The 51,355-nt window shown below is 42.5% G+C and overlaps 3 protein-coding genes across 5 annotated transcripts; 1 reads left to right on the top strand and 2 right to left on the bottom strand.

Moving 5' to 3' along the window:
* The first annotated feature begins 8,479 nt into the window (after nucleotides 1-8,479).
* LOC129114058 (protein ABHD15) lies at nucleotides 8,480-14,705 on the top strand. 3 transcript variants are annotated; one of them, XM_054626565.1, is made up of 4 exons: nucleotides 8,480-9,487; nucleotides 10,090-10,319; nucleotides 10,404-10,882; nucleotides 13,295-14,705. In XM_054626565.1, exons 1-4 carry the CDS (start codon nucleotides 8,738-8,740, stop codon nucleotides 13,324-13,326), a joined length of 1,491 nt encoding a protein of 496 aa, XP_054482540.1. In that variant the 5' UTR covers nucleotides 8,480-8,737; the 3' UTR covers nucleotides 13,327-14,705. The 3 variants fall into 3 exon arrangements, with proteins under 3 accessions (XP_054482540.1, XP_054482539.1, XP_054482538.1); XM_054626564.1 differs by having other exon boundaries at nucleotides 10,404-11,155; XM_054626563.1 differs by lacking the exon at nucleotides 13,295-14,705 and having other exon boundaries at nucleotides 10,404-11,636.
* Nucleotides 14,706-14,758: 53 nt separating this feature from the next.
* taok1b (TAO kinase 1b) lies at nucleotides 14,759-35,559 on the bottom strand. The gene is made up of 21 exons (XM_054625305.1): nucleotides 35,176-35,559; nucleotides 27,626-27,884; nucleotides 27,032-27,103; nucleotides 24,975-25,076; nucleotides 24,822-24,867; nucleotides 24,584-24,680; nucleotides 24,348-24,461; nucleotides 23,803-23,894; nucleotides 23,327-23,420; nucleotides 23,101-23,182; nucleotides 21,813-21,980; nucleotides 21,385-21,591; nucleotides 20,604-20,738; nucleotides 20,093-20,329; nucleotides 19,836-19,964; nucleotides 18,868-18,951; nucleotides 18,623-18,742; nucleotides 18,269-18,508; nucleotides 17,939-18,151; nucleotides 16,326-16,508; nucleotides 14,759-15,842 (listed from the first exon to the last, which is right to left on the bottom strand). Exons 2-21 carry the CDS (start codon nucleotides 27,755-27,757, stop codon nucleotides 15,345-15,347), a joined length of 3,045 nt encoding a protein of 1,014 aa, XP_054481280.1. The 5' UTR covers nucleotides 27,758-27,884; nucleotides 35,176-35,559; the 3' UTR covers nucleotides 14,759-15,344.
* A 2,388-nt stretch (nucleotides 35,560-37,947) lies between these two features.
* smg6 (SMG6 nonsense mediated mRNA decay factor) lies at nucleotides 37,948-50,510 on the bottom strand. Its single transcript, XM_054625932.1, has 19 exons — nucleotides 50,420-50,510; nucleotides 46,797-49,209; nucleotides 46,469-46,661; nucleotides 46,154-46,264; nucleotides 45,858-45,964; nucleotides 45,534-45,612; nucleotides 45,244-45,354; nucleotides 44,916-45,131; nucleotides 43,750-43,811; nucleotides 43,496-43,641; nucleotides 42,684-42,797; nucleotides 42,380-42,554; nucleotides 41,896-42,115; nucleotides 41,541-41,717; nucleotides 41,212-41,370; nucleotides 40,928-41,072; nucleotides 40,457-40,719; nucleotides 40,168-40,249; nucleotides 37,948-40,047 (listed from the first exon to the last, which is right to left on the bottom strand). The coding sequence occupies exons 1-19, from the start codon at nucleotides 50,508-50,510 to the stop codon at nucleotides 39,917-39,919; spliced, it is 4,995 nt and encodes a 1,664-aa protein (XP_054481907.1). The 3' UTR covers nucleotides 37,948-39,916.
* Nucleotides 50,511-51,355: the final 845 nt, after the last annotated feature.

Genomic DNA, 51,355 nt, shown 5'->3' with positions numbered 1-51,355 from the left:
CTGTAAGTCGCTTTGGATAAAAGCGTCTGCTAAATGACTGTAATGTAATGTAATGTAATCATAGATAGTGGACTAGTAACCATACATGGTCATTAGTCCAGAGAGTCAACTACAGATCTGCCATTAAATCCAAAGATTTAATTGACCGCCTTACAATCACAGTTTCAGAAATCGTTTCCTCTCTATGGTATTTTCAGGGCTGACAAATAGAGACAGACGACCATTCACGCTCACATTCATACCTATGGGCAATCTGGAGTTCTATGTTAACTCTTTAAGTGTTTTTAAAAAATAGATTGAAGGAGTTGGAGGAAGGTTCATCTGGTTGTAGATGTTTTTGACTGAGGTATGTGCCCCTGTGTGATCTAGGATATGATGACCTGAGTCTTAGTTTTGGTTTACTCATGCTATGATCTGACATTTTTTTATTGTCTGTCTCTGTTTTATGTTGTATGTCTGAAACTTTGTTTAATGTGCTGCTGCTGTCTTGGCCAGGACACTCCTGTAAAGGAGATTTTTAATCTCAATGAGGCTTTTCCTGGTTAAATACATTTTAAATAAAAAAAATAACATTTAAGCTGTTTTTGGCCCTTGGAAGGAAACCGGAGTACCCAGCCTGGAATCGAACACAAGCCCAGTATTAGCCACTACACCACCGTGCAGCCCCGTTACTAACTATATTTGGCAAAGATTAAAGATGAAATGTATTGCCTGCACACAAGGGTGGTACTAAGAAGAGTTTAGATTATTTTAGTTAGAACATATACCAATTTGTTCTCAGGCTGACAAATCTTTGCATAGAACTGGATGTAACGCAATCAATATTTTTACCTCAACATAACAAGTATCCCCCCCAGCACTTGAAGAATCAGAGCATCTCAAACATCCTTACTACAACAACTCATTATTTCAATTTACACAAAATGCACATGAAAATGAATTTTGCATTTGGTTTTCAGGTGAATTGTTTATGTTTAAGGACTACTAAGGGAAGGTCCTTGTGCTCCTATTGCATGATGTTCATTCCTAATTATGCCCAACTTGAGACACCTCTGGGTGACATGATTCATGGTAAAAGCCTGAGACCAGCAGACCCTATTCAGTGGACAGAGGAGGCATTGCAGTCATTTGTTGACTTAAAACTTGCTCTACAGGAGGCCCCGACTCTGGGCATTCCTGACCCTGACAGACCATTCACTCAAGCCGTCGATGAGCGTAATGGCTGCATGACGTCAGTGCTCTTACAACAACACGGTGATGAACTCAGGCCTGTTGGGTATTTCTCAGCTAAACTAGACCCTGTGGCTAGAGGTCTTCCAAAATGTCTGCGCACCGTAGCTGCTGCAGAAAAAGCTGTCAATGTCCATCCATCCATCCATCCATCCATTTCCTTCCGCTTATCCGGGGCCGGGTCGCGGGGGCAGCAAGCTAAGGAGGGTCCTCCAGACGTCCTTCTCCCCAGCAACACTTTCCAGCTCCTCCTGGGGAACCCCGAGGCGTTCCCAGGCCAGACGAGATATATAATCTCTCCAGCGTGTTCTGGGTCTACCCCGGGGCCTCTTACCAGTTGGACGTGCCTGGAAAACCTCTAAAGGGAGGCGTCCAGGAGGCATCCTGATCAGATGCCCGAGCCACCTCAGCTGGCCCCTTTCGACACGAAGGAGCAGCGGCTCTACTCCGAGCTCCCTCCGGATGTCTGAGCTCCTCACCCTATCTCTAAGGCTGAGCCCAGCCACCCTACGAAGGAAGCTCATTTCGGCCACTTGTATTCGCGATCTCATTCTTTCGGTCACTACCCAAAGCTCATGACCATAGGTGAGGGTTGGAACGTAGATGGACTGGTAAATCGAGAGCTTTGCCTTTCGGCTCAGCTCCTTCTTCACCAAAACGGTCCGGTACAACGCCCGCATCACTGCTGACGCTGCACCGAACCGCCTGTCCATCTCCCGCTCCATTTTACCCTCACTCGTGAATAAGATCCCGAGATACTTGAACTCCCTCGCTTGGGGCAGTGACTCACTCCCAACCCAGAGGGTGCAATCCACCGTTTTCCGGAAGAGAACCATGGCCTCAGACTTGGAGGTACTGACTCTCATCCCGACCGCTTCACACTCGGCTGTGAACCGCCCCAGTGCGTGCTGAAGGTCACGTTCTGAAGAAGCCAACAGAACCACATCATCTGCAAAAAGCAGGGATGCGATTCTGAGGTCCCCAAACCGGAAACTCTCCTCCCCCGGCTGCGCCTTGAAATCCTGTCCATGAAAATCACAAACAGGATTGGTGACAATGGGCAGCCCTGGCGGAGGCCAACACGCACTGGGAACAAGCTCGACTTTGTGCCGAGTATCCGGACACAGCTCTCACTTTGGTCATACAAGGACCGAATGGCTCGTAGTAACGAACCAGGTACCCCATATTCCCGCAGTACCCCCCACAGGACTCCCCGAGGGACACGGTCGAAGGCCTTCTCCAAGTCCACAAAACACATGTAGACTGGATGAGCAAACTCCCATGCACCCTCCAACAGACCTGCAAGGGTAAAGAGTTGGTCCGCTGTTCCACGTCCAGGACGGAATCCGCATTGCTCCTCCTGAATCTGAGGTTCGACAATCGGACGGAGCCTCCTTTCCAGCACCCTGGAGTAAACTTTCCCGGGGAGGCTGAGCAGTGTGATACCCCTATAATTGGAGCACACTCTCCGGTCCCCCTTTTGAAAATGGGAACCACCACCCCGGTCTGCCACTCCACAGGCACTGTACCCGACTTCCACGCGACAGTGAAGAGACGTGTCAACCAAGACAGCCCAACAATGTCCAGAGCCTTTAGCATCTCCGGTCGAATCTCATCCACTCCTGGCGCTTTGCCGCTGAAGAGCTTTTTAACTACCTCAACGACCTCCGCCAGGCATATGGACGAGACTTCCCTGAGTCTTCAGACTCTGCCTCTTCCACAGAGGACGTGTTGGTCGGGTTCAGGAGTTCCTCAAAGTGTTCTTTCCACCGCTCGACAATATCCCCAGTCCGGGTCTGCAGTTCTCCCCCTGCTGAGCACAGCCTGAGAAAAGCCCTGTTTCCCCTTTCTGAGTCGTCTCACGGTTTGCCAGAACTTCCTTGAGGCCATTCGAAAGTCCTTCTCCATGGCCTCGCCAAACTCCTCCCACACCCGGGTTTTGCCTCAGCAACCGCCGCAGCTGCAGCCCTTCTGGCCAACCGGTACCTGCCTGCTGATTCAGGAGACCCTCGGCCAACCAAGCCCGAAAGGCCTCCTTCTTCAGCTTGACGGCCTCCTTCACCGCTGGTGTCCACCAGCGGGTTCTTGGATTGCCGCCACGACAGGCACCGATCGCCTTCCGACCACAACTCCTAGCAGCAGCTTCCACAATGGAGGATTTGAACATGGCCCACTCGGATTCCATGTCCCCAGCCTCCCCGGGATGCACGAGAAATTGTTCCGGAGGTGGGAGTTGAAGACCTTGCGGACAGGATCCTCAGCCAGACGTTCCCAGTTCACCCTCACTACACGTTTGGGTTTACCGGGTCAGCCGGGGGTCAGCACGCCCAGGTTTCCGCCCCAGCCTGCCGCCCAGCTCACATTGCACCCGACCCCAATGCCTATCCCTGCGGGTGGTGGGCCCACAGGGTGGCGGCACGATGTAGCTTTTTCGGGCTGGGCCCGGCCGGGCCCCATGTGCCAAGGCCCGGCCACCAGACGCTCGCCGGCGAGCTCCCCTACCAGGTCTGGCTCCAGGAGGGTGCCCCGGTTTCCCTATTCCGGGCGAGGTGCCACAACCTTGCATCGTCCGATTCATTGAGGTTTGGTGAATCGCTCTTAGTCTGACCCCTCCCCCGAGACCACTTTGCCTTGGGAGACCCTACCAGGGGCTATTGCCCCCGACAACACAGCTCTCAGGATCACTGGGGCACACAAACCCCTCCACCACGATAAGGTGGCGATTCATTGGAGGAGTGACATTGTAGGTTATTCTCCGCTCACCATTCTGGTGCCTCACGCTGTCAGTCACATTCTGCTAGAGCAGAAAACCTCTCATCTGTCTGCTACCAGATATATGAGATATCACACTATTTTGCTTGATTTGCCCTATGTGACTGTGAAGAGATGTACCACCCTTAACCCAGCTTCTCTTGTTCCAGGCATTGATGATGGTGAACCTCACTGTTGTATTGCTGAAATCCAACATGTTTGCTCTCCTCGAACTGATCTCTCTGCTGTTCCATTGCCTAATCCTGACCTTGTCTTTTAATGTGGATGGATCTGCATCACGTGACCCAGCCACTGGCCTCTCCAGAGCTGGTTACGCTGTTGTTTCTGACCATGAAGTTGTTCTTTCTGCCCCCCTCCCTTCTCATTACTCAGCACAGGCAGCAGAGCTGGTGGCCCTAACAGAAGCATAGTCTCTGCCCTGCTTGAGGCTATTCTTCTGCATAGCAGTGTGTAAATGTGCTGCACATACTCGTAAAGATGATTTGGTTTCCACAGGGAATGCTAGAGCAGACGCAGCCGCCAAGGCTGCTTCACACATATCACTTCTTAATCCACAGAAGTTCATACCCTGTCTTCACTCCCATCCTCGCTCACTAAGATACAGTCACTTTCTGACCCCTCTGAGCGAGCTCTCTGGTGCAGATGTGAGTGTAAATTCTCTGATGACATTTGGAGGGGCCCAAATGGTAAACCATGCCTCCCAAAAGCCTTGTTTCCACATTATGCTAAATTGACACATGGGTTTGACCATGTGTCTAAAGGGGGGATGTTGTCAATGATAACTGAACATTGGTATACGAAGGGCTTTTCAACATTTGCCCAGAAGTATTGTCAGAGCTGCATGACATGTGCTACACATAATACAGGTCGACCCAACATGACCATTTGAACACCTTATGATGGACTTCATTGAGCTAAGTCCAGCTGAGGGTTAGAAATGTTGTTTGTTGATGGTTGATATGTGGTCCAAGTGGGTTGAAGCCTTTCCTGCAAAACATCAAACAGCAGCCGTTGTGGCAAAAGCCCTGATGACAGAAATTATTCCCAGGTGGGGAATACCGACTCAGATTTCTAGTGACAATGGCTCCCATTTTGTCAACACAGCAATCAAACAAGTCGGTGAGTACCTAGGCATTGATTTGAGATACCATTGTGCCTACCACCCAGCAAGTGCAGGTGCTGTTGAGCGTGAAAATGGCACGCTAAAGTAAAAACTGGCTAAATGTTGTGAAGACACAGGTCTTCCCTGGCTTAGAGCTCTGCCTATTGTCCTGATGTACATGAGAATGAGAAAACGGGCTCGAACTAACTTAACCCCCTATGAGTGTCTTTTTGCAGCTCCTCCCCACGTTGGAATCCATCCACCAGGAGGCCCTCCTCCTGACACTGCTCTCTGTGAAGATGCTATGCTAACCTATTGCATTCTCGTGCCCTTTCTGATATCAGGAAACAGGTTGCTAAAGCCCTACCATCACCTGCCAGCACACCTCTGCACCTCATCCAACCAGGTGACTATGTGGTAGTGAAAGACTTCAGGAGGAAACACTGGAAAGCAAAACTTTGGCAGGGTCCCTTCCAGGTGCTCCTAGTTACCCACACAGCTGTCAAGGTAGCTGAAAGAGCCACGTGGATCCACGCCAGCCACTGCAAACGGGTTCCTCTGCCGAGAGAACCCCCACAGACACCGACTACAGCCAAGGAAGCAGCGTCTGATAAATAGGCACATATATGACCATAATAAAGTCATATTTGTGACCAGATATACTTCGTTGATTCAACACAGGACAGGTGTGAGCCAAGCGCCGCCTTGGTCCTGCTCCGCTGAAAACACAACACACACACACACTGATACAAGCTCAACGTGACATGCAAGCGCAGTTCTTGTGTCTCCACCGTGGGATCAACTTACTCCATCATGGAACGACCACGACCATGGCATCCATTCCGTCGTCTAGGGTGCGGCCTTAGGGGTTCCGTATGTGTCCTCTAAATACAGTATTGCTGACAATACACAAAAACAGCTAAATGCATTTCCTGACTGTAGCATTATGATAATATAACTTGAATCCTCTCGGATTGTTATATTTGATCTGAACTTGTTCAGCTACAGCTCATGTATATACTATGTTTGATCAATAGAATGATCAAAAGGGGGGAATGTAATGGCAAATTTAGGTTTTAGTTATACTGTGTGATTTATATTTGTGTATGTTTGAAGATATACTGTGTAAAGGATTTATGTCCACAGGCCAGTAGATATACTAAATCAGAACAGAGTCTGCAGACACTGAAATATAGCCTTGATGAGCCTGATTTATACAATAAAAAAGAAAATAAAAAAAGGTGTTTATAGGCTAGAAATGCAATATTTTAGCATACCTCACATCGGAACAAACAAGTGGTCGCCATGGAAACTGACCAACAGGCGGATAGGGACATCTCAGCCCTCAGAGCAGGGAGTTTGAATGCCTTACTAAATAAATTGCAACAGCTAGGCAGAAACACAAGGAGAAGACACCTTAAAAAGGTGCAATCTGCAGTATTTGGCGGAATCTTGTGGTGAGATTACAGATTGCAACCATTTAAAACGTGTGTTGATCTAGGTCGTTTAGGGTCGTTTGGGATTCAATTGTGTGAGCAAGAATTATGACATCACAACTTTTTCTCCATGTTTCTGCCATGTTTGTTAATAGTCTCTAAGCACGGGAGCACACTCTGGCAAAAACTGGACCGTTGGTGAATTCAAAGTGCTGTTGGAATGTACCGTTTCGCTAAGAAGTGCAGGAATGAGCCCTAAAACCCCAAAATGAGTCAGAATCCTTTGCACTTTTTGGCAATGGCAACTACGTTTCAAAAATCATTAAAAGATGTATACATTTGTATAAGTATAGACGTTTGTTTGCCACTGAGCTTATTTTCTACAAAAATCTGAAATCCAATGGAAAAATCCCATTGCAATGCTAACTTCCAGGGTTGGCCAACAAAGTCATCCCTGCACCACTCTACACAGAGCACCACACTCACAGAGGGTCCAATGGGCACTCTGACTACGCAGACGGAGCAGCAGAGCACCAAGCTCAGTGAAAGTGTGGACTTACTTGTGTGCCATACTATTTCTTAAAACGTTAAATTAATCTAACTGGGTTACATTTTCATTAACTCCTAATGTTAGCTCTGGCCAATAAATTCTAACTTATTTTCACAGGCATTGTTAGTCTCATGTCTCATCATGATCATTGTTATCCTCGCTGATGACAAGCTTGTGCACATGAGGCACTTTTTTACACGAAACATATCACTAGGAAAGTTCTTTCATCAATTTTAACTTTCAAGTTTGTTAATTCATACAGAAATAGAACTCTCTGATTCTTCGAACACCAGCGTCAGATTGTGTTTATGTGTAGTTGTAGTTAAACCCCAAGTGGCCTGTTTTATTAAAGCAAGTAGCCTGATACTGTTACATGAAGTTTACTCATTATAATGACATGTTTTTTATCGACATAACAGGCCTTTTTATTTATGACATGTTTAAAGGAATATAGTGTGATTTTCTCTGATCTCCACATAAGAGCTATTTCCAAATCACAGCATAATAATTTAAGTATAAACTGGGCATAAGATTACTGAAAATCGTATTATTATTATAAATGATTTTGTGATCCTAAGAAACCAAAGTTTGTCGTGTGAAAATATTATACACTCACCCACAGAGGCCGTTTGTAGTGACACCTCACCTGAATAGGAATTGCAGCCGTCGACCAAATATTTTCAGATGAGGTGTTATTGTTCTACAGAAAGATCCAACCACTATCACAGCTAAAGAAAATGGTGATTGCGATCATCTGAAAGGACAAGGTGTGTCTGTGTGAATTCTTTCATTTTCACTTCTTAGGACAGGTTGTATGAGAAACCTGTGTTTACGGTAAATATACCTTACAAAACATGATGGTATGCATGTGCTACAGTAAAATTAAAGGTATGATAGAGGACAATACTCTGTGACACTTATCATTAAATGAAATTCAAGTTTTCAAAACAAAGGGAACATTCTTCAGTGCATGAATCCCAACTGCACCAGTCCTAAAAACTGCTGGTAGTAAAGGAAGTTTTGTGAATCATGACGAAATCAACAACACTGCCGGACCAACTTGAAAAGGGGATGAGAATTTAATGTTAATTTTAAGACCTATTTGTATGATTCGAGATAAAATAAAACTATCAAAGGAAAAATTACAAGGACTGCTATATCAAAAGTCCAAACAATATTCACTGGTGAACTGGAGTAACAATGCAAAAGAAGTAACTGCGGGCATGAGAAAGGTCAACGACTGTAATCATGTTTACATTAATGGGGCAGATTTATGTGGCCTGTGTTTGCTCACTTTCTATCTGAACTTGTGCTTACAGTAAATGATTGATGGAGGGAGGAGAAAATGTGGGTGGAGGTTGACCAGCACTAGGACTTGAGAAACAACAGTTTACATGACCCACTCTTTTCTCCAGTTCTTATTTTTGTGTTTCTTTTGTTTGCCATTTGTTGAAGACTTCCCTTTAAGAAGACGACCATCCAGAACATCAGTCAACTTGTGAGCCAAGAATTTTACTCTGGTACACGATGCAACAGGGCAGGACTTTGTAAAGTATGGGGGTCAGACATCCCTGAGGAAATCACAGCAACTTTTCCAGAGAAATCATTTGATTTTATATTAAACTACAATCTACTCTCTATTTACCAATGGCGTCATTCGTATGGGATTATTTGCTCTGTGTGCTTCCATCACTGCTTCTTCTGCTGCTGTATCTGGCCCTGCGCTGGCCCAGGATACGTTGTTGGACGAGACTGGCCTTCAGGGCTGCAAGCTGGAGACTCTGGGTCATTATTTGCGGGATCTTGGAGCTGCCGCTAGACAGCAATACAAAAGCATGGACCAGGGAGCTAGAATCACCAGGGGAAGATATTTTGCCTGGTTCAGGTCAGGACTCAGATGGTCTCAGGCTCATCTGCAAACCCACTGCGCTGGCACAATATCTGCTTCGCCACTGTGGCTCTCTGGCCAAGCCGAAACTGGCCTCCTGGCCCAAGGGTGACCCCCACCTCCAGACTCTTTCCAGCCTGCTATGTGGACCATGGGGTTACACATTACAGTTCACTAGAGACAATCTGTTACTGAGAGACGGGGGTATTGTGGCTCTGGACTGGGCGGTGGGAACAGGACTGGATGAGGCGGTCGGGAGGAAGAGGTGGGAGGGCAGGAAGGAGCATCAGTCAGGGGGAAAGGCGCTGGGCTGCTTCACAGCGACGCCTCCTGTCCTCCTCCTCATACCTGAGGCCTGGGGAGGGATGGCCCCCCACCTAAAGGTGCTGTGCCATCAGGCCATGCGTCTGGGCTTCTATGTGGTAGTATTTCATGCTCGAGGCACAGCGGGGTGCCCGCTGACCACAGCACGACTGACTGAGTTTGGAGACCCAGCCGATCTTGAGCAGGTATAGAAATGTGCCAGGTGTACACTTTTTTATCAGTTCTTTTTTTAAAGATTTTATTAGACTATTAGGCAAAATGTCCAATGTTTTAATAGTTTAATTCCATCTTTTCAATTGTGATGATTTCCTGTTTTATATTACTGTAAACTAAATAGCTTTTTGTATTGGATCACTTTGCTCTCTGGGTAATAGGGATTGAGATTTCTTTACTATTTTTTGTTTCAATTTATGTAAAAAAAAAAATCCACAGACTAATGGATAATTATTTGCAGCACTTTATGCAGTCCAATAGACAATTCACAAAGTAGAGTGTTATGCAAATAAAAGGCCTACAGCCATGCTAGCAGCTCGGTGTGGCTGCACTTGGTCAAAGTGCTGCTGAGCTAAATAAGGTCAGTGTGCGAACAGGCTCACAATGAGTACAATGTTCACATAAAATGCATCATATCATTTCAAAGTTGAGATAGGTCAGCCTAGACCAGAGTGGCGGACCAACAGACAGTGCCGTCCATAGATACCGTTAGTGGCTAAAATTGACATTTTGTTCATTAAATGGCTTTATTTTACCCGACAATGAAGAGAACTTTAATGTTTTCTATTTTCAGGCGGTGGCTTATGTCCACAACCGCCACCCATCCTCTGTAATGGTTGCAGTGAGTGAGGGTTCAGGCTCAGGGATTCTTCTCTCCTACTTGGGGGAATGTGGATCAAGTTCACGCCTGACAGCGGCTGCAGCCATCTCACCTGTTCTCCAGGGACAACTGTGGTTTGAAACAGCCATGCCTCCAATTTATCGCTCCGCGGTGTTGTTTCACCGGAAACTGCAGCTCAGTAGGTGAGAGAAATTAAAAAAAAATTAAAATGTATTAATAGTAGTTATGCATTAAAACTTTTTTTCTTCACATGGCCCTCTCATAAGATACGCAAGTTCGTTCAGAGGAGTCCTGGATGTGGATCGGGCCCTAAGCTGTTCCTCCCTCAGAGACTTGGAGGAAACTCTGTCCTGCTCTCGAGCCCAGCTTCAGCAGAGGGCCCCAAGTCGTCCAATCGGCTCTCAAAATTCTGGACAGAACGCCGGATCTCATTCCTCACGGGGCCTGGCGCCCTCAGTGGCCTGGGCACTCGGTGAGAGGGCTTACCCAGCCAAGGACTGGGACAACTACTGGGAGAGGAATGAACCGCTGAGAGATGCAGATGAGGTAGCGGTCCCCGTGCTCTGTATCCGCAGCTGTGACGATCCTCTCCTCCCGCCTGCCTCCACTTTGCCTCTCCCCCTTTTCCAGATCAATCCTTATTTCCTTCTGGTGCTGACAGACAGAGGAGGGCACTGCGGGTTCACTCTGGAGGGCAGAGAAGAGATGGAAGGAGGGAGGACTGGAAATGAGGTGGAGGAGAAAGGTAACTGGAGTCATATTGCAGTTTTGGAGTACTTTAGAGTCGTGGTTGATTTCCTGAAAAGGGAGAAGGATGGGGTGAGCTTTGATGGTCCTCCTGGAGAATATAGTCAGGCTGTGCAGAGGAGCAGGACGAGCGACATGGCTCCACCTCGTAGGAGGCGAGCAAACATTATCAGGAAACAAAGACTGCAGACACCTGAAGAGATCAGTGTAGATGCAGAGGAAGGGAACTTCACCTGGAAGAGGTCTTATACGCGCTGAGGAGGAAGACATGGTGAGAGATGAGATCTGCAAAGAGAGAACTGGACAATATTTTTTTTTTTTTCTTATTATCTTAAGTTATATCAGCAGCTGGAGTTTTAAGAAAGTTAAAGTATTCCTACAAACACTGGAAAAGAAAAATCTGCAAAATGAGGACACTGGACTGCTTAGAAAAAATAGTAAAATTGATCAAGAGGAAATATGTCCTTTGGTAAACCAAGCATTAACAACATGGTCTCAGAACAAGGCTTCACTCGTTTGAAATTCCAATTCTTCTTTGAAAACAAAAAGAGATTAAAAAATAATGAATCTAGAAATGTTACTTACTAAAGCAAGAGGTTTTTAGTTTTTTTAGGTGATGTAGCTCTTACAAAACTGAGGTTATGCAAATAAAACAAGCAGTTCATGTCCAATACATGTCAAAAGTAGCACTGTATCACAAATAATAACTCAGGCATTCATGACAAACAGTATAAAATAATAAATAAATTAAGGTTAAGTAAAAGTTTGTGTTTTTTCATCTTTAAATAACCGTCATGCTCCGCACACACAAAAACACATTGGGACAAAGAAATATTAAAATTACTTTATTACAGATCATTCTTTATCCAGTAGCCCTCTTCCAACAAAAAATAGTAATTACAAACAAAATATTACATTTATCCCCTAAACATTGTTTCTCAATTTATTTTATACATTTTTAAATCACTTTGTCATCTGTAAGGAATAGCTTTTCTCTTCTGCTATGCGACATTCAGCTTTTTGCACAATCTATACAATTTAATACAGTTTAATACAGGTCTCTGGACTACGGAGATAAAACAGCAAGATCCACCAAATGACAGGAGATAAAGGGAATACTGATAAACAGACTGTACAGAGACGTTACCCTGCCTCCCGCCTACTCCCAACCAATGGCAGCCATCCCTCAGCGACACTGAAGGGGATCACAGTAGACTCTTTTATCTGGTCAATCACTTGTGCAAGCAGTGCAACTGATCCAGTTCAGAGTGACCAAGGTCTAAAGCTAGACTCTGCCCCGAACACCTCGCAAAACACCTGGGAGTTCTAGTAAACAATAGAGAGGGTGTAAAAATCTGCCACTCGTTTGGCCCTCTGCAGACATCATCTGGAAAATAAAATGACCCTTTCTGGCATAAAACCAAATAAAAGACAACAGAACTGGAAAAATGTTTGATAAAAGATGTTGGATATAATGGCATACTGGCTTAAGAGAAAAATGGGACCACCACATTGTTTTTTTTCCCAGTTTTTGGAACTGAGCCAAGTCAAACAGGATTATAAATTCTGAGTGCAGGGTGGTAAGATTTATAAAAAAAAAATAAAAAAAAGGCAGATACTTGAGTGTAGTGTGAAAATGCTTGGTGTATAACCACAACAGAAGAGGGTGCATGTTTTATAAATGAAGTCCAAATGAAATCCGTGGACCCCACAAAATCTAAGAGTAACCCCTTTTAGATATCAAACAACAGATATATTTTCACCGTCTTGTGCAAGAATTTCTGTTGTGGAGTGAACCAAACATTGTTTATGCAGCCAAATATTGTTCTCCAGATTTGATAGATCTTTGAAAGACATTTTTTTTCTTGTCTTTTAAAAAACGTGAAAAACCTAAATAGAAAGATTGAGTCTTCTAAATTAGGTACGATAATGTCAATTAAATCTGACCATTGCTAAGGCAAAGGCTACACCTAACGAGATTTCAAATTATGTGCAAAATCATCCTAATCAGCATTAAACAAAAAGTTGCCCTTTTACTCAAGGCAAAGTTGTGTTGTTATCATTCACAACAGAATATCTGTAAGAAGTTTCAGAACTTGCAGTTGCAAGTGAGACAGTGAAAACCCAGTGGCTGTTAATCGAAAGTTAATTTGAATACCGCTGGTCTAAAACCACATCACTGTGTCTGCATCACAACTACTTAATTTTTCTTTGATTTGTCAATTAGATTTCCATATTTTCAAATTCAAAATATACAATATTAACAGGTTTCCTGTACATTCCACCTCTGAAAATCATAATGCATACTCTCTGCATTTCACAATAAGACTTCCACCTTTATCTCTATAATCTTTTTTTTAAAGATTTATATAATAATACATATTTTTTTCTTCTTTTCTTTCACTTGAAGAGCTCTTCCCAAATAGATCAGGGAAGTACTGAAGACCACACCAGGCTCAGGGGGGGAGGAGACAAACGTGGAGGGATTCAGGGAGGTTATTGATCAGAACACGACGTCGGGGTCACTGGGGGTGAGACAGAGCGGGATGTCGGACCAGAGAAGGTTACAGGGACATGGCAGCGGAGATCACAGCATCACCGCCCATCAACCCAACGAGACATTCAGCAGTCACCAACCAGAGGACTAGCGATGCTCCTCTTTCACGCTCCCTGTTCGTTCGGTGTAACTCTAGCCCCTTCAAACTATTATTTGATTAGTTAAAAACACACTGGGAAATTTCTAGGCAACTGAGATGGACATTGTTGCCCTGACAGAGATGCTGCTATGTTGCCCATTTACAGCCAACTCAGCTAACAACTGCTAAGTGCATTTTCTTTTCTTCCAAAAATTCATTTTTTTTTTTTTACACTTTTATGTCCCAATCCCATTTTCACAAATGTTACTCCTGTACATGCATTCATCAACCAAGTGTGCAAAGGGACATACTGCTTGACTGGGGAATAAAAATCAAGAACTATTTTATGTATGCATGTGTGTAAATCTGATCTATCAATCATTTCCTGTGCATGAAAGCCTGTGCCAAAGTGCCAGTCATTGTCAAGTCACGACACCCTGTGGTGAAGCTCTGCTTGAGTGTTCTTGAGGTAGACCAACAGGCATCGCTTTCACCGACCAACACAGGGCCAGATTAGACCAGGAAGTGACTGCAAAACAAGTGAGAGGTGAACACTTGTTTTGATACTATACAAGTAGAGGTTAGGTGCTGCTGAAAACCCATCCCTGTCATGAGGGCTTTGGACTGATAAGGCTAAAGTGTCCTTCAGACCGGCCGTTCACGGGACTGGCATGAGCAAAGAGTGGTCAGAGGTCTGTGGAAACCCAAGAGCCGAGCCAATGAGGCCGAGTATGCACGAGAATGGACTCCCTTCTCTCCTCCAAATCCCGCAACACATGCATCTAACTTGGCCGCATGGCATTACCTGAACTTCCAATTACATCTCTGGCACAATCTCATTAAATACATAACAGTATGATGGCATGGATAATTCTAATGACAAATCTGACTCTGCACCCCCACCTTTGGCATCTTTGCAGCCCTAACTAACTCATTCCAGTAAAAACTGCACACAGTGATTTCACTGGTTCGATTCCCTCTCTGGTGGAGGATAAGCTTTGAGTAAAGCCACTCAGGCTGGAATGAAAGATTGCATACTTTTAGCTACGACACCTTGGACGTCCCCGTGCTACTATATAGTCAGAGATACCCACGTGTACTTACGACAACATTCGTTCTTCTTCTACATTCCTTCCAGACCTATCCAACTTGTTCCGAACCTTTCTGTTCTTCAATCTTAAATCATACCCCTACATTACCCCCCCCCCCCCCCCCCCCCCCGCCTTCTCACTCCTGTCACTGCACATAAACAATAATCTCAATAAACTTTCTAAACGGTAAGTCGTCTGTGCTTAAATCTCAAGCTGTGAGTTATTTGAGGGAACACATTTTCAAAGTGATTCTAAAAATTGCATAACTAAATGCAAAATTTCCCATGATGCACATTATTGTGCTACCGCAACATGTGAAAGCCTCAGATTTACCCCGACATATATGTAAAACAGCACACTGCAAGAAACTCTTCATAATAAACTCCATGGCTGATAATATTAATATACTACTTCGGGTCTGTGACAACAGACACTAACGTGGCAAAACGCATAAAATAGCACTGTAAGCTACAGTAAACATGACACTATTGCACTGTGGCATACTGTTTATGGCCCTCAGCCATCTTGGATTAGTCTCAAGACTTTTGGGTTTCCACAGACTACTACTCTCAGCACTGTGCAGTATGTGTCAGACGTAATGTGGGAAATAAGTGTGTGTGTGGTGCATGTGTGGTGCATGTGTGGTGCATGCATAGTGTGCGTCTGCGTAGTGTCACCTCGGTGCACAAGGATTCGACTTTAAGACAATTATCGTGTTGCTTGTGTGTTTGTTCTAAGTGTACGACAGATGGGATCCGTTGGAGATCTGAGAGGTGATGCTGGCGCTCCTGCTCATGCCCTGTTCATTTCTCCCCCCTGATGACGTCCTCCTCATAGCCTGTGGGCTGTTCCTCACCCCCCCTGCGACTCCCGCACTCCCCCTCTGATTCCCTCCTCCGGGGTGGTGGAGGCTCCAAGGTGGCGGGCCCCCAGCCAGCATAGGGTGACCCCAGGGCTGCTGTGAGCTGGAGCCCCCCTGGTGATGATGACTATGGTGGCCGCCCCCTCCACCTCCTCCGGGCCAGTGGCCTCCCCCTGAGCCCCCTGGCCACCTCCACCTCCTCCCCCCAGCCCCCTGGGAATCGGAAGCCAGGTTAGTGAGCACCATGTTGCTGAAGCCGAGCCGCATGGACTCCGAGTCAAAAGCCTCGATCTCTCGGGCCTGGCGCTCCAGAAGTGAGCGGATTCGCTCCAGACGCTCGTTCTGCAGCGCAAGCATTTCCTCTTCAATCTGCGGAGACGAACACAGTGAACAAATGAGTAAACAAAAAACAAAAAAACATGCTAAGTGACAAAGTAAAGTCTGCCATTTGTCTTCTTTGAAAGGACGATGAATTCTTGGTTGAACAGAAAAAATTAACCACTCGACTACACTTCATATAATTGGAATAGAACTATAAGCAAAATTAGAAAAACAAATATAGAATAAAAAATAAAAAAACAGAACTTCATCAAAAACACTCACCTCACACAATGAAATACTATATACAACCCTCTTAAAACACATAAAAAACATGCAGCCTACTCAAGGGGAAATGACTGAGGAAGGGTCTAATGGCCTTTAACTTAAAGACACAATAAGTGAATGTCAACAGAAGGGTAGTCTCCTGACCAAAATTCAAAACACGGATTCAGTGTCTAATGTCACTCCCAAATGTATTGACACACATCATTACACCAGACAACACTAGACAAAGTCCAGGGCCTTTCTTACTTTCTGCTCTAGCAGCGCCCTTCGCAGAGAGACCCTCTGCTCCAGCTCCCTCCGCTCCTTGTCGTGCTGAGCGTCTGTTTGCATCTTGATCTTGCTCTGGTACGCGTTGAGTAGCTCCAGCTCCTGCTGCAGCTGCATCCTCAGAACCTGACACTCCCCCTCTTGAGCCTCGTCCAACCGCAGCTGAGGGCAAGTAAGTGAAGGAGAAATAAAGACATAAAGAGGGAACGATACAGATACATAGAAGACTTTCTTTGTAAGCACCATTGTTTTATGCTCAATATCAGTGAGATATAGTATATTTTATATCCTTAGAGATCTTTCAGGAAGAAAACAGTATACCTGAATTTCATCAGGCATATATGAAAGTGACATTGGTTTTAGTAATCCTGAATGTGATTTAAATGAACATCTATTCATTTTTGACAGGATTTATATGAAACCTACTTACAACAAATAAAGAAACAATTTCATTAATTGTTAAATGTAATTAAGCAAAGAACATAATGGTTAACACAGGCATTCCATAACTAAAGGATTTTGAAGACTTTTTTTCTTAAAAACAATGACTTAGCATTTGGATCTGCTGGGGCAAGATGGGACAAATATTTAAAATATGGACCAAAATGTGTCTCTTTCACAGGGTATCGAAAGTTGTCGAGTGCTGCAAATTGTCATTACGCGCTAGGGAGGATTCTTTAAGGGACACTGTGTGAGATTTAATTGCTGTTTGCTAGCAGCAACATGACCTTCAGCTCACCCCTCCAATGTCAATAAAATAAATAACATTCCTGAGTGAAGTTTATAAACTAAAAATCAATTATAAAGAACAAAGAAATAAATCAGTATTAGTCATTACACCGGTCTGCTTTGTCTCAGCAAGCAGAGAAGTTTACAAGAACAAATTAACATAAACTGTAAACTTCCGACAGAGGGCTTCTGTTCTACATTGTTTGTAAAAAAAAAAGAAAAAAGAAAAAAGGATGATCCTGCGTGCTGTGCTTGTTTCGTGTAAACATTCAGCGGCGGTGGATGAGGGTGGCTGATTGAATTAGACTTCACTTTTGTTTAAATGTCAATGCTTGTTGAACGGATGTATTGATAAAGTATTGGCTTTTTACTCATGAATGTTTTATTGCAGTACTAGGAACGATCATAATTGCCGTCAATTTAAGTATTCCTCACTCCACCTGGTTTACTTTACAACCGCGGCATCTCTGCTCGCTGAATTATCGCGTGTGGGTGCAACTGTGTAACTGTGTGTGTGTGTGTGTGTGTGTGTGTGTAACTGTGTGTGTAACTGTGTGTGTAACTGTGTGTGTGTATAGTTGGAGGAGCTCAACCCAAGAGAGAACGTTTTTGTGACTAAACTAAACATTGACGCATTTGACAAGTTTAGCTTATGTTGTTGTGAAAGCGTGGTGTAACATAACTATTTTAGGTTCCTTAATGTGAGGTATTGACAATGTATGTTTTTGTATCTCTATTGTTTTGGCACTGGTACGATGACCGACCGTAATCAACAGTGAGTTTAAAACTACCATGACTAAATGTAGAAACATTTCTGTATATGTGTTCCCTAAACTCCTAAGGCCTTCTCTTCTGGTACTCACAGCCTGTGTAGAGAGCATTTCGTTGATGGAGTGGTCATACTGCTCGGCCAGGATGGCTAGCTTCCTGGTCTGCTCCTCCTTCAGCCTCTTGAGCACGGCCTTGTGATCAGACTTGGGCGTTGACTCCAGCAGATGGTTTCTGAGGGCCTTGTACTGCCTGGTCTGGGTTTTACAAGTATCCTGGAACTGCTTCTTAATCTGAAGCTCCTTAGACTTAAGAAAAAAAAAAAAACGAAAAATTCAAATTGTTAAGTAAATGAGCTTGATCCCTGCAAGTGTATCAGTGAGAGTGTGTAGAGGGGGCGGATTCAAAAACGATTCATTTCGTACCTTGAGGCTCTTGGGCTGCTGTCGAACCTCCATGACATGCTTGCGCCTCAGCTCCCTCTCCCTCCTCTTATTGTATTCCAGCTGGTTGGTGAGCTCTGTCTGGTGCTGGGTCCGGATCAGCTCTGCCCGCGCCCTCTGGATCGTTCCCAGGTGCCTGAACTCCAGTTCCTGCATCGACTCGTGATGTCTGAGCAGCATGGCGTGCTCTAGGTCCTTCTGTGTCTGCCGTTTGTTGAGCTCCTAAAAAAAAAAGGGGGGAGAAAATGCTGGGTGACAGCAATCAAATAAGTAAAATGAATCAAAAACATAAGAGTGGGTATGCTGGTGGCTGATTCTCTCTCTGTGACTAAGTACCTCTCTGGCCAGATCCTGCTCCACATTGTGTCTGGCGATGAGGATCCTGCGTTTGAACCGTCGACACTCGAGCTCCAGGTACTGCCTCTGTCTCCTCAGCAGGTTGGCCTCCTCCTCCGCCTGGGAATCAAGTTTAGTTAATATCACAGATTCTACCGACTGTTTGAATTCACTGCCAGGCCTGTGTAAAATCATCATTTGGTCTTGGGCTTGTCAAGTGTACATATTGTTTGAGGGTTCCTGACCTGGAAGTGCTGGATGTTCTCTTTCTGTTTGGACAGCCACTCCTGCTTCTCCTTCTTGGGAGTGGACTGGTTCTCGCTCAGTTCCTGTCACACAGGTGTTATTTTGTTTTTTCAGTATATCAGGGCACTGCCATTAGTGAGCATACCAGACATCACCTGTCACATCTCTTATATACCGTATTTTCCGCACTATAAGGCGCACTTAAAAGCCTTTAATTTTCTCAAAAAATGACAGTGCGCCTTATAATCCGGAGCGCTTTATATATGGATTAATTCTGGTTGTGTTTACTGACCTCGAAGTGGTTTTGTGTGGTACACGGCGCTCTGTCAACATGTTTTAGTACGACTTTGGTAAACTACAAAGCCGCACCGCAGCAGCATCACGGCCACCGTAGTCAGGAGCGTCGCGGAGTAATACATACTGTGCTTCACCATAATATTACAGTGTGTGTGTATAAGGACCCCAAAATGGCACCTCAAGAGACATTTACGACGCGGACTTCAAACTCAAGGCTGTCAGTCACGCAGGAGAACATGGGAATAGAGCAGCTGCGAGAGAATTCAACATTAATGAATCAATGGTACGGAAGTGGAGGAAGTTTGACTGACTGACTGTTTTGTTTCGCTTAATGCGCCTTATAGTCCGGTGCGCCTTATATATGAAAAAAGATCGAAAATAGACCATTCATTGACAGTGCGCCTTATAATCCAGTGCGCCCTATAGTGCGGAAAATACGGTACATGTTTTTCATTTTAGATATTGAATCACAAAATTTGAATCTTTTGATATTACAGTCATTGACACAATTAGTCATTACATTTATTAGTCAATCAGCAGAAAATAAATCAGCGACTAATTGATTATTGATTTATTGTTTAAATCCTTTTTTCAAGCAAAAATGCAAAAAAAGTATGGTAGTAAGACACTCATCATGTATTGATCATGTGGTGCGGTTCAAATGTTTTACCTCTTTGAGCTGCTCCTTGCGTAGTTTATACTCCCGCTTCTGTGATTCCAAGAAGCTGCTGAGCTCCTTCTTCTGCTGCACCTGGATGTGCTGCTGGAACTTCTTCTCATCGTTGGTAAACGTCTTCAGCTACACCAAACACCAATATTGAGTCAGAGACAAAATAGCGTTTGCTTCAAATTGTAGGAACATGCTTTGAAAACAGTTGAATAGCACAGTATCAGTAGCCCACTATATTTTTCCCATTGTCCACTTACATCTTTGTCCAGGGCCGCCTGGTGTTTTTTTAGCAGCTTCTCCATCTCCTGGTTGAAGTTGTTCCTCTGACTCTCTAGCTCTTTGTCCAGCCTCAGCCTGTGTTCATCCATCTCCCCCTTCAGCTTGTTCTCCAGGCCCATCAAGTGCTTCTGATGTTGCCGTCTCATGCGTTTGTATCCTGACATCTGCTCCCGCAGCTCCGAGTCCTGCTCGTGTTCCTGCATCTCACGGGTCACCTGCAAGATGTGGACGCAGGTAACAATCAGCACAGGCTCTTTAGATTCAGATTATTTGAAAAGGGTTATAAAATATAGAAATCTGACATTGTGTTTATACAGAGGGATGAAGACATCCTACTCAAGTGTGTAGGTATAACAGCAATGTTTAAAGAGTTTGTTAAACTTTTGTTAAACATAACAGACTAAATATCTGGTCCTTTCTGGTGTACAGCCACTAATAAATGCAATTATTAAGTGAGATGCCTGGAGGAGTAAGCAAGTGTGTACTCACGAGTGACGCTGTGCGTATGGTGGCAAAGTGCTCTCTATTGCGGTAGTGCTTCCTCGGGGCCAGAGCTGGTGCTGGCTGGGGCTCAGAGGGTTGACTGCTGGCGGCCTGCTCCCCAGAGAAACTCTCCTCTTCCTCCTGGAGACATAAAGCAGTAGGATGACATATTATTAAGTAAGTGTATTTCACAGATTAAAAAAGTTAAGCATTGGGGACATGGGTTTCTTGGAATAAGGCAAGAAAGAGATTGAGACAGAAGAGTGCCAAAAAAAACCAAAAATATTACAGCAATTAAATGCTCGGTGTAACTCCGAATCTGTGAGAAAACTAAACTGAAACAACATCCTACCAAAACGCAGCTGGAGAATCCAGTTCATGAAAAAAAACATTTTATTTTTTTTAATTCAACCTTCTAATCCATCAACATGTTTCTGGTCATATCTTTGTGCTTGCAAGAAAATGATTAAAAGGATGGTCAAAATGTATGCCTAAGGATGGGGTCAAACTCAACTCAAAACACTGGATCCTTTATTTCCTGTAATGCAACTAATTAGCATCTTTCATTAGACTTGAGTGGTTTATGTGTCCGTGTTTTTTAAACTTGAAATTGATGCCCAATTGAGTCACTTTCTCAGTTTAAACAAAGCTCCCAACAGAGCCACATACATTATTATGAACTGATCTCCATGTGTAAAAATCAGTGGAGTTCCCCTTTAAAAAATTATAAATATATGTGCCCATATACTTTCTCTAAATAGGTGTGCGTCCGTGTGACTTGACCCACCGGTTTGAGGTGTATGACAGAGCTGTTGGACATGACTGTGTGGTCTCCCTCCATCAGGTCCAGCTCGCTGCGGCTGTCCTGGGCCGCTTCGTTCAGACTGTTGACAGAGCTGCTCTGGGAGCTGGCGCTGATAGACATGCTGGGTATGGACTGATTACTGCCGACACTGTTCACCGTTCCCGTCCGACCTCCGCCTGGCTCCAACTCCTGGAGACAGGAAGGAAAGAGCACAGAGAGAGACAGCAAGGGAGAGAGAGAGAGAGAGAGAGAGAGAGAGAGAGAGAGCCAGAGAGGGAACACGAGAAAGTCCAAGAGACAAAGACAGACATGCATACAAACCAATGCATGCTTGGTTATTTGATCAGCATTGTAAAATGCCATGAAAGCGGCAAATGTATGTTGTTTTCAATAAAGAAGCATCCACACACCTCGTCTCCATCAGGGGCTTCGGCAGTGGGTCCGTTGTGGGCCTCCTGTAGGAGGATCTTCTTCATCTTGCGGTACTGCAGGTTGTCCAGCTCTCGCACTGCATCCTTGGTCCTCTGTATGAGATCCATCAGCACCGAGTCTGGACGTTCCCGCTGCAGAAATGCATGCTGGAGAGGAGGGTGACAGGGGAAAGATGGAGCATTACGAAAAGAAGAGATGGAAAGAGGAGGACAAAGAAGACTGTTCTCAACACTAGAAGCATTACTGGAATGACTGACAGCTTATGAGGAGATCAACATGTGAAGTTGGGGTTTTTTGCAATAAATTGCGCATTTGTAATGTGTAAAAAATATCAAATATCCCAAGAAGGAACCCTCCCAGTTAGCCCAGAGTAATGAATTAGCTATAAACTTAGGCAATCTGGTCAGAGCCCCTGGATTTAATGATGCGGTGGATGGTTTTGCAATGAATCTGCAGAAAGAAAGGCCTGTTTTAAAGTAAGACATCTCAGTGTTACTGACAATGTTCAACATTGTCAACATTTGTCAGGCTATATGATAAATGCAAACTGTGTAGTAATGGCGGATCATGCAGATAATGGCCTATGATATGACAAAAATATATTTAAATTCAAGAATGTATTTACAAGATTCTCCATGAACTTTACTTGAGGTTAAGTTAGGCCAGAAGTCCAACTGAAGATAATCACATTGAGGAGCATTTAAAGAGTGTTTAACGTTGAACATTGTAACACTTTGAATTTAGTAAAAGAACACGTATTGTTTTGGAAAATGACATTTCAAAAAGAAAGACACAGTATGCAGCTTTCATACCCCAGGGACAACTTCCATTAGTAATAGTGAGTCCATTAGAGGTCTAAGTGACAGCTGCTCAGTTACTTAACAGTGGATGCAGAAGTTGCATCTCTACAGTAATTACATCTGTGTTCTTTCCACAAAACCGAGCTCTATGTGTGTCTATACATGGTCTGGTTGTGTGTGTGTGTGTGTGTGTGTGTGTGTGTGTGTGTGTGTGTGTGTGTGTGTGTGTGTGTGTGTGTGTGTGTGTGTGTGTGTGTGTGTGAAACTGGAAGTAGAGGATTAGTGAATCAAAATAGAAGCTTATGGGGGAGAGAACAGAGCAAAAACTTCAGAGAGAGATTTATCGCCAGAGGGCTTCGTCAATCTCCCATCTCAACACTCTGACCCTGCTCTCTGTTTATGCGTTGCAGTGTGTGCAGTGTGTGCAGTGTGTGCAGTGTGTGCAGTGTGTGCAGTGTGTGCGTACCCCCAGCATGTCGTCAGAGTGTGGTCTGTCCTGGGGGATTTTCTGAAGGCAAGAATCTATAAAGTTTCTAAAGTAATCCGTCCTGAAACAAAGATGACAAGATGTAGGGTAAGACACCGACACAGACAGCCTTTAACAAAAGTAAGCATCTTCAGTTTAGGTGCAAAACATACAATATACGTGTATGTGCTCATACATATGTTAGTGGTGCAGGGTGGCATCTCACCATTCACTGGACTGCAGTGTGGGGCTCTCATTCTGCGCTATGTGGTATAAGGCACTCATTGCATTCATGTTAAACAAGGGTGGTTTCCTCTCCGCTGGAACAGAAATGACAAGTCAATGTGTGTATTCCTTCTTATATAATCACAGGTTTATTCAGATTATTCAGAAGAATAAAATGTTTTGCTTCTCACATTGCTGAGTTAATAAACATTACTGATTTAACTGAACCTTAAATCAAAACAAATCCATCAAACAAATCATAGTCAGACAATAGTTACTGGTGTTAGTCCTTGCACTCAAAGACCTGTCAATCAATAGCAAATCATGTGTTTAGAACAGTTATTAGGCCACGATCCTGTGACATTTGTATCACAGAGTGTGTATTCAAGTATACTTTGTATTAAGTTTACACTTATTCTTGTAGAAAAATATTATTTTCCATTTTTAAAGATAAAATACACACATACTGTCACCTACCTAATTCTATACAGGTGATCCCCAAGGACCAGATATCCACCTTCCCATCATACTGGCCCTCGTCCATAGCTAGAATAACCTCGGGGGCCATCCTGGATGTAGTAGAGGAGAAAGATAAGAGAATAAGAGAAACAGAAAAGGTCCCCAAAAAAAGAGAGAAGACTTTGATGGATACTCAGTCACACTCATGTCTTTAAATGTGTTTTAATATAAATCTGCAAACTAAAAGGTTTATTGTTTGGGATTAAATAATGGTGTTTTTCATGAGTCATCTGAGCACTCAGAAAAGCATAATTTTCTGTAAATAGAGTACATAATCCTGAAGATGATCTCTCAATCCTGAGCATTCAGCAATCACAGCAGGAGAGCATTTGAATACATCAGCAGGCCGTTTTAAACTCGTGTATGGATATGCAAATATAAGTAAATACTCTTTACAGTCAAATCCATTTCATGAATCAATGCTTCTTTAAGTAGACTGTCAACGATTTGGCTGGCTCAACGTTTAACATATTATACTTTGAATTCTTTCGGTTTTCATTTACCAATATGGCGTTCCCACGAAGGAGTTTGCAGGTGAGGCAATGGAGGCAGAGCCAAAGTCTGCCAGTTTGACCAGCCCAGGCTCGGTTAGCAGAATGTTACCTGCCTTCACATCCCTGAGAGACAAACATATACATGTCAAAGCAGGAGAATACATTGGGGATGGGATATAATATAATATAATATAATATAATATAATATAATATAATATAATATAGGTAATGTGAAAAGCATTCACCTGTGGATCATATTGTGGGAATGAAGGTAGGCCAGCCCCTGCAGAGCACCATGTGTGATGGCAGCAATCTCTACTTCTTGTAAAGGTTTTTTATGAACTGAAGGAGGAAAAACAGTGTGAGCAGGAATCAAAACCAGCTGATGAAGACACATCAAACAGCCAGTCCTACATTTCATCATTGAAGGGTCAAATCTGTTTGACACACTCAAAAAAACAAATACATGCAACACCTGCTCACCTTCTAGCAGATCTGAGGCTGAGCCAAGACAGTACTCCATCACCAGCTAGAAACAAGAGATACAGTTGTGAATAGCTATGTATGGACTCATTAAACATTGCACAATGAGATCATCTTCCAGTTGTTAGCAACTGTTGTTAGCAGGTGACTTACCCATGCTGTGTGCTCACGGAGGTAACAGCCTTTGTATTCTATACTGTTGGGGTGCTGGATCCTCTGCAGAAACTTCACCTCTTTTATAATGTCCTGCCATTTCTGTTCAGAGAGAGAAGGGTCTTAAACATAAAACATGCAATGCATTGCCTGGCTTTATGCACTAGAGGTGACTGCATGTGTGTGGGCAGATGATTGTCTTTCAGTGCAAATAACAGTATGGTGGTTCTCTTCTCAGATTATGTGTAATCTGATTGTAGTTTATTTTAAATCATGAGCCGTGTGAACCGTATCTGGGACGACAACCCTGAAAGTGAGCGAACAAGGGTGACCTTTAGCTAGTCAACGTTATTCATTGAAGATATCATCATTAACAATTTGTTTCAAATAAGGATGTAACGGTTACTAGTTTCACGATGAAACCATTGCAAAATTCCTGACGGTTAGTATTACCGAATCAAATTAAAACTATTAAAACTGCTTGATAACCACCAGGGTTTCTTCCAGTGTTTTGCAAGCCAAAACATCTGATATTGTATGGTGTTTTTTTTAACTAGAATGTGTTATACAAGAAGCCATATCCTTTTAGGAATATCTCAGTGTGTAGGTTGTGTGCATAATGTTTGCGTGCATGGGTCAAGCAAGAGAGAGAAAGAGAGAGAGAGAGAGAGAGAGAGAGAGAGAGAGAGACAGGGTGCATATGAAGTCAACAGTTATGTTATAGCTCTGAATGTAGCAGTGCAGTGTGTGTACAGTTAAAGCTATTTGTCCGGTGTATAAATGCCACAACTCCTCAAGACCCAAGCAAAGATCTCATGTCTTGCTTGGTTTCTGCTGATTACCGGATTAAAGTGAAGGTTAGCCCTGGAGTTATCAACAATTTAACCTTAAGGTGGACTGATCTTTAAGGTGGAACGTCTCTGTTCTTCTCTGTATTTATGTTTATTGTTGGGCTCATTGCAAGTACTCAATTACAACACAGAAGATAGACTGTGTGTGCATATGTATGAGTGAGATAATAATAATAATAATAATAATAATAATAATAATAATAATAATAACTATGTATCAGTACTTTAAAAAAAAAAAAAAGTTCAGCACATTTTACTAATATCACAATAATACATATAACCGTGATAATTTTGGTCACAATGATCGCGATATGAAATTTTCACACCATTTCATATCTGGTTGCAAACATTAGGAGGAGTATACGTACTGTACATCAAGATCCTGTCCTGTCAGTGTCACAGAAGGTATACCCTTAGAGTGTATTTAAAAAGTAGACGTAGTCACCCTGATGTCAACCATTGGTTTGTGGACTGCCGTTTTGAAACCTCGAAATCTGCATTTAGGACGTCACCATCTTGGCTTTTTGCAACCAGAAGGGACATGAGAGGTTGGAGCTAGATAAAGCCAAACGCTTAATATGTGGATATGCTGAATATATCAAATGTTATGATTAACTTTCATGAACTGAAAACACTGTGAAAGGGTTAAGAGGGTGTAAAACGAAAACACAGACAATTCCCAGACCAGACATCAGCATAGTAGCACTCTGTTAATCACAAGGTAGCCACGCCCTAAAGCATACCCTGCTTTATGGTCTATTTTACTCTAAATGGGACCAGTATTTACAAAACGAACATCATGCTGTATTGAATAAGACTTGAAACTAGCGATTGAGACCACAAACTCATGTTTACTTAGGTAAAAAATCAAGTTAGAAGCGGGGTCAATTATTCATAGACTTCTATATAATCAGACTTCTCTCGTCATTAGAAAGAATGCAAGTTTAAGGCACTACGCAATGTTCTTCACTGTTCTGAGTATATTGATGTGAGGAATGTATTACAGCGCACAGAAGTCATGGTTAATAATAATATATAAATGTTTCATTTTTAAAAAGCACAAAATGTTTAGAATAAAAAGTTAATGGTAAATAATTCAAAGTTTGATACTTCCTGTACTGTGTAAAAATGTTTGTACACACACACACACATACACACACACACACACACACATATATATATATATAAAATACAGTCTTGTCTCACCTCATTAGACTGTTTGCCACTGTAGGACATCTTTTTAATTGCCACCACCTCATTTGTGCGTATATCCCGTGCCTTGAAAATAAAAAATAAATTGTCAGTACACATTTCAAACATAACATACATTATCTAATTCTCTAAAAATTTGGTTTTCCCAGACCTCTTGTAATTTCATTACCCACACTGTGTGTAGTGTTCAAGAACAAAAGTCAGATCAGAATAAACTGTCCTTGGGGCTACTTAACTCCATCTGCATTTGCAAAATTACTAAATCGTTTCTGTTCTTTAATGAATTAAACCACACTTTGTATAATTGTTAAACAAACATTGTAAGCCCACTCATGTACCAAAACAAAATATAAGCTATAACTGACCCAGTTGCCATCTTTAATTGGCAAGTAGAGTAGCCTTGTGTTACTGTATTATTCAAAGAGAAATAATGAAATATAGATACAAATTTGGTTCATAAAATTGATCACTCCAACTCCACCACAGGGCTGTGTTGTAGAATCTGTAGTTACTGAATAAAGTTCTCCTGTATTCAACTGATCATGTCCCTGATTAAAATCAGTCAGAGTGAAGATGAAGTTTCCGTACAAAGTAGACGGCTCCAAAGCTGCCATGGCCAATCTCTCGGAGGTCAGAGTAAAGCTTCTCTGGGTCTTCTTTGAAGAAAAGCTCAGCCACATCCGGATCCTTCAGGCTCCCTGCCCTTACAGAGGAGGGCATCCTGGTTAATGTAGTCCCTTATCACCCACGCAAAGGGGATGGGACTATCTGGGTGCTGAGCTACACCAAAGCAGCTGAAGATTCATCTGCAGTACTTGATGGGCCTAAGGAACCAGCACATGGGCACCTAGACGGACAAAAAGGGTGAGGGGGAGCAGAGACCAAGAGAAAGAGACAGAGCTGTTAGCAAGGGCAAGATAAAACACCCTGATGCAGAACAGTATGAAGAAGAGTCCATTTGTTCACTTGATGTGATGAAAAGTCAATGGCCAGACTTTGAAAAGAAAGGAGGAAATCTCAGCACAACTTTGATCTTATTACACAAAACCAAATCTAAAGCATGATTGACATAAAGTCCCATTTTATCAAAGCTTGATTTAGTTGTCAACTATTGACTTTATCGCCAACTATTAAGATAACTGATTTATTGATTGGTTTGAATAACATTTTAAGAAAAATTCACTGACTCCAACTTCTTTAATATGAATATTTTCATTTTTCTTCTCTCCCCTATGACTGTAAACAGAATATGTTTGAGTTGTGGACAAAAGAAGACATTTGAAGACATCATCTTGGGCTTTGGGTAACACTGACCGACATTCTTCTCCACATTTTATAGACCAAAAGACTAATCAAAAAAAGAATCTGCAGATTAATTGACAGTGAAAATAATTGTTAATTGCAGCCCTAGTCTCATTTTCATCCACTTCATCCACAACACACATCAAGAACATACTTCAAAATGAAGCAAAAATAAAATGCTGTGACACAGTCACCCTCAGAAAAGGGCGTTGCAGGAATGGACAGTGAGGCCGCAGGGCTCCAGAACAACTCTCTCCATTGGGTGCACTGATGCCAGCCTGTCATTTTTTACTTCAGTGATTTCATATGTTGGTGCACACAATTTGGCTACATGCAGACATTTAAAAAAGGTATTTGGCTACATCATTTTCTCATTTTTCTTTACCCCTTATAAATTCCCTTTGTCTTGTGTTTGAGAGGGTTTTTTTTGTAATGGAGGTAAAATAATAAAAGTAATGGGTCTCATTCAACATCACACTGCCTGAAGAGAGCGATACAAAGTTTCTTCAGAAAGGTCACAGTCACACTTTCAAGTGCTGACCTTAATATAATCTACTAATTGCAGAGTCATCAGAAGTGCATCGGTTCAGATTGCTTCAGCAATTATTGCAGATCTGTAAACTACTGGAATGACTGGGCAATGCAAATATCCGGGCTCACGGATCGATTTCATGTCCACTGCTATGAGGTGGCCTACAGTAATGAGGTTTGAGCTGCATTGGATGATCAATTAGAGGACCTGGGATCAAATTTGACTGTGTGTTCTAAAGAGTAGGAATCAGTTTTGCTCTAGTTAACTCATGTAACATGCATGAAGGATTATAATTGTGTATGTGCTGACATGCAACATTTTGCACCACATATAATTCTGAGTGTATATGTTGACTATTTTGTACCTAACCTCATACTGCAAACTACTAAAGCTATTGTTTTGGAATAAACTGTAGAAACACTAAAAACAGAAAGTTATACTCACGGGGGTTATATTAGGTTTTATACAAATAAGCACTGCTGATGTACATGTGCAGCTTGTTTAAAATGTTTTGTGCGTTTTCATTGCACTCGTTTTGTCCCATCGGCTCTATTTTGTTACAATAATTACTCAACCCTTTCGAGGTTGTAGCTTTTACTGTATGTGTCTAAAATGTATCATTTACCAACATATATTTAACTAAGCTTGCAGACCCACATCACCCCAAGTTATCTGATACACTTTTACATTTTGAGCAAAAGGTACATCGTGCCCAGGTTGAGTTAAAAAAAATCTCATTTGACATTATGGCTTGATGTTAAATATACCTGACGTGCATTTAGGTGGTACACCTAAAGAGCAGAAAAGGAAATGTACAAGCATTCTACTCTCCTATCACAAGATAAACACCAACACACAGCCTTAAAGAATTACTCCATCTTTCACAACCTCACCTCCTTGTCTTGTCTTCAGCTGGTCAGAAATTGGAAGCAACCCAATCCACACTTAAACACCATACGATTATCATTATACAAACAACCAGTGAAAAAAAAAAATAGTTGCCTCTAGGTTTATCTTTGGGTCTGCAACACCGCTAACCTAGCCTGCTATAGTGATCAGTGCAGCCTGGTAGCCTGCTGTGCCAAAACCACACTGCCGGCTGATGTCACAAGGTTTGTCCTGCTGAAAAAGCTATCCAGCTGACTGAGAAAAAAAAAAAAAAAAAAAAAAACACACAAGAGTGAAACTCGTATACCAACACACACAACCCTCAAGGACAATGAAAATCTTAGTAGAGAGAAACTTAAAAACTGCTGCTGGGAGGAAACTTTAGTAACACAAGCAGAAATCCAGTCTTTTTTTTGTTGAAACAGTGAGACATTAAAATATTTTGTCTAATTCTGGCACAGTGCTTTTAGTGTTATAATATTGTTGAGCTGCTAAATGTGTACCAGCAACACAAACAAAGCCTTATAAATGAAAGTTTGAGCTTTGCATTTACTTTCAGGTAGCAGGACAGATTAATGCAATTGTGCATTTGGTGACACGCAATCCCTGCCTTATTAAATATGGCATCCAATCTGACTTAATGTTGGAAAATTATAAATTTTCTAGCAGGATATTGGTCTCGATTAAGCACTGTGAATGATTAAGCCAGATGTATAGGACGTCAAAAGGAGAAGCAAGGAGGGATGGCTTGCTTGACTTTCCCTCCAGTTACTAAGCTAACAATACGGATGATTTACTAACAAACAGCAGCAACAAATCAATGTTTTTAATGCTGTCAAAGCTTTCTGTACTTTTAAGACTTTTTCAACATGTGATTATACTTCCTCGTGAATATTTTTCCTGAATCAGCACACATTGATTTCAGTCATGGGTACAATGCGAGACCATGAAATCAAAACAAGTTAGGTTGCTAAAAAGCAGACTACTATTTACTCATATTTCAAGTGAGTATTCACTGTGGGCAATAATAAGACAGCCAAACACAGATTCATCCTTTACCCAAAATAAAATGTGACTCCTTAGTACAATTACCATGAATAGATGACTATGCATTATGAACTGTTTTTACGATGATTTGGTCCTCAGATCTTCATCAGGTAAAATTCAAATGCCAGAAAGAAGCATACATATGTAGACATAGCCCTATTGTGATCATTATTTGACACTCAAGACAATTATGGCCTGTCTTCAGTATTTTCCAATTATGAATATCTAGTTCATAGGTTTAAATGAGTCACACTTGCATAGTAATCTGGTAGCTCAGTGGACAGAAGGTCGTCCAGCCCAGCACCTTTGTAGCATCATAAAGAGGAAAAATCTAAGAGATGGATGGCTTACTAAAGAAAAGGGGAACTGTATTAAAGAGCATCTTGGTTCCTTAATTTAATTTCCTGATGAAACTGTATAATTCAATATGACAAACATGGGGAGGGAGGGATAATTCAAAAGCATAACCAATTGAAAAAATAAGTAACTAAAGAACAGCAGTTTTTTTAAATGACAGAACAGAAAGGCAGGATTTGTTTAAAATGTGTGATGGTTTTATGGGTGGTATCAGTAAGATAATGTTGTAAAGTAAAAGAAAATACTTTATGATACACAGTATATTCACTGCCTGGGTACCTAATTAGTTATGGGAATGGGGATTGTTACCAGTGCTGCATTGTTTTACTCAAAGAACAATTTAACTAGACTAGACTTGACTTAGGCTAAGTTGGACTGTGTGTACAGACAGATACAATAAGGTATCTCTCCCTTATTCACACACACGCACACACACGCACGCACGCACACACACACAAAAAAAAACCACACAGACACACACACACGCAGAACTAAGTCACAAGACTGAATCTGGAAGAGATGGACTGGACTGCAAACTGTGCATGCACACGCGCACACATCATCACAAAGAACAGTGTTCGAGAAATGCACCGAAAGTTGTTTTGCTTTACTGCTCGAGAAAATGGATTCTCTCTTTGTGTATTATGTGAATTGATTTCCTCTGCACTGTAAAATCACCAAGGAGCCTAATGAAGAGGCAGCCAATATAACAAGCTGAGTAGCAAGGCATGTCACAGAGAGGAAGAGGGAGAAAGAAATGGAGAGGGGTGATAAATAATCCAATACTTTATTGATCCCCATAGTTAAATTCTCTTAGCTGCACAGGGTCAGCTACAGAGCAGCAACCCTGCTATCTGCTGATTTACCAAAATGTAGATAAGAAAATGTAGATAAGATAGATATACAAAAGAGGAAAGCAAAGGAGAAGCTGAGCGAAAAACCTGGCCTAAGACATCCTTCATCCATCTCAGTTCACTCGTTAAAATCCATTAGAACAACATAAAACAATTTCTGTTACAATCCTTCATGAGACTCAAATGAAACACTGATTTGCTTTCTCCTAGTTGGTATTTTGACTAACTATTATAATATTTATTTTGGCTTATTATGTAGCCTCTGTGCATACTGCACTTGAATGACATCTCCATTACTCTGGTTTTGCTGCACCAGCTGAGGTGGGACAACTTGTACCATAATGATTCTTTAAAAGTACATGGAGTTGATCTCAGCAAAGATTAAACCTAAATGTCGACCAGAGAAGAAAATCCCATCACCAAGAATAACTGATATCACCTGTGTGGGTTTGCAGGGCATTTACACCGTTTCTACAGAACTGTGGAGACTCTCAGAAAATGCTACATATCTTCTGTCATACACATTTTCAAAATGTCTTTCAGCAAGATACTAAATGCTGAATTGCTAAATAATTCAAAGTAGGAACGCAGAGAGCGGATACATCTTATTAAACGATCATGTATCATCCAGATGTAACTGGTCCACATGAAATACTAATTGTCTCTTGTTGTAAACTGAAGCCTAAAAATCTGCAAACATGTTGAGTTAACGCACTAAATTCGATATCGAGGGAGAAACGACAGTTTTCATGCATCCCTGCTTTAAAGATCATCAGCAAAATAACCACTAAAAACAGCTCTGCAACATCACAGCTGTTCATTTAGAGACTATGTTAATTTCATGACCTACATGTGCACTGTTGTTCAAATTGCTTTGCATGACACACTACATCCCCCCCCCGAGATGGAGGGTGGGGTGTCCATGGTCCTGTTCCCCAGACTGATTACGGATTGTGGCTTTCACTGAGTGGAGGAAGTGAAAGCTCTCTAGCTACCCAATGTCAACAACAACACATCCCGATCTGTGGTACTATAAAGATGATGGCGACAGCGGAGAGGAATGGCGTGACCAAACACTAAGAGGATTTGACCCATCCCATTTCACTCACTGAGCTCCATTTACACTCTTCCTGTTCTGATACATGTCCCAAACATCAATAGTACACCAAGTTCCTTCTCAACAACGGACACTTTGGTTTAAAAAGAGGACAATCTGTATGCACGGCCGGCCCGGTCTTTGTAAAGAAAGAACGTATAAAAACACACACAGAGGGAGAGAAACTTTATTCTCTGCTCAGTTTTTACTCCACTACATCTTTACATAGCAAAGTGTTGTTTGTTGCTATACTAATGCTCTGAATATAAAATGTAGCACCTTTAATGTGTAACTTAGGATTTCAGAAAATTGCAAACCCTCACTATGGTGGATATTTTTGGTCGTTTTTGTAACCCCTCCTTACTTGTCCTCTTTCTCTCAGTCTGACTCATCAAATAGGCGATTGGTATCCAACTGTTCAGCAGACAGCCTCAATCCAAGACCTTGAGCTGATGCTTAGGAACTCCTTTTAATGAAGAGGACCATAACTTTATTATCTCACTTCTTTTAAATTGCCATGTCACTGAAGATGTTACTGTCAGTTTGGTTAGTCAACACACTGCAAAGACCTGAGGATCACTGTCAGTTAATTAGCCATCAGTTTTGACAGATAAAAAAAAAAAAAAAAAAGATTTAATACAATAACAGCACAGTGGTCGTACAATCAGTAAGCTAAATAAGGTTCATAACTGCATTACATATTTTAAATCACTAAAAAATAAAGTGGCAGTACTGCAGTGGATCATATTGTGGAAACACAATATTGTTCTGCAGTGGCTGACTGTCACTGACTGACTTGGATCTGGACTTTAGCAAGCAGGGCAGGCTTTGCTCCAGTGTCTAATCCATTTTTCCTGGGAGACACTTAAATCCATTAAGCAGCGTGCCCATATTCAGCACCCCCTCATACAACACAAAACACAACTTTGCATAGGCTTCTCGTGCATGGAGGTGTTCACAGTCAATAATAGCTGCGTACCTCTCATCATCAGCCAGCAGCTAAGTCCTTGAAAAGTAAAGATGGGGAACTGTTCCTTCCTACAAATGCACAGCTGTGTTGACAAGCATGCAGAGGCATAAACAAACAATTGAAAATTGTACAGATCTGCACAGGTTACAGAGACAAATATGAAACCAGGGACTGGCAGCCTATCAGAAGTGTCTGATAACAGAGTAAGAGTACAAGTGGTAGCTGCCATAAGCTGCATTAATAACGCTGACAGTCTGTTCATCGCGATATAAAGACACCTAAACAGACAGAGGGGGCTGCTCATACTGCAGTGCTTATTTAACAAAAAGACAGCAGTATATGTGGCACATAAAACACACAGCATGTGTAGGTGTTTAGGGAATGTCAGCCATCACATTTGACAGATCACCTGGTCTTGGTTCACGTCAGGGTGAATGGTAAACACTGACAATGTGCGTGGATTGAACATTATTAAAACATGTGTGTTGATGGTCCAAACAGAGGAGTACAGATAGCCTGCTGGGTGCTACCAGTGTTACGCAATGTCAACACAGAAAACTGAGGAATGCGCCTCTCACGTCGGTGCACAAAAACAGCCATGAGCCGCAGACGGGTGCTCCTCTGGCCGCTTACACAACCATCGTCTGCTTTGTAAACACAATGTCAGGACGTGCACGCAGGACAGACACAGACACAATGTCACCTACCGTCGCTCAGCTCGCTCCTCGGACAGTGTTTGGCTCGTGACGGATGAGAAAACTTCCGACACAGACACATGCACAGCGGACACAAACAAACACGAGGGAGTGGCACTGCTTCCCACCACAGTTGCATAAAAAGCGGATTAGCGAGCTAACGCTGCTAGCTGCAGCTTATTAGGCAGAGTCTGCGTTCACGTTAGCACTATTTACACCACAGACCCCTCACAGTGCAGCTCAACAAACACCCCTGTGCTAACAACGGAGCCCTGGAGTCAGGAGGAGGAGGACGACAACAACTTTGTGTTAGCTGTCGAGTGGCTACCAGTCTGGCTAGCTTGTGTGTCAACCCACCAGTCAGTTAGCTCAAAGCTAAAGCTAGCGACCGACTCACCTGGTTGAGCTGATCCCACACACGGCAGAGGACGTGTGGCTGACGATGAATCACAGACGAGGTCCACGCAAATCAGCCAAGAAGTGTGGAAATCGCAAGCTAACAAGCTAGCAATGCTAATTCTCCTATCTAACCACACAGTCGCCCAACCCAGCAGACACTGTCACGCCGACTTCCAAGTCCAATATGTCCACTGAAGCAAATGTCTTTGTCATGAATGCTGGTCCGCCATCGTCACATCGACGTGAGGCGAGCCGGTGGCGACTGTCAGGCGCTGACTGTCACAACGAGACTGTAAGGCAGGCGAGCTAGCTGCTAACGGTGGCTAGCAAACTTTCTCTCTCCAATGGGCAGTTCCTCTAAAAATGGCGGCGATGAGAATCACTTCCATTCCATCCTCAAGGAGTCAACGGGGCAAATGAGGAAAGGGGGGGGGGGGGGGGACAAGCCTGGAGCCGTAAGGGTGCAGTCAGCTTTATTTTAGGCGAGAGTACACGTGTGGCCCTTCTGGAGTCTTGTTGATGCTGTCTTGCTGCATCCTACAGGGAAAACGTTTCCCCCCCTCCTCCTCCTCCTCCTCCCTAATCCCAGAGGTCGGTGCTGCTGTGCAATCGAGCAAATGCAGGCATGGGTTTGTGGTCTGGATGGAGAGAGACACACACACAATGACTGTCAACACAACATGCATTTTATAGCAGGGGGGAGCCAAGTAATGCACATTCTCTCTCTCTCTCTCTCTCTCTCTCTCTCTCTGTTTGGCTTCATTCACTTTCAGTCACTGAGCTCCTTACCTGACTAACAGTTTCAGTCTTAATCTGGTGTCTCCTATAAATAGCCTCCCATTTAACTAATGTTAAAAAGCTATTGTATCTATCCTAGAAACAATGACAGATACTCTCAAGATGTTATCCAGGGACAACACTTTGCAGTTCATCAGTCCTTGACCCTGGTATGATGAGAACAGTGGGTTATGCATCAGAACACCATACATTTGTACTAGTAAAAGTGGGGTCAAAACAATACAGTCTTATTTTGTATTGACATTTAATTACAATACTATGATTTGATCATCTGATGGACCTGTCAGCTTGTACTCTTTGAAGCCTATACAATCGTGTGGTGTACAGTATCTTACAGTCCACACGGTTATATAATATCAAGTATACAGTTAAATGGAAATATGCCAGATTATGCCATACATCATTTCTGGGGGGCTCAACATCCCAGTCCCCAACAGTTTGGCAATTGACCAAATCCATTGGTATGCTACAGATGTTTCCATTTCAGGCATTGTTAGTTTTACATCATGTTATGATTACATCAGGGACTCATACATTTGTGTAGCTGAAGCCCCTGTTTATTCTATATTTACAGAAATACATTTCTAAGATGTTCTAGTTCTATCATGAAAAACAACATATCATGTCAGCATAGACGTGACACCACATCTCAAAGGATTACACGTGTAGCTGTAATCTGCATGCAGAAAAGATAGGATATATGCAATGTGCATGGCAGCAAAGAGGTTAAAGATGGGCATTCCACAACAGACTGCAGGCTGGGAAACCAATCAGCTCACAGAATGGGGCTCAGAGGGCTTTGATTGGTTGCTTGGCAGCCCTGTTGTCATGATGATGGGAATTGGGTCCTGTCTGTGTGGTCTGTATCCAGGCACAGAAGTACACTGAAGCAAATGATATGGATGGACAGGCTGTAGAACTTTCTGCCCCTGATACACACTCGTGTGTACGTACATATACTGTACAAACATGAACCCCAGAGTATAACCATGTTTATTCAAACTAGAACTGAACATTTTGTGCTTTATTTTGCTTCATTTTGTGTTTGCAGATGTTACATGCTGAAGAAGCATCTCTCTCACTAATGCTCTCTGAGGATGCACGTTCACAAGTAACTGCTTGTTATAGAAGAGCGAGTTAAATCGTGGTTGTTTAAAATGTTACCATTTATCAGCCCTAAGAATAGATATCAGGACTAAACCAACCGCAGTTCAGTATTTCAGTCTATAAAATAATTATGGTCATTAAACTTTTTTATCCACAGATGTCTGTAACCTGAACTTTGATCCGTTTATCAAGATATTCAATGTTTTTAAGTGCTATACCCAAAACTGGCTCCCTGGTTCCATCACTCCCACCAGTGTCACCTTCTTCTTCTACCACATGAGGGCATACATGTACCATGATTTATATATATATATATCTTTCTGCAGAGTATGCATTTTGTTATTTCTTCTAATCATTTTGAATATTCTGGTTTATTAATGGATTCTTTTACATTTTATTGTGTCAACATTTTGCATGTACTAAATGTATCTCAGTATTCAGAAAAATAATTTTTAACAAGTATTTCAACTCTGTCCATAGTTTTTGGTTGTAATCTTAATTTTCATCAAATCCAAATATAAATAGCAAGACCTTCACAAATCCAGTGATTCCAAAAAGTAAAGAAAATGGTAAGTTTTGATCATCTGTTTCTATTATAAGATAAAGTGAATGTGAATACTAAGAATACCTTTTTGTTTGCAGCACAACTATAGGTTTTCTCTACAGCAGGCATTTGACAGGTCACAGAAGGAAACGTACAGGTGTAAATGCTATAAATGAATGATGGCTGAATTCCATTTAGCGGCTTACTAACAAGGCATCTTTAGTGTTATTCCTAACACCCGTTCCTTTCCTGTCAAGACAAGTCAAAATGTCTGCTTTGAAAAAGGCCCATTTCTTCCAAACATTTCACAAAAAACATGCCTTGAAAACGTTTTTAATGATTGAGGATGAATATGTAATTAATGTGTTAAACACTTAAACACTGCAGCAGAGCCACTTAACACAGTAGATTGCTACACACTACAGTAGCATCAGAAAAGAGGGTCTGAAAAGAACGAATTAACTTGAATGACAAATACTTAAACATCAACTGCTGATGGAAATTCTAGCTGAAAAGGTACAGGACAAATACAAAGCAAGGTTGCCACTTCTACATACAGTATTATTCAATCCATACGATCAAACTGTGATGAGTGAATCAGTTTTGTAAGATACAACATAACAATAGCACATAGGTGCAGATTACATGTTTTTTTTGAGCGTCAAGACACCTTCTCACACACAGAAACATGCACTATAAGTCAGCATCTCTACCAATGCAGAGCAAGCAAACAAACAATTATTACCATTGTGATGTGAATGTTTGTTTACAGCGTATGGGTGAAGTGTTGCTTGAACTTGATGGAAATGTTTTATGCTGTAATTTGTGGTGGCATCACTAATTTATCTTATTTTGACAAAATAAAAGTGTGTACGTTACCTTGAAAAAAGTTAAGGAAAATCACACACTGACGAGGAAAACGTATTGGTGATTAGGAACTGAAAAGCAGTTAAAGACTGAGTGTAAAGATGAACAGAAAATAAAGAAAAATAGACACAGATTGTACTTGATAATAACATCTGCAATTCAATTTCAGAGACCAAGCCCTCTTCTAACCTCATGGCTGTCTAAATCAGACCTGGGTCAAACAGCATTTGCAACTTTTAATTTTATATTGTTTTGTTTTCTTTTAAATGTTAATGGGTGGAATTTCGTTCAAAGGGCTAAATCCCATAAAGATAGTCAATGTAGCTTTTAATTCTGCAACTGAAAACTCACTACAAACCAACAGAGTAGTCTTGATAAATCAAATATCATGCATCTGTTGTGCTGCTCAAAAACAGAAACAAATAATTATTCACATATACATTCGTACCCAGATTTGTGAAAAGAACTGTTGATAAAATGCTGGTTCTGATTTTGAGAAATGTTTGCCAATGCTTATTATCAGAGTCAACAAAATGGAGAAATGGCCACGAAAAAGGAAACAAAACTTTTTACAAATGAGAAAGAAAAGAGTAAGTTTGAATCAATGTTTTTTTGTTGTGGTTGACTTTATCAAAATATGTCCTGACAGTATCCGGACTTAATATTAGCATCAAGCTGGAGGACCAACCCAAGTTACCAAACAGGCATTAAGCAGTTCCCGAGTTTCCAGGAAATATCATACCTGAAACTGATTACTTGGAGGTGCTGAAGTTGCACAAGGGCTCAATGAACCCTCACTACAATCAGCCACTTTTTTCTTTACTGACAAAGATCCTCCAGCTGTGCTTCTCTCCTCCTACCTTTATCTCAGCTCCGCTGTAGAGGCCAAAGCCGTCTATGCAACTGGGCCCTATGAGAAGTGCGGAAGTGCCAGTTATGGCCTTCATTACGGTTGTCTTTAATCAATTAAATGACCATAAACACTCCTCTCTGTCTCATTCTACCATCAGCCTCAAATTTTAACACTGCTTGCGGAGTACACACACTCACCAACTAGGCGCAGATACTCAAGGCTGGACCAGACATCTTACAAATCCATCTACTCCATTTTTTACCTCTTTCCTCCCTTCCAGTCCAGCCGTCCTGAGACTTGTCAAGTCTCCCTGCTTCTTTCTGGGGAAGCCCACTGATCTTAACACATACATACACACACGCACACTTCATCACAAGGGTGAAAGGCTCATTGAAACCACCACTCTCTCATTGCTTGTATTTCATATGAAGTGTTTCTACGCTCTCTTTATCATTTCCTCTCTCTTGTTATCACCCCTTCTTCTTTCTCTGCTTAAGTGTGTCTTCTCTCGTGGCTGAGTGGCAAGCAGGCTTCAGCAGTTGGGTTCATTTGATTCCAGCTTAGCCTGGTTCAGCCCACTTTGGCCCAGCTGAGGAAAGCGGGGATGTCTCGCACTGGGACGTTGCGTGTCAAAGCTTTGACGCGCAGGTTACGGTCATCGGTAAGGAGAACCACCTCCCTCTGCAGCCTCACTGTCCCATCTGTGTGTGGGGGAGATAAGCCAGAGTAGTAAGAGATAAACTCTAGTCACACCAGATTACAGGTTTGCATGTGTGAAAGGAAATCTCTGCACTGAATGAATGACAGGAAATGTTACATACTTCTCTGATCAGGCATGAAATCTTTTGCCTTGTCTTTGCAGTAGTGGAGGCAGCAGGACAGAATCACATCATCATTGGTACCCTGATGAAAAACAGAAAACTTAAGTTACAGAAAAACAGTACAAACATTTGATGTAAGTAGTAATATTCAAATCAGAAGTCAACCACTGCTTCCCAGCAAAAGAAAAAGCCTCATGTCATTGCAAAATCTAAAACCAAATCACCAAAATATAATAAGACTAAATAATACAAAACAAACATTTTGAGCTATACTTATTTGGGCTCTCACCTTCTGTCCAGAGGTGTCTTCACTGCGGAAGGCAATAGATTCAAGCTGATTTCCTCTGCTAGTCAGGGCTCGGAGGTACGGCTCCCTGGCTTCGAATCCTTTCTCCAGGAAAGAAACTGCCAGCCGGGCCTTCTCCTGCACGGCCCGCACATGGGCCGCACTCACATTATAGTTGCCACGACCGCCAGTGCTCCGTCCTCCTGACCCCACTCCTCCACCAAAGTTGTCCTGGCCTTTAGCCAAGCCATCCAACTCTGTAATCACTGTGAGAGAGAACACACATCGCACCATAAGTAAAGTAATAAGTATACATAAACAAAGATGTCCCTTTTCTACACTTAACATCAGACAAACGGGGCAATCTAATGACCATAGAAATGTCACTACACCGCAATTTAAACCTTATTTATCCCGCTAACTAGAGAGTGTAGTCATCCATTCATTTATTTCCTCTTTTCGTTTCTGTCTTACCGATGAGTGGCACAACTATTATGTATGTTCCACACTGAAGGAGTCTCTTCAACCCCCCCAAGTGATCAATGAATCCATTGGTATCTGGAACCAAAAAGAGAGGCCTCACTTCCAGCTCCAACTGCCCGCCTGTCTGCAGCACCGCCTGGAACACAAGTGTTAAATTTGATGTCAAGATGATTATTTACTCAACCTGTAAAATTTCAGACATAAAAACGAATACCCATCACGATTGATTTTCATATTTGAATATGTTTTGTTATGAATGTTTACATCTGTTTTACCTGTATTTTATCCCTGCGCTTCTGTTGCTGTGCCAGTTTGTTTGTGAGGACGTGGCGTCGCGCCTTCAGCTGTCTTATGTCGTTCTCACTGTCTCCCGCCTCATCCTCTCCTTCTGATGCGGAGAGAGACGACTCCGCCTCGACTATGACATCATCAGCCTGCCAAAAAGACACAGATAAGGGTAAGGCACATTTTCAGCAATTTTGGTTTTGATCATTTTCAACAGACTCTGCTGAACTGCAATGAAGATTTAATTTACACAATTTTGTGGATGTCAAATTTTGAAAGGGAGCTTAATGAAGAGGAAAAGTAGGAGAAAGTCAGTCACCTCTTTCTCTGTTAAAGAATCCTGCCTGCTCCTTGTATCCATTGAGTTGTTAGTTGGAGAAGTTGCCACAGATATGTATTTGCCTCCCTTGAAGGCCAACAGAGGCTCCTCCTGTCCACACAAAGCCTCCAGGAAGTACTTCAGCACCGTCACTCTCTTACAATCTGCTGCTATTGCCTAAGGAAAGAGAATGGAGGTTTATGTGCATGAGAACTGGAAGAGGACAATTATTGGTGTGGGTCAAATCTTCCACGTTGAAGGTGACGGAAGAATAATCAGTTTTTTTTTCCACAGGAGTAGAAGCATGAACCAGGGCTGAAGTGTTACATAAAAAACACCTTTACTTTCCACTCACCATGTCAGTGTGTCTGTCTGTGTAACAAGGCTCCTGTGGTGCAGCGAGCAGTGGGACAAAGCCAGCAAGCAGCCGGTCCTCCTTCAATTGCAGCACAGTCAACTCCTCATCTCCCTCAACTTCTTCTGTGTCGACTTTGTACAGCGGCACTTCCTCGTGGTCTACACGTGCCAGCATGTTACACAGGTCAGCCAGGCACTGCCAAACATCAGGGCTGCAACTTCATTGAGAGGAAAAGTCAAAACTGATGATGAGGAATAAGTATTTTAATGAACTTTTGTCTAAACTATGCGTGGTTTCTATACAAATACCAGTAGAGGCTATGAGCATAACCGATGTTTGTTATCTAAAGAGACTAAAACATCAATATATACAGCTTTTTTGGTCTAAGTTTTTTAATCTAATTTAAAACACGTTGATATGTCAACTGCCCTCAAGTGGCCCAAAATAAAAAAATCTGTTACTGTAGTTTTAAAGTGCTCACTCTATGCTGCAGGGTGGTGGGTTCCACTGGTCCGGTTGCCCCAACATCCAGTCAGACCAGACCTTGATACTCGGCAGTAGTTCTTTAAGGTCCAATGGAAAGGCAGAGACCCGCACCATACCCTCCAGCTCCTCCCTTTTACCCTCCTCCTCTCCATCTGCCATGGGGACTGGTTCTAAAAGAGGGAAAGAGGCTTTTTAAAAAATACAACACTTAATACACCTTCATTTCAGTGTACCTGAATTAGATACGAGTGTAGAGCAACGACTTAAAGAAATGTGGCTGATACTTTTTGTGTCCGTACCTGCAGGAGTATCCCTGAGCAGCTCTGTGCAGCGCTGCACCAGTAGTGCGAACATGCCGAGGCCCAGGGCCGTGCTTTGATCCTGTAAAACGGACCGCACTTCTCCTTCTTCACCTAACAAAAAAAAAAAGCAATAATTTGAAACAGTGCTTCCTCAACACCGTATCTATCAAAATTACTAATGACTTGTGTGATCATTTTTAATATCTCCACAATCATGCTATCGCTCGTGTGTGCTTGTGTCTCTGAGTGAGTGTTCATCTCTGTGTCTTTCCACGGCAAATCTCACATCTAACTAATTAAAATGTTGGGTGGCCAGTTATAGCTGCATGCTTCAGGACCTCTTGTTGTTGTGGTGACTCACACTTTCTCAAAACACCGGTTATTGCTGTTTTATACTGCCATTGCGTCTCTGCTGACTCCACACTCACTACTCTTAATCGGACTCTGTGATAACACAGCTGAGTGCATCTCTGGCCCCTCCATCTGAGTTTGCTCACTTATAGTGTTTTAGACAAGAATGTTTTGCTACCAAAGGGAACTACCAGTACATAAAATGCTGCGTACCTCCTGACCACTGCTCTGCAGCCAGAGGCACAATTTAAGTCGGAAAAATAAATGCATGTGAGAAGATTAAAAGTGTGTCAAAGAGGCATAATCAACTCTGCAATGGCCGCTGAAGATCTTTAAGTTCAAACATGTTTTTTTTGAATGGAGTCACATTTTAAAACACCAAATGAAATGAAGTCTATGTTCTTCAACAGCCATGCATATTTGTTGTTTAATGATAATAAGTGCATGTTCAGTATCACCTCTGCTGTGGGCATTGTGTATGGTGAACATGTTGATGGAGATGATCTGCAGCATGTGGTTGAAGCCCAGTAGGGAGGGGCCGTGCTGGAGCAGCGTCTTGAACTCCTGCAGAACACGGCTCGCCACTTCAGGGAAAGATTCCATGCTGTGTAGGCAAGACACACACATTCAGAAAGAAATAACAGATACACCTGGCATCAGACTCACTCGGTTTATGAATTTAAGAGCTGGAATACATGAGTTCATCACTCACCCCACTTTAGTGAAAAGCTTTCCATGTGCATGCAGGAAATTCAGAATGAATCTCTTATTAAGCTGGAGAAAAAGGAGAAGGATGAAAAAAAAATGCATTACTAATCTTTGGGAAGCAGCTTTATTTAGCTAAAAGCCCTGCAGCACATGACAAGAAAAAAAACACATGACTTCACCCAGTGACACTGACAAAGCACAGGGAGAGGTTTGGAGCGGATGTCACCATTTAAATGCACCCGAGGATTTGCACAATAGGGGTGGGAGGAAACGGTCTGAAAGAGTACTGAAGCTGGAAAGAGAGAGGAGGATACACATACAGATGCCTCTTCCAACAGGATACTAAAGAGAAGCATGTCAAAAAACTTGTCCTCTTTTTAAAAGCCCAAAATAATTGGTACAGGAAAGAAAACAAGATGGTGGTATGGATTAACGATAATCTTTCAATAGAAGAAAAAAACAAAAAACAATCCTTACAGCAACAAATTATTTGCTGTGTAATGAATCAAATAAACATGAATTCTACATTTCTCTGAAGAAACAAGTGATTTCCTTTTTGCTTAAACCAACTGATAAGGTTGGGTGCCGGACAACTCCCATTAGTGGGGTACACACCTAGGAAGGCAGTGCCAGAAAGACCTAGATCCTGCTGAAGAAGGTTTGTCTCATTTATCTATGATATTTGCCACATGTCACTTAGGAGGCATTGATTTAAGTTGCCCTGGAAATTCTAGTAGGCAGCGGAAAAGAAATGGATGGATAGATGGTTGTCCAATTACACCAGATAAACACTTGAGAAGCCCGCCCATTCCATCAAAAAATACATGGTGAATCATTGCATGAAAAAATTTAAACAAACCAAAAAAGGGCCAAATAACTCAAATTAAAGAGGGGGTGAGGAGGGAGTTAAAAAAATTTAACATAGGAACTGTTATGAAATGAAAGAGGGAAAAAATGAGACAATGCTATAAAACCATGTGAGAGTACTTTGCAGGTACTAGTGTTAAAAAAGAACATCAACATCAAAAATATATTTTCCAGAAACCATTATCTTTGAGTGCATACATATAAAGGCATATGACATGAGACTGGATGTGCACGAGTGTATGAGAGAGAGAGAGAGAGTGAGAGAGAGAGAGAGAGAGAGAGAGCAAAATAAAGGGATCTTACATCACTAGCGCTTAGACTTCCCAGCTCTCCATCCTGTTCAGAGTCTCTGCTGGATTCACTACCTCCCCTCTGAGAGGATGGGGTCGCCGCTTGTCTACTAGTACGAATCCAAATTTCCACACGTGCTCCATCTTCCCCTCTTCCTCTTCCTTTTACTGCCGGCCCCCTGGAGCCTCCTTCATGCTCCTGCCTCCTCCTTCGCTCAAGCTGCTCCGCCTACAAAGAACAAAGTATGTTAACAAGAAGCACTCCCGCTGCCTAAAGTTCTTGGTCCAAGAAAAATGGTTCATTATTTGGCCCAAGTAAACGACTGAAGTTTATGTCTGACCTTGCGCTTAGCTTCTTCAAAAAGACTCATCAGGCTTTCCTTTGCCGTCAGGATGGGGTTGGAAGCTGCCAAGCTGCGCATGTAATAATACACAGCATCCAACTTCCGTTTCTGTAAATGGGAAAAGTGGAAAGCAAGTAAGAGAAGGGAGTTATCCCATGGACATGCCAGGAAAAATAAAGTCAGTCACAAAAACATTAAGCTACATATTCAAGTTTTCCAATTATGCCTACAAAGAGCTTTTACAGCTCTCAACCTACCATCCCGAAATCAAACTACACATCACTTACTGTATAGACAGCCAGCAGGGCCAGCTGGTTATATGGTCGTCCATTTTTGGGTGCAATCTGCTGGGCTTTCAGGTACCAGCTACGGAAAAATGGAAATGTTTAATTAGGAGATAAAGTCAGAGAGATTTTGTGGAAGACGCAGGTTGTGTGGGAGTTATTAAAATGGTGTAGAAATTGCCCCACTTCAAAAAGGCTAGTGCTGACTGCTGACCAGCCTCCTGACTCAGTTGAAATCAAATGTTCAATGCCAATACACATCCTGTGCTCTTGAATGTGTGTAAAGAAATTTCAAAATACCAAGAGAATGATGGAATTACAGCCTACCTGCGAGCCTTGCCATAGTTAGCCGAGTCACTGGCTTGTTCCCGGTAACGTGCTATATCTCCCAGACAAATCATGCAACGCTGTGCACTAATAAGAGCATACTTCACCTGAAAAAGACAAAACACAAAAGAAACTTGACAATTCACAACATACAATGTTTGGTTAGGGCATTTTAATGGCCCAATTTAGGGATATACAGGGAAATATATTAGGATCGTTTTAACATGCATTATTTGATAAATCTTTGAACATAGATGCACACACAACCAAACAGACTAAAAGGAGTATTGCTGTACCGTTTTCCGTAATGGCCGAGCCCTGATAGCAATGCCGTCCATGTAATCCTCTAATTTAAACTGGTACACTGTCTGCAGCTTCTGAAGCATCCCATCAAAGAAAAGTGCCCCCTGTAAAACACAACCAACGGTCACCAGACAATTATTATATATATATAAATGGGTTGTTTTTTTCATACTTTGTCATCCTTAATGTATGCATGTACACAAACAAACTTTACAGGCTGTGTGGCACACAGATGTTCAATGCCAGTTGCAGTAACCACCTCATTTTGTGAAACCCTGCCCTATCTGAATTTAGCACACATTCCTTACCTCATCAAGCAGCGTAAGCAGCATGTTTCTGATATGAGGGGTGTTGTCACATGTGGGGTCTTTAAGTAGCTGCCGGAAGCGCTCTATGACCTGGTAAAAGACATTCTTCCACAAAGCCTGATCGACGCTCTGAGAGTCTGAGAAGTCGATGTCTGTCAGGATGATCTGCTCATATAGCCCCAAAAGGTCAGCTCTAGAGAACAGGAGGGCATAACAGGAAGGTATAGGAAACTGACAGCAAAACAAGTGCAAGACAAAAGAGTAACACAACCACACACACACAAATGTTAAAATGCCACTAACATATTTCCCCCCTCCCTGTCCTCACCTGAGCTGGGCCATGCGATCCAGTCCATCAGCACTCACTCTGTCCCTGGACAGCAGGTTACTGAGCTGGAGCTCCTGTGTATCCGCAGCCCTCAGCAGCCTCCCCATCTCTCCTCTGGCTTGTTGCTCCACCTCTTCAAATGTCAAACTTCCTCCTGCACCAGGCTGGGAATACCCTGCTCCCCTGTAACTCCCACAGAACTGACCCACACCAGGACCTGGGTACACACCATTAGGGGCAGCGATTTGGTAGGGCCCCATATGATAAGGATACGGATAGCGCTGGTTGGTGGTAGTGCCAGGACTATGTGAGTTGCTGGTGGACATGGGGTAGCAATAGGGGTTGTCAGAGTTTTGGAATTTGTAGTAGGCCATGGCAGCAGCCTGCTGGGTTCGAAAGTGCTCACCCTGCGGGACCGGTGGACTGCCTGCTACCTCATCGTCTGTGTCCAGAAAGTGAAGTTGTCCATATCCAGTCCCTGTCTGAAGATATATAGGCTGTTGGAGAGATAAGTGCTGTGAGGACTGGGAGCTGGTAAGAGCAGGTTTTTGGTCGGGGTTATTGGGATCCCAGAGTCGTCTCACTCCTCCTCTGCCTCCTCTACTCCGGCCAGCTCCTCCTCCCCTCATTCCACCAAAAAGAAGCCTTTGCCCAACCTCAGGTGAATAAGAAATGTCTGTGCGAGCTGGAAGAACCAAGATACCTCCACCTCTGCCGCGAGGAACCAAGGCTGGCTTGCGTTGTTGTGACATCCCGCTTTGTGACGCGATACCAGACGTTTTTTCTAGAGAAACCCTAAGGATTCCCCGACCTCCACCTTTGTTTCCCCTCGGTCTGTTCCTTTCTTCCCTCCGCCTCTCTGCACTTAGTTCTTCTTCCGCACCTCTTCTCCTCCTTCTATCTTCAGCTATGTCACTCATCTCACTCCCTTCCGGTGATTCTGTAGAGGATTCCCCATTGGCTGTCCAGCTTGGTAAATGACTCCGTCGTCCTTCTCCACCTTTAGCCGTCCCCTCTTTGTTATTGTGCATAGGCTGCAATCGGGTACACTTTGTACGCTCCACATCCATCACTAGTCGAGGACCATCCAGGCTGGTCACACTGCTAGCTGAGCTACTGCTGTAAGTTCGATTCCGTGAACGCCGAATATCTGATTTGGAATAGCGCTTTGAGGTTGCTGTTGTGATGTTTGCATTGGATTTGTTTCTATCGCCTCTTTCAACAGCCCTGTCTGAATTTCTTTCCGTCTTGGAATCTTTCTCAGCGTCTCTGGATTGGTTGTTGTTGTCTCCTCTTCTGCTTTCTCTGCGATTCTCTCGTCCTTTGCTTTGTTGTGGGTCTCCTGTCTTACCAGCTTTGTTATCTCTGTCTCCTTCTGGTGCTCTCCTGTCTCTCTCTCTTTCCTTCTCAGCTTTCCCCTGGTTGCTCTTTCCTCCACCACCCGCTTCATCTTCTCTTCTTCTGGAATCCTGGTTCCTCTCTTTTTCCTTATCCCCCCCTCTTCTCCTGCGGTTTCCCCGTTCCCTCTTTTTCTCTACCCTTTCGTCCTCCTCTTTTGTTCCTCCCCCTTGGTCTCTTCTTTCCTTATCAGTTGTTTCCCCTCTCCTGCAACTTAACTCTTCAAGGGCTTGGCCTTCACATCCCGCTTTACCCCGTTCTTTCACACAGAGTTGTTCGACTTTGCTAGTAATTTTCTCCACTGAAGCATCAGAAGGTAATGGTTTTTTTTCCACATCTCGGCTTCCATGCTTTCTGTTTGTTTCATTGGATTTAGACGATTTTATGCTTTCCAGTAGACCTTTTTCTTCTTTAGCTTTCCCTTCCTGCGTCTGTATGGATGTTTTTTTGTTGTCCTCATTTCCCCCTGTACTCAACTGGGATTCTGGCTCAGTTTTCTGCTCATTTTGCCCGGGGGAAGGCATATCCTGCTCTTTTCCAACACCAGAGTCCTTTCCCTGGGTGCTCCTCCGACTCCCAGGCTGATACAATTCTCGGTCTGGTTTGCGGGCTTTCCGTGTTGGCTTAGCAGCTCCTGCAGCATCCTGGTGTTCTCTGTCGTTTTCAACAAAGCCTTTCTCTAGATTTGCTTCTGATTTAGACTGTGAGTGAGAGCCCTTTTTACAGTTCTGAGTGTTACTGCCGTCACCTCTCATCCGGTCTTCTTCCCTTTTTTTGGTGCCTGCCCCATCATCTGTGAAACCATGTCTCTCTAAGTCTCCCCTTTTCTTTCTCTGTGATGGTTGACCATGATCCTGTGAATCAGCGGCCAGGGGATCACTTTGACCAGTGTCTCCCTCTTCACTGTCACGGTGAGACCGTCCATGTCCAGCTACTGGCTGGTAGCGCTGCAGTTCAGGGCGCTTTACTTCACACTTCCTATGCTGCTTGTTTACTAGATGCTCCTCCTGCTCCTCTGTAGAAACAAAACACAGACAGGAAATTGATTGAGTATGAGTGTTAAAGAATACGGTTTCCTTTTTCACTCTTCTCTTCTTCTTTAAAAATGCCTCAGACTGTCTCTTAGTACTATCTGTCATCCCTTCCCCCTCTGTGACCCCAAGATATAAATCTTTAAAAATGGGTCACAAATACAATTAATAAAATAAAAATAGTGCATTTTTGGGGACTATTTTCAGCTTTCACTTAAACACATTTAGTGATCTAAAAAGTACTGAATATAAATAAATTATAATAACTTACAGCCCCTGTTTCATTGCAATAAAGAAACAGGGCCCAGTGCAATGGTGTGTCCAATTTATTTGTTTTTCTAGTAGGATTTGTTGACAATAAGAAAAAATAAACATAATATCAACAACTGAAGGTTCTGTCTGTTTGGGAACAAGCCACTGGAGATGCCAACATTGTATTTGTTCAAAATAAGAACCGAGGAGGGAAACAAACTCATAGTGTGCATATTCACACAATAACGTCACCCATTGACCATGAAAAGAGTAATCTGTTCACAATGTTTTACAAACAGAAACTATCTCAGAGTAAAAGTCAGACAGCACACCCTGAGTAGAATTTAGAAAAAGTAAGTTTAGGTTACACGTGGGAAGTGTGCAGCTGAAAATAAACTTGCATTAACGGCACTTCTCACAGCGCAGGAAACACAACACGGCTGTCTAAATTTAACATTGAGTTTTAAATAAACCTGTTGTTCTCTGAGGGGAAAAACAAAGCTGTAATGGTAACCCTTAATGCTGGCTGACGTCACTTATATATCTGACGTATAAGGATTAAAGAGCCGATCTTATATCTGTCTTAACACCTTTCAACGTTGCATTCAAATATTACGCACGCGTTTGTCCTACTGGTCGATTTAAAGTAAATGAAGTGAATATTAAGAACAGTAAGAATATTACACACAAGTATAAGTCGTGAAGGCAGTCGCTCGTAAATGATCTGGTGTCGTTATGGCTGAAGGGGGCGTTTAAAACAGACCGCGCGGGACCGAAGAATGGGCAGGCGGATAGCTAGCTAGCGAGCTAACAACATTAGCTGCTTACAAACTTAGCAACTCCGTAGGCTACTTTTAGCTAACTTGAAATACACCTTTGTTTGAATTTATCGACTTTGTCACGAATGTATTACTTCCATTGATCTACTTCACTTCATCTCACCTTTCTGACAATCAGTAATATCGACTGAATTCGACGCTGAAGCTCTGAGTTCCGCAGCTGAGATTCGCACTCTGTCCAGCTCGTTCGCCATCTTTGCTTTCACTAAAACAACAAACACAACAAGTATGGTGGCCCAGCTGGATCAAACACGTTCACCGGGAGACAGAGCAGCGAAGGCAGTCGGGTAATGGAGTACGGGCCCTTGACAATTTAAGTAAAAGTCCAGTATTCAAGTTTTATCAGTTTTTTCTCTCTCAGCCATTTTGTCAATTTTATTAATATCTGTATATCTGTTTTTTATTGTGACTATCAACATCATTTCCCCTTAGGTTATTAGACATATGTTCTTTTGATATGCGTTTTGTGTTATGTCAAGCTCTTGTTATCCTTATCCTGTGATTACTCTACTATAATATGAATATTCAATTTTATCTGAATGTTTTCTTTAAAAAATAAAAATAAAAAACAGGCTGCCTGTTCTAAAATAAATCACGGTATTATAAAGAGTAGATTTATAAATAGGGATTACATCTTGCCACCAAATGTGTCTATGTAGACATGCAAAGATTTCCCAATCTTTCACCAGGGTAAATTGTTTTAATTGCAACACCCCTTGTTAAAGACTCCTAGTTAATTCTCAAAATGATTTAGATATTATTTAATTCTATAATAAGTATACGCATTTTCTGTTTCAATCCGACAACACATGTGCCAATTTAAAATGTTATGTAATTCTTACATAGGCCTTGACCTAAATATGATACCAGGGGCAAGAGAGCTTAAAGGTCTGCATATTATGTAAAGAAAAAGACAGACAGATATCCTACATTGATTCACACCCTCAATTCAACATAATAGCCACTAGATGTCAGGATTGCTTACTTATTTTACTTATAAGCTCAACTGTTCAATAACCCTTTGGATTGGCCCAACAAC

This window comes from Anoplopoma fimbria, chromosome 24 (genome assembly GCF_027596085.1).
Source record: "Anoplopoma fimbria isolate UVic2021 breed Golden Eagle Sablefish chromosome 24, Afim_UVic_2022, whole genome shotgun sequence".
In the NCBI taxonomy this organism is placed as follows: domain Eukaryota; kingdom Metazoa; phylum Chordata; class Actinopteri; order Perciformes; family Anoplopomatidae; genus Anoplopoma; species Anoplopoma fimbria.
The sequence above is the reverse complement of the archived record's forward strand: the minus strand, read 5'-3'. Positions and strand labels throughout refer to the sequence as shown.

What these genes read in the sequence shown, in the direction of transcription:
- LOC129114058 (XM_054626564.1), top strand. Translation starts at nt 8,738, where the DNA reads ATGGCGTCATTCGTATGGGATTATTTGCTCTGTGTGCTTCCATCACTG. An exon ending in ACCCAGCCGATCTTGAGCAG is followed by an intron (nt 9,488 to 10,089) that starts GTATAGAAATGT and finishes TTCTATTTTCAG; the next exon opens with GCGGTGGCTTATGTCCACAA. An exon ending in CGGAAACTGCAGCTCAGTAG is followed by an intron (nt 10,320 to 10,403) that starts GTGAGAGAAATT and finishes CCCTCTCATAAG; the next exon opens with ATACGCAAGTTCGTTCAGAG.
- taok1b (XM_054625305.1), bottom strand. Translation starts at nt 27,757, where the DNA reads ATGCCCTCCTCTGTAAGGGCAGGGAGCCTGAAGGATCCGGATGTGGCT. An exon ending in GCTTTGGAGCCGTCTACTTT is followed by an intron (nt 27,104 to 27,625) that starts GTACGGAAACTT and finishes TTTATTTTCAAG; the next exon opens with GCACGGGATATACGCACAAA. An exon ending in CCATACGCACAGCGTCACTC is followed by an intron (nt 20,330 to 20,603) that starts GTGAGTACACAC and finishes CACATCTTGCAG; the next exon opens with GTGACCCGTGAGATGCAGGA.
- smg6 (XM_054625932.1), bottom strand. Translation starts at nt 50,510, where the DNA reads ATGGCGAACGAGCTGGACAGAGTGCGAATCTCAGCTGCGGAACTCAGA. An exon ending in CTCGGCCATTACGGAAAACG is followed by an intron (nt 45,965 to 46,153) that starts GTACAGCAATAC and finishes TGTCTTTTTCAG; the next exon opens with GTGAAGTATGCTCTTATTAG. An exon ending in GCTCAGGGATACTCCTGCAG is followed by an intron (nt 42,555 to 42,683) that starts GTACGGACACAA and finishes TCCCTCTTTTAG; the next exon opens with AACCAGTCCCCATGGCAGAT.